At 37.9% G+C, this 69,169-nt stretch overlaps 1 long non-coding RNA gene across 1 annotated transcript; it reads left to right on the plus strand.

Annotated features, from left to right (window-relative positions):
* Positions 1-21,844: 21,844 nt before the first annotated feature.
* On the plus strand, positions 21,845-55,289 carry LOC118177081. The gene is made up of 3 exons (XR_004755673.1): positions 21,845-21,855; positions 38,464-38,614; positions 55,279-55,289. It is a non-coding gene; the product is annotated as an uncharacterized LOC118177081 (long non-coding RNA).
* Positions 55,290-69,169: the final 13,880 nt, after the last annotated feature.

Below are 69,169 nucleotides of genomic sequence, written 5' to 3' on the forward strand. Positions count from 1 at the left end.
TGACAATAGTGTAGGCAAATCTTTTAAAGCAAATACAAAAAGAGTAACGTAGATACTTAATTTTAAGGGATGTTTATCCATGTTAAAAATCACATCTCTCCTCCCTAAATACTTACATAAAAATCAAGTAATTTGTCATTGTTTTCAGTTTTTAACAGATGACATAAGAATGCTAGAACCTTTTGTCTTTAGGTATTCTTGACAGAGTGGACATGAGAAAATATTATCAACAAGGATTCTGGGTAAACTGTATGTTTAAAAAACAATAGCAAAAGACATGCATTTATCTATAGGCGTGGGGATATATGATTAATAAAGACATTGGAGGCTTATGTAAACAATCTAACATAGAAAGTGAAAATTAGTTTAAACAATAGCCCTTCTGTGTAAGATAGGAACACATCTATACATGTTAGACCAGGTACAGCAGGCTTGTGTCCACAGTAGGGGACTCATTACTTTAATGTAGGACCCCAGATGGGACATTGCACATGTGGTTGAAGTGATGTAGTGGTTTCACACTGATGGCTAACAAAACACCACACCACACCCTTCCCCTCCTCAAAGGAAGAGGGTGGGGAGAAAATAAGATGGAATACTACTACTGCTACTACTAGTACTAGTACTACTACTACTAATAATAAAGACTTAGGGGTTGAGATAATTTAATTAAAGGAAGAAATAAAGAGAAAAACAAGCAAAGGTTGCACGGGGGCAAAGAGAAAGAAAACAATTATTCTCTATTTCACATTAGCAAGCAATATTCAGACACATCTTAGGAAGTAAGGCCTCAATACGTGTAGCAGTTGTCTGGGAGGACAGCCATTTTCTTAATGAGAGCCACCCCTTCTCCTTTCTCTTTCCCACCTTTTATTGCTGGGTGTGACATCATAGTGTATGGCATATCCCTTTTGTCAGTTTAGGTCAGCTCCCATGGTGATGTCCCCTCCACACCTTTCACCCACCTCCAGCTTTGGGGAGGGATTGAAGAAAGTCTTGGTGTTGTGCCATCACTGCTCAGCAATAGACAAAACATTGATGCAATACCAGTGATGTTCTAGCTGCAAGTTTTGCTCCAGCAGAGCACAACATTACATGAGCACAACTACAGGGAGAGTTAACTCCATCCCAGCTATACCTACTAGGAGGGCGTGACCAGCCCCCAGGGTCCATGTGGTGCTAGCGGGGCAGGGAACATCACTCCTGTATGTTGGCTGAAAGCATGTGGACTGTAGAGATCCTGATTTGTGGAAAAAAAATCCCTACAGAAGATAATAACTCCATAAGGAAGACAAGACCAACAAATAATGCAAGAAATGACCATGAGATATGATGACAACGTGCTTTCAAACTTTATTTGACGTGCATCATTTATGTAATCAGTTATCTACAATTCTGAATTCATGTTCCTTTTCTTCCCTTTTCCTCCACTGTACCAGTTCATCTGAACCATTAACATCTTGACTGTAATTATTTTGTTCTCAGTTTTACTCCAGAGAAATTCCATTGATTCCTTTTTTTTTTATTATTTTCTTTTCTTTTCTGATTTATACCAGGAATATAAGAGGAAAATGAAATTCAATCAATTTGTTATTCATTATAACAGAATGAGGAAAACTTTGCTACAGCCTTTTGACATAGTCTATTCTGCTATACCTTCAGGAAGTTATTGCAATAAAATAAATAAATAGTTAGATAAATAGATAAATAAATAAATAAAACATCGCCTTCCATTTTTAATGTGTGGTTTAACCTTTCCAGCCACATTAACCTTTGCATTAATATTAGTAGTTCAATCCTATTACTCATAAACTACTTTTACTTAAAATTTTTATTAGGCATGTTTTACTGCTTCTATTATGTGAAAATTCTTATTAATTTATGCTTCCACATTCTTGATCCTACTAAAGAAGGTGATTTCCATTAGCGGGACTCTGCTTATCTTAGTTCTGGCATGCAGAATTGCATTTTGTCTACTTGTTTGCCAAAATTTATCAACTGTCTAACTGATTTGAGCTCTGTATGCTAGTGAATCCCATGATGGAAAAAAGCTTTAATTCCAGTATTGCATTGTGTTCTTTGTTTGTTTGTTTCTGTTGGACAGTTAGCAAATATTAATTAGAGAAGACATAATAAACAAAATAAAACCAAAACAGGTGCCTTTGTGCAAAATTTAAAAATATATGTATTTAATATTTTAATGAGACACCCAACAGTTTTTATTAATAAAAATCAGATTTTCTGTTAATTTAACTGTAGTCCTACAGGGCCATTAACTTTTTGTCTATTTGACACTCATGATTATAAAATTAGTTTTTAAACTTGATTGCTGGTTCACATCCCACATTTCAAAATATGGATATTTTAAAACATGTAGCCCAACCTTCTTTCCAGTTCTTCCATAGTTTACAGATGTAAGACATGAGTAAGAATAGATACAGTACCTTTCAGAAATATGAGTTTTAAATGTCATGTAAAATATATATATATATTTGTTTATTAAAATGTTATATATATATATAATTTGATTTCTGCATGATTTTATTTAATATCCTTGTTATCAGTAATCTATCCTAACATCCCCCCCCCAAAAAAAAAAAAAAAAAAAAAAAAAAAAAAAAAAAAAGGGTCAGGAGCAACTTGTGAGATGAACACTTCTTTTGATAGGGAACTTGGCATGTCAAAGCCAAAGACAAGTTTTCTGTCTATGAACTAGCAACCTTTTAATATAACTAAGCAACTATTGAATTATCTGCTCTATATGTCTTGAGACTTCATCTGAGTCTTACAGAATACTCTGGATCTGACCTTTTCATGCATGATAAGTCAAATGTGGTGACATTAAAAAAAATCTGTATTTTTATTATTTTTTACATCCATCACTTCTCAACACTGTATGAAAAATTATGTCACCTTTTTTCTTCAATTGCAATAAAATATTGCAAACATTTATTAAGATCCTACGAGGCATGTCAGTGCAGAAAAAGATGTCATATATTTTTGTTCAACTGATATGCTTTACTACTTCACTAATACAAACCTAGTTCCTAACTAAGTGAGGTTACTGCAGATTTTTATCTGAATTTCATGTTTCAAATGCTAGATCCACTAAAATCAGAAAAAAATCTTATTTATTTTCCCACATAAATATTGTATCAGACATACATTTATAAAAATGAATTGAAGTTGAATTTATGTCACTTGTAGACAGATATTTTCAAAAGCTGACAGAAGGAAGACCATATGGAAAGAGATTCCAAGAGTGATATGTTAACTGGGAAATTAAAAAGCATTAAAAAACAAACAAACAAACAAACAAAACAAAAAAATAAACAGAAATATATACACCTGTTTAGATGTAGGTAAATGAAACAGTAATTTCTATAAGACCTTCATGATAATAATATGAAATACTGTAAATACATTCTTAAAATTATTTTTCTTTCCATTAGTCTAAGTTTTTTTTTCCTGTGTTCTTCAGTGAACATACTTTAATGAAATACTCCACTGTGGATGAAGATCACAAGTTAGACATTCTTGTCTTTCAAAGAAATAGAGTTAAGATGAATAACAATTCTTTTGATTGACTTATGAAACAATATTTTTATATTGTGATTTACCTTTCTTGTCTGGTCTAGTCTTGCTCTGCTCCTCCCAGTTCAATTGTACATAGAAATAAAACCCCAAAAGTAGCAGTGATACACTAACTTTGTTGTTTAATAATAATATCAGACAGTCTATGTATCAGTCTAGCTTCAGTCATAATGTTAACCATGTAGTTATATACGTAAGAACATGAGTGAGAGCTTGGTAATACATCAGCAAAGTTAGAACACAAACGCAATTATATCATATATTTTTGTGATTAAGAAAGCACTGGGGTACTTTCTTATTTTAATATTTGTTCCTATACTCACTTTGACTCTTATTTAGTCAAATCTGAGTTTAACATGAACTTTACAGAGTATAGATGATAAAATATAGATGATCAAAATGTATTCTGTTTCCTGAATTTGTACTCTGTTTACATGGCAAGGTTTTGGTAGCTGGTGGCTGCAGGCCTCTGTGAGAAGAACCCAGAAACTGCCCCATGTTAGATAAGGGCCAGTTCCTGCTGGCTCCAAAAGGACTGCTGCCCAGACCTGAGACAATAAGTGATGTTGTTTATGCCTCTTTGAAAGCAGATTTAAGAAAGGGAAAAATGAAAATAAATAAATAAATAAATAAAATGCTGCACAACAGGAGCTGGGAGAGTGAGGAGTGAGAAACAGCCTGGCAGACCCAAAGATCAGTGCAGGAGGAGGGCAGGAGGTGCTCCAGGCACGGACCAGCACTTCCCCTGCAGCCTGTGGAGAGGCCCCTGGTGGAGCAGGCTGTCCCCCTGCAGCCCATGGGTCCCACATGGAGCAGATCTCCAAGCTGCAGCCCGTGGAGGAGCCCCTGGTGGAGCAGGTGGATGTGGCCTGGAGGAGGCTGCGGCCCATGGGGAGCCCCCGCAGGAGCAGGCCCTGGGCCAGAGCTGCAGCCATGGAGAGGAGCCCACGCAGGAGCAGGGGACCTGGGGAGGGGGAAGCTGCCACCCCTGGGGGACCTGTGCTAGAGCAGTTTGCTCCTGATGGATGGACCCATGGTATGGAGCCATGGTATGGAGCCATGTGGGAGCAGTTCTTGAAGAGCTGCTGCCTGTGGGCAGCCCCTGCCGGCTCAGTTCGGGAAGGATGGCATCCTGTGGGAGGGACCCCATGTGCAGCAGAGACAGAGAATGACTGTGAACGAGCAGCGGAGGCAAAGGGCTATAGACTGACCACAACTCCCATTGCCCATTCCCCTGCACTGCTCAGGGGAAGGAGGTGGAAGAGGGGTGGGGGGGGAGGTGTTTTTAGTTTGTTCTCTTTGTTTGTCACTTCTCTAGCTTGTTAGTAATAAATAGCATAATGCCCGAATCCTTATGCTGAGTCTGTTTTGCCCGTGATGATACTTAGTGGGCGATTTCCCTGTCCTTATCTCAACCCTTGAGCTCTTTAAGCTCTTTACATCATATTCTCCCTCCCTTTTCCTTTGAGGAGGGGGAGTGAGTGGTTGTAGTACAGCTCAATTGCCCAGCCAAGTAAAACCACAACAAAATTAATTTATTATTATTATTATTATTGTAAATAGCAGTTGAGCAGTATAGAAGTTAAAAAGAATCTCTTGAAGTAGTTTAGCTAAAAATATTGGGAAAAATATATGTTTACCAAAAGTTGCACAAATAAAGAACAAGGTTTAGTATTGAGAATGCATTCACTTCATTGTTCTAGAACATGGAATAAAATATCTTGCTGTCTACAGTATTTCTAACATTTTTGTTTCTCATCCTTCCCTTTCTAATTGCTAATGGTACAGATGCTACTTTTGGGAGTGACATGATTTGAAAAACATATTTTTAATCTAAAAGGTGTGATTTATGCAAACATTAACAGGCTTTGACTTCAGAAATAAATGTTGTGAAGTGGTAAAGAAAATGATTATGGTAATTGTAAATATTTGAACATTTAAAAGTTGACTAGGTATATCGAAGCAATATATTTGCATCTGTTCTTTTGAATAAAAATTGCTCTTTCTCTGCTTTTGGAAGGATGCTGTGCCATGCATTGGGACCATGCAAAGAGAAAATCTAGGTCTCAAAAGTTCAATTTTCTAGCCAGTCTGCAAAAACATGGAAAGCTTTTCAATGTTGTTGTTTTTCTGTTTGTTTGTTTTCCATTGGTGGGAGTGGGTAGGCAGGAGGAAGGGGAGAGCGGAGGGATGGGGCAAGCACTTGCTATAATTGCATAACACATTCCCATCAATTATTTCCTTAATCTTCTAAGGAAGATTTTTTTTTTTCCTAATTGATTCACAAATCTTTCCTCTTATCTCTGTACGTCTCTTTTGAATATTTTTCTTTCAAAGAATGTGAAAAAAAAAAAAAAAAAAAAAACTTCATTAAAACTTGGTTTTGCTGAAATAAAGTACAACTAAAGAGCTTTTGACACTACCGGACTGCAAATCAAGCTACTATCAAAAATTCATCTAATATTATTCTATTTATGACAAAGAAAAGACTATTGTGGAAGTTTTGCTTCAGAGTCATGATTTTGTGGATCTAAAGTATTATGATTACAATAAAGTATTAACTCATATCTATGAGGTTACCTTTGCCTGAAAGATCAGGAAGATGCAGATGTGAAAAAGGGCAAGTACTGTTCACTCTCTCTGCCGTCTAAGAAGTAATTTATGGACAGTGATTGTCCTTACTGTTGTTTAACTTAATGCAATGTATTGTGAAAACATATATCTCAAGATATTTGATCACATATCTTCTCTGTGTTGATATCACATTTCTGAAAATATGTTTGACAACTGTATATTCATGGATATTCATGCAGCAGGATAATAGACAGTTTCCACTGTTGGCAATCCTCTTCACGCTGATCTACAGTCAGCTTCTTCTGTCACACTATTAGGTTATGTGGCTAGGACCTAATCACAGTGAACACAGAAATTCAGGGAGGTTGAAGGACACATGATAGGAGACGTTTTTTTATGGGAAGCAGGTGAAAAGCTTGTAGGGATTGAGCAAAGAATATGGAGTGGTTTAATGTCATAGTGGGAATTTGCATAACAGTGTGGAAAGCTTAGGGGAAGAACCAAAAGGCGAAAAAAGGAGAGATCCAGATGGACCAGGAAGGTACAAGACCAGAAAAATAGTAATTGACTGCGTGTAAAAAGGGTGTTAGTCTGTGCACTTTGCATTAAAGAGTACAGTTAAGACAGGCGGCAGAATTAACTATCCGTGAACTCAGGATGACTTTGCAGAAGTTGTTTCAGAAACTAATCATATCCCTTGTTTATCTGTTTATGAGACATTTGATACTTTTCAGGATTTTTTATTTTTTGTGGAGGTAAATGCAAAATTAGCATGTTTTCTATTGAATCTGAATGAAAATGACCTTTCCTGGGAAAAATAGAAATAAAAATACAAAAATAATGAAGGAAATTAAGATCTTCTCTTAATATCATTTCCTGGCTTCAAAAGTGTCGTTTGTTTTACATTCTGGAACAAAATAAAAACTGTTACATTGGTTTTTGTTATATTGTTAATTCCAGCAATATTCCTTGCCTTGCAGATCCAGGTTGTGTGTCGAAATAAATTTTTGATGCTATCAAGTACTGTGTATTTTCTCTAGCTGGTTCATCAATAATTCTTTTTCCCTGCCCATCAGTTATTTTTCAATTTTTGTTTCCTTTCCACATCTTCAAGATCACAGCCCTTTCACAGCAATCACTAGCAGGAAACTTTACTCACAGAACGAGTCCTTTTGAAGTCAGTAAAACTCAAAGAGTCTCATATATACATATTTCTGTAAGTCTTACTTCAAACTACTCTTCATATGTTTGGAATGACTGAAACTAGAAAATATTTTCTAGATATAAATCTTAATTATAAGTCCCATGGAGTGGGGAAAAAGAAAATATCTCTTGTTTGGAGGAGATCTTCTTTCCTTTACCTGCCCACTCTGAACTTATATGTTGTCTATATATTTTCTTAAACATTTGTCTCTTTGACCTGTAATCCTGAGCTATACTGGCATGAAGGTTATTTACATCATGTTCTCTCATTCAGGAACAGACTAATGATGTAAAGTATAATGGGTTAAGTATAATGGGTTTATAGTAATTTTGTACTTTTTTTGTATAAAGGTACCACTAGGGTAAATGTTTAATGTTCTATCCATATAAAATATAGATTTCTATATTATGAAATATTTGGCAAATGAAGAGAGTGAAAGAACTTCAGTCCTTCTGAGTAGCTCCAGACAACCTGATTCTGCTTGCCAGCTTTGAGGAGCCAGAGGACATCTATCTGTGAAATACTTTTTTTTTTTTTTTTTTTTTTTTTTTTTTTTCTCATCTGTGTTTTCCATTTGATTTACTCTGTTGCCTACCAAAATGAAAAGACACAGGATGCAGTGCTCTTCCATTAAATGTTCAGTACTAAACTACAGAGATAACTGATCCCCATGTTCCCAATGTGGGTATATTAACTGAACATAGTTTTACCTAGTAATTTATTGGTTGGCACTTTTACCCATGTACCTCTAGTGCATCTCTCAAAGTAAGTGGGAGCAGAAGTGCAAACTTTAAATTGCACCAGCCTTATTAATACAAGTAAAACATAACAAAAAATAAGGCCACATGATTTAAAAGAATGGTAAAATTATTAGAAATATCATTTTAGTGAGAAGTGTTAAGCAAGACAAATATTAGACTCCTAAGACAAAATGCATTGTCTAAACCTTTTCAAGGATTTGTTATCACATTGGAAGCTCAGAATATCCAATTTTACCGTATAAAGCTCTTCAGTATTTTCTTCCCAGGTGTATGCAGCTCACAGTACTGATACAGAAATTAATATTAACAAAACACAAGTAGTGTGCTAAATTATTGACATAGTTGGTTCTATCTGTAGAAGACTTAAAAGCTGTGTAAATGCTGGATGAACGAGATTTCATATTTTGACAATGAAGCTATAAATTAACTATAATCCTTCTTTCCAGGAAAGAAAAGACACCGTATAAAATGTTTCTACCGAGTGTTATCTTTTAACCAATAAATCAAACTTTTTCTTGTTGTTTTCTAGTTATAGCTATGAAAATCAAATACTTCATCATTATTTATATTATTTAACCTATATATATATATACATATATATATATATTTTTTTTTCTAGGAAATCAATGAGTGCTATAATAAAATATTTTATTCTCTCAAAAATGTTTAGCCTATTAGAATTTAAATTTATTTCACATCAATATTAACTACAACCCCCAGTGAGCATCCTTTAGTTATGAGGTATATTACATTAATTAAGAAAACATTAGCTCTGTATGATATCAAGTAACTTGGGCACAGTTGTGCTACATTTTTTTTCCTTATGAATAAAACTTGATTATTTTTTTTGGGGGGTGGGGGGGGAGGGATTGGGGAAAAGGTGGATGAACAGGGGAAAGTTTCTATCTTTAACAGAAGTAATTAAGTTACTTAATAAGGAATTGTCAGCAACATATGTTTAAGGTTAGATAAGATTAATTTCATCAACATAAATTTAAAATATCTCTTATCTTGAAAACCATTAGGTCCTGTAAACAGCTCTGAATCTGTTCTGTGTAAGGTTCCCCATAGAAATCTCTTCAAATCAGTGTATTTCTCATAACAGTTGAGTTAGTTTCAATTAATTAAGTAAACTACAGTTAATTACTTATCACATTGCCAGGTCTCCTAAAATGGTTTATACTTAGCCTACCACTAGCACAGTGCTAATTTCCAAGAAAATGCACCTAGGATGCTCAGTCCTGTAGCATTCTTTACCTTGGTAGATGGATACCATCTCCTGTACACTGGCTGCTATTCTCATGCCAGGAGGAATTTCACAGAATCAGAGAACAGCTGAGGCTGCAAGGAACATCTTGAGATCATCTTTCTGAAGTAGAGTTAGCTAGAGCAGGAGAGGCTGAGGACACTTTAGCTGTCTAGTCTGGAGAAAAGGAGGCCAAGAGGTGACCTCATTGCTCTGTGCTGGGTCTGTCTGGGATGGAGTCACCTTTCCCTGCCCACACAGTGCTGTGCTCTGCACTTGTAGCTGGAACAGCACTGGTATCACTCCAGTGTTGTAGTGTTGTTTCTATTGTAGCTGTGCTACATAGTACTGGCACAGCATCAGGACTCTCTCCAAGCCCCCAAGAGCCAGCAGGCTGGGGGTGGGCAAGTGATGAAGAGGGGACATTGCCAGGGCAGCTGACCTAAGCCAACCAAAGTGATATTCCATAACACATGATGTCACACTCAGCAATAAAAAGGGGGACTCTCGTTGGGGAGGGGTCTGTCCTCCCCAACAACCATTATGCATTTTGAGGCCCTGCTTCCCCAGGACTTGGCTGAACATCGTTCATTGATGGGAAGTAAAGAATAACTTTCTTTTTTTTTTTTTTTTTTTTTTTTTCCTTTCTCTCTGGAGGGGAGAGTGAGAGAGCAGCCGTGGTGGAACTTGGCTGCCCACCTGAGTAAGACCACCACATGCTCTCAACAACTTCCTGAGGAAGGGAAGTGGAGAGGAAGATGCTGATTCTTTCTCCCTGGTAACTGATGACAAAGATGCATGGGAACAGCACAAAGTTGCACCAGGGAAGGTTCAAACTTCACATTAGGAAAAAATTTCTTTATTGTGAGGTTGGTCATACACTCTAACAGGCTTCCTACTGAAGTGATTGACACCCTCCTTTCAGAGTTATTTGGATAGTGCCCTCAATAATATGCTTTGATTAGCTCCAAAGAGGTCAGGCAGTTGGACTAGATGGTCTTTGAAAGTCTCTTTCAAAAGTCTCATTCGATTCAAATTGATTTGATTTGATTTGATTCTAGGTTGCCCAGAACCATATTGAGACAGGTTTTTGTTACCTCCAAGGAGGGAGACTCCACAACTTCACTGGGCAACCTTTGGCAGTGCTCAGTTATCCTCACAGTAAAGAACTGCTTCTAGTGTTCAGAGAGAACCTTCTGTGTTTAAATTTGTGCCCATGTCTTGTCTTGGCACTACTTTAAAAATATATTTTCTAAATACTAAGCAAGTTATTCTAAATTATTGCAATTAAAACAAACAAACAACAAAAACAGAAAACAACTCTATTTTTAATTTTGTTTCCCACAAAAAGTCTGTTTTCTACCAAATGAAATGTTTGTTTTCTACCAAATTTCTTTTCAATCATTTTCTGTAAAATATTTTATGAAACACAAGATGGCTGTACCATGGAAAATTTGGGAACTAATTCCCAACTAGATAAATAAAAAATATTTCATGTTCTTATATTAATTTTGTATTTTATAATTAATTGGTTAATTTATAGTTTTATATTATTTATTAATGTGTTGTATATATTATATTTAACATCTATATATTATATATTGATCTCTCTATATCATTTCAACTTCTCGGCTTCACTATGAGAAGAAGGCATACATTATTTCACAACCTGTTTTGAAGACAGATATCAATGGTTTATAATATTGTATCTACGAAATTGTTATTCCTGAATTCGTATAACAAGTTATACGAATAACAAATTATAACAAGTTATTCCTGAATTTGTATAACAAGTCTACGAACTTGTTATTCCTGAATTCTTATAACACTTAACTTTAGTCTCCTGTTGCTGCTGTTAGGAGAAATTATGTGCTAAATTTTTGTTACAAAAATTATGATTAGGCAATATTTCCAGTTCTGCTTCCTTTTTCCCCCTGGGCATGTAATCAACCATCATTTTGAGTTGCACTAGCTTTGAAATCTTCATTTTTTTTCTTCTTGTAGTTATATCAGCAGATATTGCAATAAACTTTTCATTGAGTTACTCCAATCAAGTGCAAAGCTATTCACCATTATATATAATGACACTTCCATACAGAGGGGGCTATGATAATTCAGAAAATGGTAAAGCCTGCTGAACATAAGTTTCCTTTGATTTTTCCTCTCTTTTCCTAGTAGGAATATGTTCTCTGTTTTTATTTCTATGCCTGTAGCAATATTTCTGTCAATCCCTTGTTGTCTGAAAAGTCCTTATAAACTTCATGCAAATATCTATGTGGGCAGTTCTTGAAAGCCAAACTACTTAACAAAGTGAGCTTTTATCAAAGCATTAAGTTGTTAATAAATGAAGAATGTTTACTCTCAGAAGAGCTTCAAAGAGTGTTTTGATGAAGATGAGCTTTTTTTCTCTTTTGCAGCTGTCCTTGCTTGTGGAGGGGAGCTGGCAGCCCAGATCAGGCGGTCTGCCAGAGAAGAATAAGTAGGAGGAGGTGGGCAAGGTTTCAGTGCAGGTGTTCCTTTAGAGCTTGCTGTTTGATTACATCCTAAACTGTATCTGTGAAAGTAAGGCTGCTTTGTTCTTTTATGTATGCCCCGTACTATTTTTAACCATGATAAAAACACCAAAAAACATTTGCACTTTTTAGATCACTAATTAGAAAAGAAAAATCAAAGTGAAAAAAGACACAGCCCTATGATAGAATCATAATCATTTTCCATCTTTCCAATAATACAGCTGAGGTCATTCTCCTGTACAATTCATAAATAGTAATATTGAATGAAAATATTCACATTTAACTATAATTAAAGCTTGACAAAAAAGACTCTTAAAGACTTTTTTTTTTTTTTTTTTTTTTAAATCTTTTCATAGAGGTGTAACTTAAGTTGTCCATAAGAGTTTTTTAACATGTGGACATTTCCACCTGCTAAGTGATTCAAACAGAAGCTGAATCACTATGCTGCTTTTAGTGCCTGCTCTTTCAGACTTTGTTATAGTTCCTGAACTGAAAGATAACCTTTTTTTCTCTTTCTCTTATTATAGTGTGTGTGTGTTATTTTCTTTGCTTATGATTAATGTCTTTGTCCTTTGTTCAACCTAATGTATTTCAATCTAACTGAAATTCCAAGGCAAGACCTTGGAATAAATAACAAACAAATAAATAAATAAATAAATAAATAAATAAATAAATAAATAAAAACTTTTGAGTACTGATTATTCACTTAATTTTTGATAGATTTGATAGACACAAGACAAAGACAGAATGACCTGAATACACCACACTTAGGGACTTCAGATCCATAATAAATTCAATTGTCAATAAAGTCTTAATGATCTGTTAACCAAATAATACTATATTATTAAATATTTTATATCTGTAGGTTTTAAAGTACTGAGCATCATCACAAACAGTAGGAAATACAATCTAAAATATATTGTTGAGAGGAATACAACCATTTCAGTATTAATCTGGAGATGCAATTCTCTACCTCTGTTTTTTCATCACAGTGCCAAACCATTTGAAAGGAATAGAAATTGGTCATGCTCCTTTAGGCGCATACTGCTGTCCTACATTGACATACCCAGGAGGCATAAAACAGGTATTGGTCTTTCTTCTAGCTTTTTGGTCTCTTTAAACAGTGGCAGAAGAAGGTTACTGGTAATGCAGAAAAGAGATTCAAATATTTATGCAAATTGAATGTAACTTGATTTTCAATTTATTGCTAAATCTTAAAACTAAGGAGCAAATAATGTATGATGTATGATTTATTTTATTTTATTATTATTATTATTATTTTTTGTCTAACATTTAATATTTCATTTTTCCTGGCAATAAATATTGCATATGAAGTACTTGGAATAAAACCAAAGGGTGTGTAAAATTAGATCCACAAAGCCAAACACACAAGTGCTCATTTTTCAAACAGCAGATGGACACAATGTGAGCAAGTTCAGTATTTAACTCACCAGCAGACTTATCAATGCATCTCCCTATGTCTGAAAGAATAAGTTTAGGGTTAAGAATTGTTTTGTCTCTTAATGACCATTGTGTACTTAAAATACAATGGAGCTGTTGTGACAGAAGAGACAGAGAGATCTTCCTTAAACCACTATGTGGTCTCCTGTAAAGAACATGTGATGGGTCTTCATTTGCGATGTCACCAAGTAATCTTTACCTATAAAAAAATGACAATAGCAAAGATTTCATCAGTTCAGATTATTTCTTTCAGGCCTCTTTCATTACTTGTAAAGATCCACTTTTTTCATAGGACTTCACTATAAACGGTCAATCCATTAAACCTGAGTCCCTCTCCTCACACCATTTCCATTTATATCTGATCTTTTCTCCCCTTTCATTTTTAGGGCACTTTATATCTTTCCATCTTGTATTGTCAAAAACAATTCCCTCATTACATTACAGTATTCAAAAGTCAGAATTAATTTTTTCTATCATGAAACCAGAGTAAAGGCAAAAAAGACTTTTACTTTACTGATCTTTCTATACCATTATTTTTTTATTATTATTATTTTTTACAAAGAAAAACAAAACAAAACAAAATCTTATATTTTAGAGAAAAGGTGATTTCTAAGTATGTCAAAAAGATGGCTCTCCTTAGAAGGTACTGATGAAGAAAAAGAGAATAATGAAAATGAATAGGAGAGCATTATAACAAAGATGATTTTCTGCCTTTTTCAGTAGAGCAGTGAAGCACAGAAGGCTGAAAAGAATTATTTGGAGATTTACTTTTTTTTTTTTTTTTTTTTTTTTGTCAGAAAGGACATAGTTTAAACATATTTTGTTCTTATACTCCACATCCTTTTGCACCTATTGGCTTCAGTGGTAGAGCTAAAGTTGATACTGTTTTTGAAAGCTGATTAAAGGCGACAGAGGAAGATTGTATGTTGCCATGGTCATAGACTGTAACTATGCATATGGGGAACAGTATTAAAGTAACAGAAGGCTCTTCAACAGTGAAAATAAATTCCATTAGCTGCAAATTGAATCAAGAGAATTTCAGATAGGAATTGAGCATACATTACTTAATGAGGAGGAAAACTAATTGTTAGACAAACAATATTCTGTTGCAGTGACTTCTCCATTACATTAAATTTTAAAATTAATATACAAGTTAAAGGCTTTTTCTATCCATAATTAGAACTGTGTAAAAAACTATTTTTTCAGCACAATAAAAATCCATTTGATCTAGAAATTTTCTATTTATTTGCTTAAATAGAAAGACAAAAAAAGAAAAAAAAGTTATATTTCTTTGTTTCTATTTTCAGTAAAAGCACAACAAAAGGAAAACAAATGGATAAATTTAACTACTAGTCATAGATTTGACAATAAATAGTTGTTTTTAAGCCAAGTCAGAAGTTCAGCAATGACAGCCATTGCCTTGAAATTGGAAGACTGTCTCAGGTAGAAAATGGATTGGAAATTGTGTGTCCTCTGTCACACCTGTGCTGTTGAATATTCTGAGGTGAGTTTCTCTTTGTTAAATGTCATTGACTAACTTAGGAAAAAAAAAAAAAAAAAGAAGTCAGTTGAAACAAGATAATTGAAAATATTAAGCTAGTTTCTTTGCTAGGGCAACAACTCTCATCCTGCCTCTGGAGAATTCAAGACCCCTACTGTGGTTCTCTTGTTCTCTTAATGAAACAAAACATAAATTTGTGGGTAAAGATAAGATCAAAAGTACAGCTTTCATTATTAAGTTTTAAGGGTAGGCTGAATTACGTTGAAATGAGGGAATAGAGTTCATAGTCCAATAGACGCCCTGATTATCAGTAGTTTGGCAGACAGAACAGGCTCTAGAGGAGAGACGTGTACACTCAGAAAGCTCCTCTACCCCCCTAAAAATCAATGTTCTTGCTTGTATTGCATGAGTGTCAGGAAGAGGGAAATCTATTTAAAAATAAAAACAAAAACAAACCAAATAAAACAAGAATGTATATGATTTCCAAATTTCCTCTCACTCATGAAATGTAAAGATGTCATTTATATTTTATTGATCGGTCATTTGGTTATGTGCAACATACACAGTTTTGTTTAAACATCACAACAGCATTTTGTAGGAAATGAATGAATGACTTAAATAATAGGTCTTGTGTTTTATCTTTAGCTGTTGTTTTTTTTTTTTGACAGAGTACCTAAGGTTTTTGTTCTGTTTTGTTTTGTAAATGCTGTAAGAAAACAAAGCTTAAAAATATCTAATACTATATACAGGCTATATCACAAAATATATCACACTGGTATATTGCAAAAGGAACACTGAGTTATTTCTTTCTCCTCATATCATCTTTCTCAATGCCTTTGGACACACAATTCTTTAAGGTGATTTTATACAAAAATAAAAGGAAAAGCACCTGTATACCCAGTACTGCCCTAAGGAAGAAGATCTGGTATTCTCTGTTCTACCCCCTATAATCTGCCTGACACTTAGCTGAGTCTGCTTTGGTTTTAAGTGCACCACATTACAATGGGTAGTTTTGCAGCACGGAGAGCTGTGCAATACAGAAATATCACTAAGGCATCCATGTACAGAAATAAAATGTTCTACTTTATACAGCATTTACATGGGTTTATCTCAAAGCAAAATCTCTAGATCTTTGCTTTTTCATTTTTATACTGAATGACTGACATATATGCATAGATGCCAATATTTTTCAAAACATAGTCCTAAGTGATCTGAAATAGCTAGCAAACCAATCTAAATAACAATAACAACAAACAAACAAAAACACTAAGGTGCTAAAACAAGACTATTTTGATGTTCATGCCTTGTGGGCTGAAATTCTGATACATTCATCATTCCCATCATTCCCTTGTCATTCTAATTTTCAATTTCCAATATAAAAGAAAAGAGCATAGGATCTATGTAAGGTATAGATATTGTAGGACATACATTATTACATTTTAAATTATCAATTCAAGCTATTTTATTTATACAATCAGCAGAGAAAACAAATGACATAGAAGCAAGCTGCACAGCTGGATGATTATTGAACAGCAGTAAAAGTCTGTTAATCTTGAAATAATTATTTAGCAGGATAAAACTCTAAGCTCACTGAGCAAAATTGTCTCCGCTTTCTCTCCCTCTCTGCAGAGGGACTTCATAGGAGTTAGAAATCAATAAGTGCCATTTAAACCCTCATTTAACAGTTTAGATAGCACTTTAGTGCTGCTTAGACTTTATGTTAGTCACATGTAGGCAGGTAAGATGATGTTACAGGTAAAGAAGTGGAAGACATGCTAGCTTTTTCATTGTGAAATTGAAAGAGTTAGCAGAAATCCCCCTCCAAAAACTAAACTCAGAAATGATTCATTAATTCTAATATATAATCAATGGAGCCCTTCTCTCACCACAACAAAGAAAAGCAATAGGTAAACAATGCTAGTCAGGAACAGTTTTCTAGTGTAGTATAGTAATAAATATCTCTAAGCCATCGAAAGAATTATACACAATCAATTCTTAATGAACAACATGTTCAATAAGCTTCTTCAGCTTTTTGTTAACAATTCATGGAGAGGTTTTTTGTTTGTTTGTTAATTATTGTTATTATCAACCAAAAATAATCAAAATTATTTTGATATTAATGTATGTTCCTGATTGTTTCTGCTTCTGATAGATGCAGATACATGATTCTGGTTAAAAGTCCATATCCTCATTGAAATTGAGATCTTGATTCTCACCAGAAGAAAATATGAAATAAAGACAGAAATATTAACCCATTTGGGTTCACTGCTTTGGTTTGCTTTGGTGAGAAAAATGTGAACAGCATTGTCATTTGAATGTAATCCTCAGTGCTGCAATGTGCCAAAGGAGAAAGAGAGAGACATTAAATAACACAGATTAATACAAGATGTTACCAATATTTTAAGTGGATATAACGAATATACTCCCCCCTCTCACTTCCCCCACCTCCCTAAAAATACTGTCCAATCTTGTATTTATGTATTGTATTGCTATATTGCTTGTGTTTGCTACATATTTCTGTGTCATAAGTTTAGCAAAAAGTATAATCTTCTGTGTTTTGTTTCTTTTTTCCCTATCAAGAAGAAATTTGTTTTTCCATTACTAGACTGAAATCATCCTCTATGCTTAGCTACTGAATGGTTTAAATACATGTCCCTTCAATGATTTCCTTCAATTTAATTTTAATTTTAATTGGTTACCTTAAAGTTTTTCACACATGAAATTTTTGAAGTCAAAATGCATTAATATGTATGTATGGCTTGTTCTATCTAGGTCAGATGCCTTAGTGTCTGAGCCAATATCTTTCATTTCTGACTTGGAAACATGACAGGACTGAATTAAAGGTTTATTTTCTGACAGATTTCAGTGTTGCTCACATGTTGCTCACATGCTATTACATGCTATCTACATGCGGACATAGAAAATGAATGATTTATTATTATTATTAATAATAATATTATTATTAATATTATTATTATTATTTTGTGGAGAACAACCACTGAGAGTTCTTACCTGATTTTACTTGGCTTCTGTGAATCTTCATCTCAGCTTGCTCATACCCAACAGTGAATTCTGTGTTGGTTACCTAGTTTTAGACAGTTCAAGGATAACTTGGGAGACAATTTTGCTTTGTTCAGTGCCACTTCTGGCAGTGAATGGTTTGTTGTTTTCCTGGGATTGTAGCTTTCTGGGGACCAGCTCTTTGTGCACAGCTTTGTGTAGATGAAAAAATAAAAACATTTAATCCTGAGCAACAATGATTGTTTCTGATTCTTTCTGAAAGTAAAATACATGCTATTTGATGCAATTCTTTCTCTCCCATGATTTGGAGACCTGTGAAAATGTCTTCATGCAGACATTGTCTGACTCCCTGTTACTCCAGTCATGAAACCAAGCAAAGTCTTTTTCTTTCCACTCTGTATTGTATCTCTATGCATAGGTCTGATGGTAGTCACCTCTCAGTGCCAAATAAGGGAGAAAAAGGGAGCAGCAAGTGGCTGGGGAGATGATCCTAGCAACCTACAAATAAAATTAGTGTTCTTTGGAAGAAAAAAGAGGGACCCAGACTGTCATACTGATATTCAGGAGGAAGGAGCCAAATGGGTGGGTGTTGAGGAGGCATGTAGCTTCTTTGGCATGCCAGGATAAAGTGGACTACTATCAGCAATAGAATAATCTAACACAGAAGTTTCATCCTTCATTTAGTCATGCCCCTTCTTTAATAAGGTGATAGTGAACAACAGAGACTATTGAGTAATTGACAAGCAGAAGTTTTTAAGGTGTATTGGTGAGGCAGCTCAAGCCAGGTGAATTACTAATCTAAGCCCCAAACTTTGACCCTAAACTTTGACCTAACACAACAGCACATATGAGAAAATATTTAAGCAGAAAAGGGTGAAGGGTGGAATGCCAGGTATTGCACCTAGAGTTACAGAGAAAACAAGTGTAAAGTAACTTTTTACAACATTTTGAGAAATGTTGCTACATAAATGGTTGGACAAGTGGGAAGAATTCAGTTACCTCCATGTAAGCTCCAGTACCAGTTGGAAGGCCTTGAATACCCAAGATGCCCATGCAGAACTGTCACACTGATTAGATGTAGCACCTATGGGAGATCCAGGATCTTCTGGAGGAGGAATAAAATAAATATTTATCTTCTGGTGCAGGATTGGAGGCCAAAGAAGGAAACATCTTGGACACACCAAATGGAATTAGATGCTTATGTGTAAGATAACTGAATCCTGACTTTTATTCTGAAGTGAAAACTATCCACAAGCCCGAACAAAAATACAATCCATCCCTTCATTAGATCAATTAGAAATAAGATTTACCTAACAGTTTGTTATGGTGACTTAAGTTTTTTGTTTTGTTTTGTTTTGTTTTGTTCTGTTTTCTCTCTCTTTTTTTTTTTTCTTTTTTTTCCTTCCTGTTCCCCTTTCTCCTTTCTTCTTTCCTTCTTTTCTCTTCTTTTCTCTTTCTGTAAGCATCTTCCAGAAAAACAGCTAACCCAAACACGTACAGAAAGATGTATATGTTCTATTTTGAATGATTGTTCAGGTTGTGTCTAGGTGTACAGCTACTAGTAAGTTAATTCACCCAAGACCTGTTCTGTGGCAGGTGAAAGGGCAACCCACACATCCTCAGAGCTAATCTCTTTCTCTCACAGAAAGGGAAGCCGTATCTATATCTCCTGTGGTGAGTAACCTCAGGTATATGCTGTCATTCACCCTGCACTAAGGTATTGTGTGAGACAGCTGCTTAGTACAGCCAGAGAGAGAGCAAGGAATCTTCTGACAAATAAGCAGTAGAGCTAGTTGAGTGTGAGTGCCTGAGGCTGCACCCTAGACCTGTGCAGTGTGCAAGTACATAGTCTCAAAATATGATATTACAGTATTAGTTCCAGTATTAGTTCTGGTTTTCTCCACTTCCCCTTCTCTTGGGTTTACTAATGAAGCCTTCCATCTTAAAATCACAGAATCACAGAATTTTCTAGGTTGGAAGAGACCTCAAGATCATCAAGTCCAACCTCTGACCTAACACTAACAGTCCCCACTAAACCATATCCCTAAGCTCTACATCTAAACGTCTTTTCAAGACCTCCAGAGATGGTTACTCCACCACTTCACTGGGCAGCCCGTTCCAGTGTCTAACAACCCTTTCGGTAAAGAAGTTCTTCCTAACATCCAACCTAAAACTCCCCTGGCGCAACTTAAGCCCATTCCCCCTCGTCCTGTCACCAGGCACGTGGGAGAATAGAACAACCCCCACCTCGCTACAGCCTCCCTTGAGGTACCTGTAGAGAGCGATAAGGTCACCCCTGAGCCTCCTTTTCTCCAGGCTGAACAAGCCCAGCTCCCTCAGCCGCTCCTCGTAAGACTTGTTCTCCAGACCCTTCACCAGCTTCGTAGCCCTTCTCTGGACTCGCTCGAGCACCTCCATGTCCTTCTTGTAGTGAGGGGCCCAAAACTGAACACAGTACTTGAGGTGCGGCCTCACTAGAGCCGAGTACAGGGGGACGATCACCTCCCTAGCCCTGCTGGCCACACTGTTTCTTATACAGGCCAGGATGCTGTTGGCCTTCTTGGCCACCTGAGCACATTGCTGGCTCATATTCAGCCGACTATCAACCATCACTCCCAGGTCCTTCTCTGCCTGGCAGCTCTCCAACCACTCATCTCCCAGCCTGTAGCTCTGCTTGGGGTTATTGTGCCCCAGGTGCAGGACCCGGCACTTGGCCTTATTGAACTTCATGCAGTTGACCTCGGCCCATCGGTCCAGCCTATCCAGATCCTCCTGCAGAGCCTTCCTACCCTCGAGCAGATCGACACACGTACCTAACTTGGTGTCATCTGCAAACTTACTGAGGGTGCACTCAATGCCCTCATCCAGATCATCAATAAATCAGAGCAGATTTGTGAGGTTATCCATATATATGCCTTTTTTCTTCTTCTTTTCTTTACCTTTTTTTTTTTACTTTCATAAAGGAGATTAACTTTTCTGATGCAGCTTTTCCCGTCTAAGTTCAACAGTCTGTAGGTACACAGCGTAAAGATAGGCCACTTCCTTACATGTTGAAAAATGAAATTAGTCCCAAAAGAAACAAAACAAACTTGCTTTCCCTTCTTTTTTCTTTTTCTTTTTTCTTTTTCTTTTTTTTTTTTTCTTCATGGCTGAGGCTGAATAAAGCAGAACCCCAAAAGACAAAACTATCTCATTAAGCAATTGCTCTCTGCATTTTTGTTAATTTCTTCTCTTCATTGTACCGTGTTACATGAGTTTGTCACAGCCTTGCCCTGATCAGTAGGTGACTGAGTGATACAAATAGTTGCTGACAGCAATGCAAGGGCGACCTGAATGTCATGAGCCTTGGGATGGGCAAGGGAGTAACAAGACAAGTTACAGGAAAGCAATACCTGAAACTTCTGGGAAGTCACTGTGCAACCATCCATGGCAGCATGAGCCAGCGTTTGGTGATAAAATGCCACTAAGGGAGATGGGGGAGACATGATTATATGGCTGCTTGGCAGCATGTGGAGGCAGAGGAGCAGGGAGAAGGATGCACTGATGTCCAGGAGATGCCAAGGGGCTGACCCTGAGGCTGGTGAGACTGGGAGTTGCTTTCCCACTGGCTGGCTCAGCTCTGCTGGCTTACTGTGGTGGGCAAGTCTCAGGGAACTGTAGTTCCCCTGTGTAGCTTTCCCTACCACAATCTATTATTCACTTGCTTCAGTTAACAAATTGAGATTAGCACCATCCTTTTGCCTGCTGGGCTGCTTCTTTCATGACATTATAATTCATATGTAATTTCTTGAATAGCAATTTTTGTAATTTTTTTTTTCTTTTTTTTTTTTGCATGCTGACTTGACCATACTGTTGGTCAAATGTATGATCTATAGCTTCTACACTGATTACTGGGAATGTTCTTGTACACATTAAGACTTGTTTTCAATTATAATTATACCATTAGCTGATTGTGTAACCTATGTCCATAAGTTCCATCAGTATTTTTATTATTTTATTTTTTCTATTCAAAGTCCCATCTGGGCATTTCATGACTTTTCACTTATTTATCCTCGTGGGTCAAAATAAAAAGGGATAAAAAAGTCAAACATGCAGCTAGCAAAGAGAAGACAAATACATCAGAAGAACTTCCACCCCAGGCAGTTGGAACTTCCACCCCACCCCTCTCCTCAACAAAACCTTAACTTCAGTTCTTTTCAGAAGGCCAGTAATTTCCAGTCCCTGTAAAAAAATAAGTTCTTTTTATTGAGTGTTGCAACAGTAAAATAGTTCACAGGTTATCTGGGCAGCTAATGTGGTCTTCAGGCCAAAGATTAGGAAGCTTAACTGAAGGAGGTTAATTTTCAACCAGATACTTGAAAAACCAAGTTAAGTTCCCACAATTAATGTCCAGCAACCACGGGAAGTTCTTTATTCAGTGGTATTGTGAAGATCTCTGTTTTAGTTTCCTAATTCTTATTAAGATATATATGAAAAAAAAGGCCAAAGGTTAAAAAGGATGCCTGAGAACTTTTATGTATATAAATATATATATTTATATATAATCTCTACAAATTGAGATACAAACAAAACAAACAAAAATAAAAAGATAGCACAAAATGGTGCTATCTTTTTGGTGCAAAAAAAAAGACAGCTGAAGAATGTGAATGGCTACTATCTCTCTTCATGCATTTTCAAGAAACATGATATGTCTGATTTAATAGTTGAGGTTCTCTTGAATTAATGATACTCTGATTTTTATAAAGAGGCACACATATCTCTCCAGCCCTGGAAGAAGAAGGTTGAATGTTGATGTCCTTTTTCACCTACTTGAGTAGACTCTCCACACTTACTGGCAGTAAGAACTGCATACCTGATTAGGGTCAAATTTACCTTAGAGATGCAGTGACATTAGTGCTCATGCATAGAAAGCCTCTCTGAAAATTTTGTCATTGCTGCTGTCAATAATAGAATGATTGACTAGCCCAGTCTTGTCCTTTTGAAGGCACTGCTCAGAAACAGACAGGGTACAGGCAGCATAAACTGCTTCTGTCTTCCATTTTGTTGGTGGTGGTGGTGGTGGTTGTTTGTTTTTTTCTTGGCAGGTTCTCAGTGCTTCTCTTCATTTTTTGTGAGTCTATATGCAAGGGAACTGGAAGTAGGATACTCGATAATAGAAACATTCAACTCTCCCAAAGAAAGAAATTCCCTGTGAAAAAAAAAAAAAAAAAAAAAAAAAAGGTGATGCTGCTGACATACTGCCAACATCCTGTCGTTTAGTGGTTAATCCTCTGCCATAGATATTAAACTCTGTGAAATCTGCATGTTGCAATGCCCAAGTACCTTTAAGTATTTAGCTCTAAGTGGCTGTTTTAGGTCACAAAATAAATTTCTTACAGGGCATGGACTTACAATCCCTCATCTTTTCTTATGTCCTTTAAACTGTGTCACATTTCTATTGCTATCCTTCTCCCAGGGGCAGTGATGTGTTCTGCAGAAAGGATAATAGGGTTAGACTCACAACCAAAAATAATACATACGTATAGAGATTTATATAACGTGGCCTTGGTTTTCTGCTTTATTTGATTAGTAATGCTATTTTTTTTTTTTCCAAACAGTGCTTTGTGCATTTATTGTGGTTTATCATCTGAGTGAATGTATCTTGCAGGATCTAAACATAATGCTAGATTGTAACATCCCTTCCTGACTGAGATTTTCCAGCATGCAAAGGTTTGCTTGGAAAGCAATTGGACTGAAAGAGAAGACTAAACCAGAAACCTGCAGAGTTATGGGCATGTTTTAGTTCTCTTCTGAACAAAGAGATTGAGAATTTCATGTGAAATGTTTTTGACCTTTCAAGACCCAACCAATTGCTACTTCTGATTAGTGATGTAGCAATTTCAAAACAACCCACATACAGACTATGGCCCCAATTATGTAGAATTTACAGGGGCACAATTGCTCTATGTTCTCACATCAGCAGAGTGTGTTTCCACTTCCAGCTGAAAGAGCAGCTAAATGTCACAGTCTGGTTTTAAATAGATTTTCCTGACAGATTAGTCAATTATTTCTACTTTCAAGATAAAGTACATTTATACAAAGTTTAAGTAACAAATCCGTCTACATCAGCAACTGTCCCAATATTTTGCTGTAAGGATTAAGCGTAAAAGTACTGGTTAAGTTTGAATCAAAATTTCAAGTAGCGTGTGCATAGCACACTCTCTTGGTGCCACTTCCAGTGGAAATCATTAACACTCATTTCTTCAAGCTTCCTGCTCTCACCATTATTTATGATCTTTACCTACATCCAGGTTAAAGCTTCTTAACAATCAATGGAGGTTTAATTTATTTTTTTTTCTTTTTTTTTTTCTTTTTTTTTTTTCTGCTGAAATCTGTATGTGTAGAAGTTTGAGATTCCACTCTCTTCTCTTGACACCTCTGATCTTTTAACAACATTTTATGAATCAAATGAGTTTCAGCATGCATATGGACTTTTGCTTGTAGTTTAGACCATCTTTCTTATAAAGTCACATGTGTTTATTAGTGAAGACATAGAAATGGAATAATCAAACTCAGACTCTTACACACTATAGATACATAGTAGAAAAACAACAAAAACAACAACAACAACAAAACTCTCTAAATATCTAAAACCCAAGGCTAGTTCTCCGTGAAATCTATTTGGCTATTTATTTGGTAACAGTTGGAAAACACATTCTAACATAACTTCAAGTATGCAATCTTCAAAGAGTCATAGAATTACGGAATGGATTGGATTGGAAGAGACCTAAGAGACCCATCTAGTTTCAGCCTCTCTGCCATAGGCAGGGATACTACCCTGGCTTCAGCTTGCCTAGGGATATATGTGCAGCCTGGTCTTGAACACTTCCAGGAATGAGGCATCCACACCTTCTCTGCACAATCTATTACACTGCATTATCACCGTCATATTAAAGATTTTTATTCCTAATATCTAATCTAAATCTTCTCTCTTTTAGTTTAAAACTATTAATCCTTGTCCACGTTAATGTTCCAATACACATATATAAACACAACTCCTTATTGGAAGCTTTAGAGAAGATAACTTTAATTATATATACATATAGAGAGAGAGAAAAAAACATTTTAGCAATATTTTGCCCTTTAACTCTTCACTGTTTGGAGTAGCTTGAAGCCAGTCACACACTGTGTCTTCATCTTCGAGCACAGAGGGACTATCTGATCCTTAAGTGATGCTTAAACCATCAGCCATGGTTCTTAGATTTTCTTGAACTGAGGTCTTAGTGCAGACATGCATAAACATACACAGACAGAAAGAAACACAAACACACACACACCTTTACTACTATTAGTAACAATAATTTGGTAAAGCAACTAATCTATGAAGAAAATATATTTTTATACACACATACATGCACATAGGCTTTCAAAGGAACTAGTAGGATACCCAGTAATCTTGATGGCCTGCCTTCTGTGAGTTGTGATTTTACATATACATATATTTTACTGAGACTTCCTACATAGTCATTGCTTTGGAGAATCATTTCATAAATAATGTATCCTCATGGATAGGTATGTGAGGCTAAAATTATTTTTTTTTTCTAAAATTTCTAATCATTCTATTTTCTCTGGATGTAGTGCTAATAGCACAAAAAATGAAACTTTATAGAAATAATTGTTAGTGGTAACAGACAAATAACTTTGATTTCCTGCAAATTTTGCAGCAATGAAAGTCTGGAAAACAACCCAAAGCTGAAGTCTTTGGTTTTCAACCACTGAAAATAGGCTTTCTGGATTTATTCCCCTCAACCCCCCCAAAAAGAAAAAAAGAAAAAAAGAAAAAGAAAAAAAAAAAAAGAAAAAAAGAAAAAAAAAAAAACAGCTGCTCTCTCACTCCCCTTCCTCAGAAGGAAAGAGGGAGAAAATATGATGAAAAGGGTTCAAGGGTTGAGATAAGGACAGGGAAATCAACCACCAAGCATCATCACAGGCAAAAAAAGACTCAGAGCAGGGAGATTAGTAAAACTTTTTGACTATTACTAACAAGCTAGAGAAGTGAGAAAAAAAAAAAAAAAAAAGAAAAGAAAACTAAAAACACCTTCCCCCCAACCACACTCGTCCACCTCCTCCCCCTGAGTAGCGCAGGGGAGCAGGGAAATGGGGGCTGTGGTCAGTCTACAGCCCTTTGCCTCTGCTGCTCTGTACTTTGTGCAGCTATAAACCAAAAAATGAACAGCAGTAATGCAGGACACTAGCTGATTATTAGTAATGTGCCTGCAAAGGAACCATAGTATCTCTTAATTAACTCATTATTTAAATTTTACTCTTAGAATACAAATTGTCATCAGTACTTGTGAATTTATCCAATATGGTGATCTATTTGTGTTGCTTTAAGCAGATGGAAAGGATGTCTGTTTTCTAGAAGCAATTGCGGTGGTAATGCTTTTAAGACCCCGCCCCCCTAAACCCCCTTACCCCCCCCCCCCCCCCCAATCGCAGTGTGTAGCTCTGATGTGTTGAATGGGTAAATTAATACTCCAAGGGGAAAAGCACATAATAAGCCCTTTTGAAACAACTTGAGTAGCACTGAATAAATCCTAGTTTTAGTTATGTTAATGAGTTTGAAGGGACAGTGTAGAATCACAAAAATCCTATAACAATGCTGGTTCACTATAGCTAGTTGAATATCCCTTTCAAAACTATCAAAAGCATAGCATCATTTTCTTATGATGTAGACCCTCTGCTGATTTTAGCCTGCACCACGGCTCCTTCACGATTGCTCTCTTCCCCTGCTCCACGTGGGGTCCCTCCCATGGGATGCCGTCCTTCCCCAACTGAGCCTGCGGGGGCTGCCCACAGGCAGCAGCTCTTCAAGAACTGCTCCCACATGGCTCCGTACCATGGGGTCCATCCATCAGGAGCAAACTGCTCCATCACGGGTCCCCCACGGGCAGCAGCTCCCCCCAGACCCCTGCTCTTGTGTGGGCTCCTCTCCACAGGCTGCAGCTCTGGCCCAGGGCCTGCTCCTGCGGGGGCTCCCCATGGGCCGCAGCCTCCTCCAGGCCACATCCACCTGCTTCACCAGGGGCTCCTCCACGGGCTGCAGCTTGGAGATCTGCTCCATGTGGGCCCCATGGGCTGCAGGGGGACAGCCTGCTCCACCAGGGGCCTCTCCACAGGCTGCAGGGGAAGTGCTGGTCCGTGCCTGGAGCACCTCCTGCCCTCCTCCTGCACTGATCTTTGGGTCTGCCAGGCTGTTTCTCACTCCTCACTCTCCCAGCTGCTGTTCCGCAGCATTTTTTTCATTTTCTTTAACCTGCTCTCACAGAGGAATAAACCTAACTTTCTGTCAGTTCTGTGCAACAGTGGGTCCCTTTGGAGCCAGCAGGAACTGGTCTGTATCTAACATGGGACTCTTCTCACACTCTGGACTCTTCTCACAGAGGTCACCCCTGCAGCCACCCAGTACCAAAACCTTGCCACGTAAAACCACTACAAAAGCAGATCTATTTTGTTGTTGTTGTTGTTGAATGAAAGTAAATATGTGCCAGAACAATAGTGCTACTGGTATTGAACATTTATAGTCTGATAAAGAAACGAGCTACCATCCAATCAGCTGAGTTGATATTATTATTTTTCACCCTAATCATGTGAACTATCTTTTTTATTATTATTATTACAAATGTTCATTTCAAGACATAATGGAATTTTCCTACTTAATATCAGTGAATTTTGAATTAAGACACAATACAGCAACATCCAATATTGAACTTTATGAATATTTATATTTTTAATCCATATTTTTCTCAGAAATATCAACAGCAGTTTTACTAACATTTGTCAGCAGTAGAAAAGGTAGAGGACTTTTTGTTTCATCAATATGTTCACTTAACTTTGATTCTAAGAAGATATTGAATATACTACACATTTACTGGTAAGACTAAATCATACATTTCAGGGCTAAATCCTCACCCAAGCAGAAGCTCCTTTGTGTAGAACTAATGGAAATAGGTATTTAACACTCTTGTGACATGCTGATAAGATAGCACGCTTGTAGCCACTCAGAACAGAGGACTTCAGTGTTGCAGGATAGTAGCAACATTATATAAGCCATACCAACTTTCTTCTTTTTGGCATTTGAGGAACATGAGAAGAAAGCATTAGGTGCATGATAATCTGTATCTCACAGCTGCACTAGGAATCACTAAGCTTATTATCTTGGGAAGAAAAGAGAGAATGTGTCTGTGTTGGGCACCAGCACCACTAACTACCACATGTTGTTCCATGCACCTGCTGCTGTCAAGGCCATTTGTGACCATGGCACCAGATGGGATCCACAAGTGATTGCTGGGTTAGCAAATGAAGTTCATAAATTATGAAGATCTTGAAGATTAAAATTTTGAAATGGCCATCTTCCCTTTATTAATGGCTGGGGAACAAGACATTTCTACCTTATACATACATGCATGAAGAGATGTGATGGGCAATATGGCACTCTGTCATACAGGCATAGAAAGCCACTTTGGCTCACTGCAGCTTGATTAAAAGCAGTAAAACTTGGCATAGTGTGTCTCAACCTTTGCATGCATTTTTAAACATGTTTTGCAAAATACTGTACCATTTGAAACTGCTAGTTTAGCTTGGCATTGCTGGTGGCTATGTTGTCACATTACATTATTCCCAAATCAAAGGCCAACAACTTATGAAAATATAGAAAATCAAAAGCAAGTTACAGTTTACATTAAAATGCAAAACATGTCTTATTATATATAATTATATAGTACTTTAACAATTTTCAGGCAAATATTTAAACCAAAATATGAAAAAAATATACTTTTTTTTTTTTCAAACAATATAGTTCTGGTGAGATATGGATAAAGTAAGTAATATCATCATTTAATTGTTTGTTCCAGCTCAGATAAATTGCAAATCTTCTCTGTGATAAAGGGAAAGAAGCCCAGATGATACATGGTCTGATTTTTTGGATGGTCCTCTGCGGATCCGGGAGTCGGACTCAATGATCCTTGTGGGTCCCTTGTGGTTTCTATGATTCTAAGAAGCCCCAGTGGGGCTCTCCGTCTTTTGTTTGGAGCAGCTTTTAAGCTGATTCTTGTGCCTGATGCCCTTTTGATTCATTTTGCATCTACATGCCTGTCTCTGGACATGGGTCCTACTGATCATGTTTCCAGGCATGACTACATGCCCGAACCTTTGCACTGCCCTGTCACCATGGCCTTACCAGGTGGTCACTGGATTCTGAGCTGGCCCTGGTCACCATCCACAGCTCAGCCTGGCCCTGCTGGGTGCTGTGGAACGGGGCCCTCCTGGGGAGGGCCTACTATGACTGCCCATGGCACCTTGCCCTTGGGACAGCAGGCCATCACAGTGCACTGATATAGATGACCCCAGGTGTCTACATGAGATGGTAATCTGTGTTCCCACCCCAGGGAACACAGAAAGATTTTCAATTCATAATTTATTATTATTATTATATTTTTTATTTATGTATTATTATTATTTTGTCCTTGGAATTGCTCTATTAACTACTCAGCTATTCTACACTGACTTTAATATGGACTTAGACAGCTAATACATAGACACCAATGCTTATGTGTCTTCATTACTGAGCTGAATCTTACTCCTCTGTTGTAGACAACTAAAATTAAAGTGTCTGAACCTGGAGCTGATTTAACCTGTGAGGGCAGTGGCAGAGGATAGGATTTAAAGCTGCTTCTTTCTAAAGAAAGATACAGGGTCAAATGGCTTCTTTTTGTAAACCTTAAAAACACAATATTGCTAATACTAATGAACATGAAACATGTTTTTAGAGGACGAATTAGAAGTTTTCAAGTGGGATCAATTCAGTTGCTCCTAAGTAAACATGATTTAGGGTGATTTAAGAAATAAATAAATAAATAAATAAATAAAAATCTAGGGTGATTTAAGTTCCTCCAGTGCAGTCTGCCTGGCCTCCAGATATCACATACTTGTCTGGTCGTAGTTCAACGTGGACTACCGCTAGTTCAAAGGGTCTGAGGTACCCTTAAACATGGCAAATGGCAACACGTGTTTATGTGTGGGAAACTGTTCCTCTGTAAATAGGTAACATGTCATTCTCAGCAGATGCCTCTCATGAACAGTCAAAAGGCTAACTATCACTCTGTGGATCACTGAATTTCTGTATTTCCCAAAGCCCAAATTATTTACATTTTCCATGATTAAAAATGCTGGGAGAATATATTTTCTTGCTAGAGTGCTAAAGTAAAGGTAGTGGAAATAATGTGCCTTGTAGTCTGCGAGAAGAGTAAAACATTAACATTAACAGAATCGCGGAATCACAGAATAGTCTAGGTTGGAAGAGACCTCCAAGATCACCGAGTCCAACCTCTGACCTAATGCTAACAAATCTTCCACTAAACCATATCCCTAAGCTCTACATTTAAACGTCTTTTAAAGACCTCCAGGGATGATGACTCAACCACTTCCCTGGGCAGCCTATTCGAGTGACTAACAACCAGTTCAGGAAAGAATTTCTTCCTAATATCCAACCTAAACCTCCCCTGGTGCAACTTTAGCCCATTCCCCCTCGTCCTGTCACCAGGCATGTGGGAGAATAGACCAACCGCCACCTCGCTACAGCCTCCTTTCAGGTACCTGTAGAGTGCAATAAGGTCACCCCTGAGCCTCCTCTTCTCCAGGCTAAACAGTCCCAGCTCCCTCAGCTGCTCCTTGTAGGACTTGTTCTCCAGACCCTTCACCCTTCGCTTGTAGCCCTTCTCTGGACTCGCTCGAGCACCTCCATGTCCTTCTTGTAGCGAGGGGCCCAAAACTGAACACAGTACTCAAGGTGTGGCCTCACCAGAGCTGAGTACAGGGGGACAATCACTTCCCTGGACCTGCTGGCCATGCCGTTTCTTATGCAAGCCAGGATGCTGCTGGCCTTCTTGGCCGCCTGAGCACACCGCTGGCTCATATTCAGCCGACTGTCAACCAATACTCCCAGGTCCTTCTCTGACAGGCAGCTTTCTAACCACACATCTCCTAGCCTGTAGCTCTGTTTGGGGTTGTTGGGCCCCAGGTGCAGGACCCGGCACTTGGCCTTGTTGAACCTCATACAGTTGGCCTTGGCCCATCGGTCCAGCCTATCCAGGTCTTCCTGCAGAGCCTTCCTACCCTCGAGCAGATCAACACACACACCTAACTAGGTGTCGTCTGCAAACTTACTGAGGGTGCACTTGATCCCCTCATACAGATCATCGATGAAGATGTTAAAGAGGACTGGCCCCCGTACCAAGCCCTGGGGGACTCCTCTAGTGACCGGCCTCCAACTGGATTTGACTCCATTCACCACAACTCTCTGGACCCGGCCATCCAGCCAGCTCTTAACCCAACAAAGTGTATGCCAGTCCAAGCCATGAGCAGCCAGTTTCCTGAGGAGAATGCTGTGGGGAACGGTGTCAAATGCCATACTGAAGTCAAGGTACACCACGTCCACAGCCTTTCCCTCATCCACTAAGTGTGTCACCTTGTCATAGAAGGAGATCAGGTTCATCAACCCATGCTGACTGGGCCTGATCACCTGCTTGCCCTGCAACTGCCGCATGATGACGCTCAAGATAATCTGCTCCATGAGCTTCCCTGGCACTGAGGTCAAACTAACAGGCCTATAGTTCCCCGGGTCTACCCTCCGGCCCTTCTAGTAGGTGGGCGTCATGTTTGCTAGCCGCCAGTCAAGTGGGACCTCCCCTAATAGCCAAGACTGCCAATAAATGATGGAAAGCGTCTTGGCCAGCTCCTCCACCAGTTCTCTCAGTACCCTCGGGTGGATCCCATCCGGCCCCATCGACTTGCGTACATCCAAATGCTGTAGCAGGTCACCAACCATTTCCTTGTGGATTGTGGGGCCACATTCTGCTCCTCATCCCCTTCCACCAGCTCAGGGTACCGGGCGTCCAGAGAACAACTGGTTTTGCTGCTATAGACTGAGGCAAAGAAGGCATTAAGCACCTCAGCTTTTTCCTCATCTCTGGTATCTAAGTTTCCCTCCGCATCCAGGAAAGGGTGGAGATTCTCCTTAGTCCTCCTTTTTGTACTGATGTATTTATAAAAACATTTTTTGTTGTCTTTAACAGCAGTAGCCAGATTGAGCTCCAGATGAGCTTTGGGCTTTCTGATTTTGTCCCTGCACCGCCTTGCAGCATCCTTGTAGTCCCCCTGAGTGGCCCGCCCTCTTTTCCAAAGATTATAAACCCTCTTTTTTCTCCTAAGCTCGAACCAGAACTGTCCGTTCAGCCAGGCCGGTCTTCTTCTGCGCCGGCTCATCTTTGGGCACATGGGGACAGACCGCTCCTGAGCCACTAAGATTTCTTTCTTGAAGAGCGCCCAGCCTTCCTGGGCTCCTCTGTCCTTCAGAACTGCCTCCCAAGGGATTCTGCCAACCAGTGTCCTGAACAGCTCAAAGTCAGCCCTCCAGAAGTCCAAGACAGCAGTTTTACTGGTTTACTGGTCCCCTTCCTGACTTTGCCAAGTATCGAGAACTCTACCATTTCATGGTCACTCTGCCCAAGACAGCCCCCGACCAGCATGTCTCCCACCAGTTCTTCTCTGTTGGTGAACAGAAGGTCTAGCGGGGCACCTCCCCTGGTAGGCTCGCCAACCAGCTACGTCAGGAAGCTATCTTCCACGCTCTCCAGAAACCTCCTGGACTGCTTTCTCTGGGCTGTGTTGTGTTTCCAGGATATGTCTGGGCAGTTAAAGTCCCCCACAAGAACAAGCGCTGACGATTTTGCAACTTCTGCCAGCTGCCTGTAGAACTCCTCATTCATCTCCTCATCCTGGTTTGGCGGTCTATAACAGACCCCCACCAGGAAGCTTCCCTTGTTGGCCTTTCTGCTGATCCTAACCCATAGCAACTCCACCTTGTCATTCCCAGCCTCAAGTTCGACGACGTCAAAACACTCTCTAATATAGAGAGCCACTCCACCACCCCTTCCGTGCTGCCTGTCCCTTCTGAAGAGCCTATAGCCAGACATTGCAGCACTCCAGTCATGAGAGTGGTCCCACCACGTTTCCATGATGGCAACCAAGTCATAACCTGCATGTTGCACAATGGCTTCCAGCTCCTTCTCCTTGTTGCCCATGCTGCGTGCATTAGTGTAAATGCACTTCAGCTGGGCCTTCTCCCCCAGCCTTGCCACTGTTCCCCCTGGCACACCTCTAACAAGCTTTGTTTCATCCTCGTCCCCCTTCTTACCTAGTTTAAAGCCCTCTCAATGAGCCCTGCCAGCTCCTGGGCTAGCATCCCTCTTCCCCTTGGAGACAGTTGGGACCCATCTGGGGCCATCAGGCCGTGTGCTGAGTAAAGCGCCCCGTGGTCAAAGAACCCAAAATTTCTGTGTTGGCACCAGCCTCTGAGCCATGTGTTTATCAGGTGGGCTTTTCATGTCCTCTCTGAACCCCTCCCTGCCACTGTAGGAATGGACGAAAACACCACCTGTATTCCTGCTCCGTCCACTAACCGTCCCACCCCTCTGAAGTCCTGTTTGATAGCCTTCAGGCTTCTCTCATCAATGGTATCACTGCCAGCCTGGACTATCAGTAGTGGGTAGTAATCAGAGGGGCGAACCAAGTTTGGGAAGCTTTCTGACAACGTCCCTTACCCTGGCCCCAGGGAGGCAGCAGACTTCCCTACGGGTAGGGTCAGGTCGATAAATAGGGCCCTCTGTTCCCCTTAGAAGGGAGTCACCCACGACGATCACCCTTCTCTCCTTCTTGGTGGGAGCAGTCTTGAGGCGTGGAGCAGACTTCCTCACCCTAGGCTTCCTGGTTAACTTTTCTGTCACACCCTCATCCACCGCTTTCTCGAGCTCCAGGGCCTCAAACCTGTTGCATAAGGGCACCTGGGAAGGTGGGGCTGGTAGGGGGGGTGTTTCCTGCAATGTCAAGGAGGGACCTGTCTTCATTCCTCCTCTACTCGTGGGTTCCCTCCCTCAGCCCGATAGCCAGAGGGGCAGGGGGTCCACCCCCATTTGGGGAGTCTCACTCCGGTGCCTGTCCTTCAGGCCTTGCAGGGAGTTGTTCCACCAGTCTATCTCCCTCTCGCACTCCCTGATGGCCCTCAACCTCTCCACCTCCTCCTTGAGTTCTGCATCCAGGCAGACCAGGTTATCCACCTGCTTGCACCTCAAGCACACGGTATTTCTGCCTCCCTCAGATGGCAGCAGCAGGCTCTGGCACTCCCTGCATCCAGAGACCTGAACTGCTGCATTTTTGAGTGGGCAGTCCGTCTGGGTGGCTACAGACTTTCTAGAGAGAGCTCTCTGCCTAGCTGGGATCATCGTGGCCTAGCTAGTGGTAGAAAGCCGTCAGATAAGTAACTTTCATAACTTATTGTAACTTTCATAACTTATCATAACTTTCAGGTATGATAATTAGCAACCTAATTTGTCTGAATGAGGTGAAAATCCTCTGCAGAAAACTGAAATATTGTAAGCTGAAGCCAGAAATGTGCTACAGAACTGTTAATAAAACAACTAATATTCCTCAATATAATTTTCAAACTATAAAGAAATTTCCAACCATGAAAAAAAAATAAATAAATCTTGTGCTTATCCTGACATTACTAAACTAAATTGTAGTTCACTGAGCATGTAGGTCATTTCTATTGATATTGCAATAGCTTGTTCATTGCTTGATCCTGTTTCAGCTTCTGTGCTACAATAGCCTTCAGCCTTTCCTGTCATATAGTCACTTATATTGTCTGGAGCATTTTCTTTAACTTGTCTGATCTCTGTGTATGAGGGCACTTCGATGATTTATTTTAGTGGCTTTGACATCATATCAATTTTTTAAATTAATTTTCATGAGAGTTAAGTGAGCTTAAGGAATGTGTGTCAGTAAACTCTTAAATTAAAAGGATCAAGGATCTTTGATAGTCTTAAATTCTCTGGATTGTAGATTATAGTTCTATAACTTTGGTTGTTTCAGAATGACTGGTTTCCTTCAAAGAAGATAATACAAAGCAAAAGACACACAAGACTTCAACATCAATTTATTCTAATCACTGAAGTTTTGAAGTATGTACTATGATAAAGGGAAAAAACAGTCATCCCTGATATTTAGCAGGAGTACTATAAAATTAGCCATTGCATGTTTCTAGATCTGCCTTCTTTGCAATGCATTCAGCTTTGGGGATGCCTGAAAGTCTCTTACCTTTCACAGAGAATAATTCTTACATGGTTATACATGGAAATGAAATTAATTAACTGAAGTAGAAAAACTGGGAGGAAATTGTGTCAAAACAGCTTTGCTTAAAACGTGTAAGTAGGGAAGTTTTGACATACACCATTTTATCTGAAGGATTGGTTATCCATACAATTTAAGACATAGAAATAGTAACTTTGAGATAGTTCACTCAAATACAGTATAGAGTTTGATGTAATAAATAAACTATATTCTGAATAGTTTGAATAGATCTTCTAAAGAAATTGTATCCAAATAATTAATTGAACTCTACCTATTTTAACTTTGATTCACATGAATAATTGCAAATAGTTGGAATGCAAAAGACTTTTATTGCATATCCATAAATATATGTATATGTAAAGCTGAGTTGACTGTAAACTATGTGGATTATGTGCCAGATGCAACCTAGGAACAGCCGCAGAAAGCTCAGAAAAAGTTAATTTACCAACTTCACGTGTTTTCAAGTCAATAACCTTATCACGGTGAGGGTAGATTTCCACTGGAATCAGTAATAGCCAATTTAATACTAGCCTAGATTAGTTTACTATGTATTTACTATTGTAGCAGGTATTCTCTAGTTTTGTTTTTGTTTTTGTTTTTGTTTTTTGGGGGGGGAATTTTTTTAAAGTCCCTTGGGTGAATGTTCTAAAATTGCACAGGACTACTGAAGTCAATGAAAGCACTGTTTTATATTTTCTGCGATCCTGTTTTTATGGGTAGGCTCTAAAATAATATTTAAAAATGCATATTTTCTAAGGTTATCTTTCTTATCTGCCCACCCAGAGGCTCACTCCTCCTTCTCAGTGGGAGAAGGGGAGAAAATAGTTTGAGAGAGTTCATGGTTTGAGATACAGATTTGCTTACAATTATTGTCATGGGTAAAAAATACTTGACTAGGGGAAAACTAATTTTCTACCAACTAAAACAGATTCAGGTGGGGGGGAGGGGGGAACAGAACGATGACATACATTATTACAGTACCCTTCCTCCCTGGTCTCCCAAGCCCAACTTCATTCTTTATTCCAGACTCCTCCCTGCTCCCTCCCTGAGAGGTGCAGGGGACACTGGGAGTTTGTGTCAGTACATTGAACTTCCTCAGTGCTTTGTCTTCCCTCTCATGCTTGTCCCTAGCTCTCGCATGGGCTCTCCACAGGCCACAGTTCCTTCAGTAATATCCACCTGCTCTGGTGTGGGGTCCTCTGTGGCTTGCAGGTGGATATCTGCTCTGGTGCCTGGAGCACCTACCCTCCTATGACCTTGGTGTTTTATCTGTTGCTTCTCATTCTTTTTGTTCTGTCCTCCTCATAAAATCCGGAGTTTTCTTAAACAGGTTTCCTTTGAGGCACCCCCTGTGTGGCCACTGGGCTCAGCCATGCTCTGTGGTAGGGCCATTAGTGTCATCTGGATGCAACTGTGTCCAGCACGGGGCAGCCCTGGCCTTTCCTCACAGTGGAGCCCTTCAGACCCCCTGCTACCATCACCTGGCTACTTGTACCTTGTACATCTGCCTAGTTTAGATGTAGTCATGAATATTAATTAATTTATAAAGGTTCTTGGCTATCTGCCTTATATAAAATTTAAATTGCTTGAGCACTGCCAAGGAAGATGCAAAGCAATTATTGATTTTGATGGAAATAAAAGAACTGTCCTTGTGATTCAATTACCTAAGAATAGGTTACCACCATTCTGAGATGCAGTTTGCATTGTAAATATAATGCAATATTACTCACTGTTATCTAGAATCATATAGAATCATTGAATGGCTTGGGTTGGAAGGGACCTTACAGTTCATCTAGTTCCAACTGTCGTGGATTTACATGGCAAGGTTTTGGTACCGAGGAGCGACAGGGGTGCCCTCTGTGAGAAGAATCCAGAAGCTGTCCCATGCCAGATAAGACAGTTTCTGCCATAATGAGCGGACCTAGAAGGCCCAGCTGATCTATACATGGCTGAGAGGCTGGTGCCGTCACAGGAGTTTGTTTGTTTTTTTTTTGATCGTGAGGAGGTTTAGTCAGCACCTGGCCTGATGACTGCTGGTGGGTCCCACCCGTCTCAAAGAGGGAAACAGACTCTAGCCTGGGAGCTGGTAGGGACTGTTCCTTTGGGAGCAGTCCCAGGGTTGAGGGTGAGGGCAATGGTGCAACTCAAGTGCATCAACACCAATGCACACACGTGAAATAAACAGGAGGATCTGGAAGCCATAGTGCAGCAGGCAAACTATGACCTAGTCACCATCACTAAAACGTGGTGGTACCACTCCCATGACTGGAGTACTGCAATGGATCACTACAAGCTCTTCAGAATGGACAGGAAACTAAAGAGGGATAGTGGCGTGGCTCTCCATATTAGAGAGAGTTTCAATACTGTTGAGACTGGGGTTGGGAATGGTTATGTGGAGTCCCTGTGGATAAGTATCAGGGGGTTGGCCAACAAGGCAGACTTCCTGGTGGGGGTTTGTTATAGACCGCCAAACCAGAATGAAGAGATGGGTGAGGCATTCTACCAGCAGCTGGCGGAAGTCACTTAATTGCCAGTGCTTTTCCTCATGAGTGACTTCAACTTCCCAGACATATGCTGGAAATACAATACAGCCCTGAGGAAGCAGTCTAGAAGGTTCCTGGAGTGTGTGGAAGACTGCTTCCTGACTCAGGTGGTTAGTGAGCCTGCCAGAGGGGTGCCCTGCTAGACCTGCTGTTCACAAACAGAGAAGGACTGGTGGGAGATGTGGTGGTAGGGAGTTGTCTTGGGCAGAGTGACTATGACATGGTAGAGTTCTCTATTCTTGGTGAAGTCAGGAGAGGTCAGTAAAACTGCTACCATGGGCTTCCAGAGGGCTGCCTTTGAATTGTTCAGGACACTGGTAGGGAGGGTCCCTTGGGAGTCAGTTCTGAAGGGCAGAGGGGTCCAGGAAGGCTGGACACTCCTCAGGGAGGAAGTCTTAAAGGTGCAGGAGCAGGCTGTCCCCATGTGCCTCCCATAATACGAGCAATTAGGGAAGAAGACTGGTGTGGCTGAACAGGGAACTTTTGCTGATTGTCCGGGAGAAAAAGAGTTGATGTCCAGTGGAGGAAGGGACAGGCAAAGCGGGGAGAGTACAATCATCACTGTACTGTCATCAGCTTTCTATCATCAGCAGCAGTCATGGTGTCCAGAGAAGGGCTATGAAGCCGGTGAAGGGCTGGGAACACTAGTCTTTTGAGGAGTGGCTGAGGGAAGTGGTGTTTTTGAGTCTGGAGAAGAGGCTCAGGGGAGACCTTACTGCTCTCTACGACTACCTGAAAGGAAGTTGTGGGAAGCTGGGGGTTGGCTTCTTCTTGCATATAGCTAGTGAACAGACTAGAGGGAATGGCCTCAAGTTGTGCCAGCAAAGGTTAAGGTTGGAAATTAGGAGACATTTCTTCTCAGAAAGAGTAGTCAGGCATTGGAATGGATTGCCCAGGGAGGTAGTGGCATCACTGTCCCTGGGGGTGTTCAAGGAAAGGTAGGATGTGGTGCCTAGGGACAATGGGTTACTAGGTGATGTTGGTGGTAGCTTTTCACCTACCTTCTTGGCTGTGCTGCTCTCAATGTGTTCTCCCAGTCTGTATTCATATCTGCATTTAACCTTGTTTAACCTCATTAGGGCCACACTCCTTTTGGCGTGCATTAAAAGGAGCGTGGCCAGCAGGTCAAGAGAGGTGATCCTCCCCCTCTACTCTGCCCTGGTCAGGCCTCACCTGGAGTACTGTATCCAGTTCTGGGCTCCCCAGTACAAAAAAGACAGGGATCTCCTGGGAAGAGTGCAGTGGAGGGCTTTGAAAAGTGGACTACTGAGTGGATAATGAATTGGCTTGAAGGCCGCACCCAGAATGTTGTCAGTGGCCCTATGTCCATGTGGAGGCTGGAGATGAATGTTGCTCCTATGGGGTCTGCCTTGGGATTAGTACTGTTTAATAACTTTATCAATGACAAAGACAGTGGGATTGAGTGCACCCTCAGCAAATTTGCAAGTGACATCAAGCTGTGTGGTGCTCTTGATATGACAGAAGGAAGAGATGATGTCCAAAGGGACCTGAAAAATCTAGGTAAGTGCTCCCATGTGAATCTAATCACAGAATCACAGAATCACAGAACTGTAGGGGTTGGAAGGGACCTCAAAAGATCATCGGGTCCAACCCCCCTGCCAAAGCAGGTTCCTCAGAGCAGGCTGCCCAGGTAAGTGTCCAGATGGGCCTTGAATATCTCCAGAGAAGGAGACTCCACAACCTCTCTAGGAAGCCTGTTCCAGTGCTCCGTCACCCTCATTGTGAAGAAGTTGTTTTGCATGTTGGTGTGGATCTTCCTGTGTTCTATCTTGTGGCTGTTGCCCCTTGTCCTATCCCCACAAACCACTGAGAAGAGGTTAGCTACATCCTGCTGTCTCCCACCCCTCAGGTATTTGTACACATTGATAAGATCCCCTCTCAGTCTTCTCTTCTCCAGGCTGAACAGACTCACGTCTCTCAGCCTGTTGTCATAGGAAAGATGCTCCGATTCATTATCCACTCAGTAGTCCACTTTTCAAATCCATCTCTCTCCAACTTGTACATGTCATGTGGGACAGTGTCAAAGGCCTTGTAGAAGACCGTGTTACTTGCTTGTCTAAATATTTATATATATGTATGTATATATATATATTAAAATATATATACTATGTGTTATTTTAAGTAACCAAGTAACCAGACAATGTTAACCAAGAGTGATATAGTTAGGCACAGTAAACATTTCATCACTGGAAAAAAGTGAGAAGGAAATCTTGTTTCCAGTGGATGAACGCTTTCTAAGGTCATTTCCAATCCCCGTTTATAAGTGTGTTATTCCTTGTGATACATAATGAAAAATGTTGGAAGAACATTAGTGTAATGCAAAACCACAGTCATGTCCTTCAACCAAATGGGTACAGTATTTCACAATCCAGTACATCTGTGGATGGGAAGAACTGCTACTTGATACGAAATAAATAAGTTTTTCATATTTATTTGAAAATTTGTTAGCTGAAGCTTTTATATGTTCATTAAAATTAATGTTTTATGCAACGTTGCCATGTGGGGATTCAGTTAACATTTTAAAGCATTTTTGTTGCTTGGATACCCGTCTATTTCTGACATTTACTTTACTTTAGCAAAGAGATTGACACATAGGTTTGGTGTTATGTCAGTTTAGATCACATTGTTGTCTTGCATTCTTTTATGTGTGTGCATGTAAGAGTGGTCCCATCTTTGTAACTTTCTTCTTGCATCAGGCAGAATTCAGACTTTTTTTTTTTTTTTTTCCTCCTTTTGATGAATCAGCATTTTCTGAACAGGAAAGCATTTTCTGAACAGGAAAGCATTTATTCAGTAAAATATCTAAACAGTTCTGCTCATATTCAGTGTGTATGCTAAAAGCAGTGTTTCTAGGGGTTATTGGTGATCTTGTTATGCTGTACAAACCATGCAGCACAGTCTACAATATAATTCCCAACCTTGTAGTTCCTTTGAAAATTCAACAAACTCTGAGCAGGTCAAGTTGCCATAAATTCCTATATTCTGTCTCAGATAGTGAATGCAGCAAAGATGAGGAAGTGCGACACCATCCTTCTAATTAGCCTGGAGACATCTGAAGAGTGTTACATGAAAAGTAATAAATAATTAAGTCTGCAATACTGTTTCTATTTTTCTGTTCTGTACTTCATGGAAAAATCTTTGATAGTGTTTTTCCTATAATTTACTCTGATTTATGCACTGCAGTATTATCTCTTGGGCCAATATCTTTTATTTCAAACTCCATTCCCCAGGCCTGATATAAAAAAACCCTTATTGAAAATCATCTGGGTTTCCAGCTTCCCCCCCACCCTTTATATGTTTTTTGTAATATATATAGATATACACATACATGTAATATTCAGTAAAAATATATTAAATTGTTATTCTAAACTGTCAGGGACCTTATTAACTGTGACTTCAGGAGCTAGAAAGCGAGGAAAGAAGCCAGCAATTGAAAGCCAGTGTATTTGTTTGTATCACTGCTTAGCTACTGGTTCCGGCTTCCTCTTCTGTTTCCTTGGAAACAGATACTGGACAAGAAAAACAAGGTAAGGGCTTTAAAATATTGACTTTAAAAAAACCTGCTGCTTACTTTAAAAACTGATGTTAGATCTGTCCTCAGGAGCATGAATTAAAATACTTTGCAAACTAATGCCATATGGTAGCTTACTCCTATTGTTGTTGCAGCATGGATACCAGAGAGATATTTGGTGGTTAATCTTAAACAAATTATTCATTTGCATAATTTGCTTCTATCTTTCAAAAATACAACTGTATGATTAGAGAGAAAGAAAAGTGGATGGAAAAACTGTCAAAGCCACAACAGAGAGCAAGACCTCTCTGTCACATTCAGCTCCTCTATGAGAGATACTGTTGCCACCATGGAAGGATTGCCTACAGGCACTTGGAAGTGCTAATTTCTGACATATTAAATTGAATAACATTTCACTTGTATCTTTACCAGAAACAATATATATATATATATATATATATATATATATATATATATATATATACACATTCTAATTCAGGAAATGAGATTCTTAAATATGTTCTGTATATGTATATATATATTATATATATATTATATATATATTATATATATATTATATATACTTGGGACTTGGGACTGATGAGACTGTCAAATAATCCATTCTTTAATTGTTCAGTTATTGAAATCTGTATGCCTTTTTGAAATATATTTTAATTATAAGATGAGGGATACCCATTTTATTGACCTCTCAGTTAAGTATGGTTTTGTGAGAAGGATGTGAAATACAATCACCTGGTGCTGTGTAATAAAGCGAGTTGAAATCTCGAGGGCAATGCTTGGCAGTACAGCCTTTTTTCAATGAAACTGTCATAGTGGCAAGTGCAAACTCTGATAAGTCCTGTTGTTTATACACAGTATAAATTGCCACTATGTAAGTGTTGTGATGACTGTACAACTCAAAACAAAATCAATCTTGTATTCAACGTTTTTATGCTTCCAGACAGACAGTTTCTTAATTGCAAGCTTTCACTTGGTAATGTCTATTTTTCTTTTCTATTCTGTTGGTTTCTGGCAAAATATGGTGTTTGGTTATATAGATAATACTGGGGAACTTGTGAAGGAAATGACAAAAGGTTCAGTTAGAAGATGTAGATGCAGAACTATGAACTACAGACATTGTATACAGGATATTTATGTTCCAGCAAGAATTTCTCATGTTGTCAATAAGCAGAAAAAAGTCCCTGAAAATAAGATATTTTTCATTCTCTTGTTCCATGTGTACTACAAACTGTTGTCACAGACAAGCTTTGGATTCCTTTTGCTCTGACTTCAATGCCTACACTTAAGTTGTTGCTAGATTACTTCTACCATCATGAATCCTTTTGTTTGTTTGCTTGTTTGTGTTTTTATTATTACTACTTTAGTTTGTTTCGGTTCTGGTTTTCCCTTTCTTTACAATAACATCATGGTGCTAAAAATCACTATGTTCTTAGTAAGTCATTTCAATGTTTCTCAGGAAATGAAGCAGGATGTTAGTGCTTTAGAAGGAGTGCTGGTCAAAAGAAACAACACAATAGAAGTTGGCATATTAAAAGAACTAAAGGTTCAGGAAGTATATCAGATCATGCATCAGACCTATGTTCATGATCTGCAAGTCAGAAGCTTTATCTGGCTTTCCTTGGAGCCCTTGCTATCTCACTGACTGTGATAACCAACCCTTTTGTGCTCAAGCAAGTTGAAGAATCTCAGGTAAATGGGATGGAACATCATTCTTTAAATAAAGTGTACAAGGAATTAAGAAAGTATGCTACATTCCTCATATTTTTTTTTTTTTTGTGTGTGTGTGTGTGTTTTGTTTTTACATGCAATACAATAAGGTACGATCCTGGAAGATCACCATGCTTCCTTACTTTTTTCTATATAATTTCTCTCTTCCTCTAGATATTTGAGTGTCTGCTTTAAAACAAAATGGATATGTCTGAGATTTCTAGTCCAAAACTGGTCATTCAAAGATAAATATTAGCCTAATCTCTAATCCTCTGTTGCCTTCAGTATCAGTATTTCACAAATCCCACTTCAAAGTCATAACTCAGTATAAAGAAAAAAACTTATGGAACCAACATGGAAAGAAATGTCAGAAAATTTACTTCCAATACAGAATTATTAGTAAATATACCAAAAACTCCTCTTTGGGGAAAAAATAATAAAAAGAAAAAGTACCTAAAACTGTTAACTCTTCCATCAAAGATTAGAAAAATAAGATGCCCCCTGTATTCTCACTGTCTTCTTTCTTTCAGAAATATTGCTCCATTCTTAAGAAAAGTTTCTCTGTACTCCATATACAGAAGGAACATTAAAAATGAAATGTCAGTAGTAAAGTACTGGAAGTTAACTTTATTTTTATATAGATTCATTTGTGTTCTTGAATCCATGTGCTCATTTTCAGTGTTCAGCTTCTCTGTTCCTCTTCTGAAAGTACACTTTCTATATTCTTTAGGCCAAAAATTTAAATGACCTGGAATCACCTTTTCTGTTCTTCTTGGTAACTCTTAATGATTAAATATAACCTTTCATGGTATTTTGATCCCCAGGTCCAGCTAAACATATTTTCATTACTGCTAAAATAGAACTTCCTTCAGGAAAGTAGGATTTGGGTTTGATTTTTTATTATTATTATTATTATTATTAATACAAAATGAGGTCACTAAGCTAGAAACTATATTCCTTTAATTACAAAAATGCATGTTTTACATTTCATACCAGAGTGTAATAGCACCTAAGACCATAAAGGCTTCAAATGGGAAACAGCAACATGCAGAACTAATGGAGAGAGCTACAACCACCAAATTGAAAGGCAATAACATAATTATCTTCAAATGAGTGAATTTATAGCATGAAGCCAAAATCTTCCATTACGATTATTCTCATGGATGTAAAAGCATTAATCAAGTGTTTTTTATAGGTTCAGACACAACCACTGTGTTAATGTTCTGCATAAGACCTAAAACCTGTAGCGATATCACACAAACTGCAGATCTGGGCATGTTTATCTGAACTAGTATTAACTTCAAAAGTAAAGGATGATTGATTAAATAGCAGCGAGGCGTAATAGTTTAAAGCACACTTGTCATATTCAGTGCAAATTTTGGAAACAACAAATAGATACTTGTCAAAACTTGTCATTTGTATGCTGTTGCATGATGATAAAATGCACAGTGTTTTAGGTGTCTCTTGTCAACAGGATGTAATTAACTGTGGCTACATTTAGGTAGTGTTTCTGCACACAAGATCAGCAGCTCCGAATCTCTCTGCAGGGAGTATGTTTGTTTAGAAAGGTTCTTAGCTTTTCTGAAACTCTGTCATCTGGTTCTCTCCAGGGGTTTCAAAGCAATCATCCCCCTACTCCAAGGAACTAGTACTAAAAACAAAACATAACATACCAAAAATTAACAGCTGCACAGACTCACTGAAATATATTTGGATTTTCATTTTGTAAAAACATCCTCTTTTAAAAAGAGTTTAATCCTAAGCTTTGTTTATGAACTACCATTATCTAATTTATGCTGCAACAGAATGAATAATGTTGCAGCATAAATTAGATAAATGGTGCTTTGATGAAATCTAGTCAATCTGGAGGAAATATAAACTTTATTTGATCAGTATATACTGATAATATGAATAATAAAATATTCATGTGTATCCTTACAGTATATCTAAAGATCATAAAGGAATCCATCAAATAAAAATGAAACCTATATGTGAAGCTTAGAATGTTCTTATGATAAAATAAATCTTTATGAGTATAATGCTGCTTCAGACACTGCATCTCCATCTGTCTTAATGTATGTTGTTATCCTGGAACTCAAGGTGCAGCATTTTAGGAAGTACTCAGTATTATATATAATATATAGTAATATATATAATACATAGGTCCTTCTACTATCAACAACTCCAAAGTGTGTCTCAAAGTGAAACGAGCATGCACTGTAGCTGCTCTAAGGCTTAGTTGTGAAGTACTCTCTTTCCTTGCAGGTTTTCCCTCACTGAATGAGAACTTCCCTTTGGAAGTGTGAAGGAGTTCAGTGTTTAGAAAGGCTAACTTTATATATGGTTTGGTTTCCTAGGTTTTCTTGATAGTTCTGAAACAAGACAGGTTTTTGTAGAGAGTCATTTAGAACATACATTTAATGTAGGGTAGTCCAAATTGTCCTCTCCAAAGCCTATATCTCTCTAAAGCAAAACTACATCCAGCTACATCAAATAAAAACCTAACTTCCCTCATTTTGCTATATCAACTTGAAGAAAAAAAAAATAAAAAATTGCTTATCTAAAAATAATGTTTTTTTTTCCCTTAAGTCTTATGTTATTGAAAAAAATGTGAAATCCCATTAGATCCTATATTATCCATTGACTTGCTTGTAAAAAGCATATCAACATACTTAATGAAGTTATTTACATCACTGCTTTCCCAGGATCACAGAAACACAGAATGGTTGAGGCTTGAAAGGACCTTGAGCTCAACTGGTCCAAACTCCTGCTCAAGCAAGGACACCTGTGACTGGTTGCCTAGGACCATGTCCAGATAATGTTTGAAGATCTCCAAGGAGAGAGACTCTCTAACCTCTATGGGCAACCTGTGCTGGTGCTCAGTCACCCTCACAGTAAAGAAGTGTTTCCTGATGTTCTGACACAACCTCCCATGTTTCAGTTTGTGCCCATTGCCACTTGTGTTGTCACCTTCTTTTTGCTTGAGAAGAAGTGTTTTCTTCTCTATGCTAAACAGTCCAAGCCATCTCTGTCAGCCTTTTGTTATATAACATATTGTTATATGACAAAATATTTCCAAATATTTGTATTTTCTGTTATTACTGTGTATCATTATTGTTCAAAATACATTTTTCAATATTTAAAAAATAATTACCTTAGCTAATTTCCTAAGAATTTTTTAAGTGCAACAAACTTCCTCCTCAAGCAGCATTCTCAGCAACTCTCTTCAAAACAACAGCCTTTCATTTAACCATAGGAGACAAAGGCATATATGATAGAGTTTAGGAGAACTATTACAGATTCTTGTAGGATTACAATAGCTTCCTAGCAGAAATGTTATTTTTTAATAGAGAATGTATTCAACTGCAATTTGCAAGTACTATCACACCAACCTGCTCTGAAGAGTATATCATTTGCACCAAAAGATACAGAGCATAGTTACAGGTGTCTCCAGTTTTAGATTTTCATTGTACGGTATATGAATGCTAAAGCGATAACAATGGATTTGATTAGTTTCCAGCATTTGCTACTGTTAGTTACTTTTTTGAAGAAGAAGTTACATGTTTGCAGCTGTATTATGACTTTTTTTTTTTTTTAAAAAAAAAAAAAAAAAAGCAAGTTCACATGAAGAAACAGGGAAAATCAAGACTTGATTTTCAGAAATTCAGAAATCAATATTTCTGCAATTTGATGAAATTTTTTTTTTGTCTTTTTATGTATTTCTTTGCTTTCCTTGTTCAGCATGATAATGATAAATGAATGACAGACAAAAATGTCATCTTTCCATCATCATCTCATGTAGCAGTTTTAATAACTCAAAGTTTCCTAACCCTTCCAGCACACCATACTAACTTGTCTATATTGACTCTGAAACAGATAGAAGAAAGAAAAGAGAATTGAAGGACATTAATATTTAGAATAGAAGGTCAGACTAGATGGCCTTAATAAGTCAGTGTTTCTTACAATTTGTTTTTGCAAAGACTTAAATTTATTCAAAAAAAGTATTATTTTGATCATCTTATTTAAAACACCAAGCTCCTGTATGTGATCTTGTATTGCTGGTTTTATACTTTGAAAGACTGCTTTTGTCGATTGACTTCATTTTTCTGGGTAACTCTATTATTATGAAAATATTAATGCTGTTTGTTTTTGTTGTAGCAGAGCAACAGAATGACTTATCAAAGCAATGCATTATTACAACAGAAATGTACAGACAAACCAATGTTATTTTTAAAAATGTATACTATTAAATGTAGTTCTAGTGCATTCTATTATTGCATATAGAATTTATTTGTGTGTTCTTTACACACACACACACACATATATAGTCTATATCATAGATCAGTTTGCATATTGACAGAACCCATGCCTCTTTTTCTGAAGATCTTAGTCTGGAACATTTATTAAAAATAGGTGTAGCTGCAGTGTTAATGAGGTTGTACTGGGTCTGGCTGGGATGTTAACTTTCCCTGCAGCAGCCCATACAGTGCTGCACTCTGCACTTGTCGCTAGAACAGCAGTGGTATCACACTGGTGTTGTGTCTGCTGCTGAGAAGTGCTGGCACAGCATCAGGACTCTCTCTAACCCTCCTAGGGGGTGGGCAAAAAGTGAGAAAGAAACATCATCAGGACAGCTGACCTAAACCAACCAAAGGGATATTCCATACCATATGATGTCACACTCAGCAATAAAAGGTGGAAAAAGGAAGAAGAGGGGAGGGGTGGGCGCTCGTTGTGTGAACGTCTGTCCTCCTGAACACCGGCTATGTGTGTTGAGGCCCTGCTTCAAGGATGTGGTCAAGCATTGCTCATCTGTGGGAAGTAGAGAGTAATTTCTTTCCTCTGCATTTCCACATAGCCTTTACTTGTTTTGTTTAGTTACTCCCTTTCCCCCTCCCTCTTCCCCTTTCCCTTTTTTCCCTTTAGTTGAATTGTTTAATTAATAATAATATTTCCTTAATAACATATACATATACATATATATTCTCTTTAATTAAATCATCCTTATCTCAACCCGTGAATTGCTCTTTCCTTTACTTCTTCCCCTCCTCATCTGAGGAGGGGGAGTGAGAGAGCGGTCGTGGTGTTCAACTGCCTAGCACGGTAAAACCACCACAGAGGTACGGATGAAAAAAGATGAAAATAAAAAGTTATGGCATTTGCCTTTTTTGTAAGCGAGAGAATACTCTTCACTGAGTGCTGCTGATAAAAAGCAGAAAGTCAAACCTACCTAGATTCCCGGCAACTCAGATGTCTCTCTTTTGATATATTCTCAGCAGTGTTCATACATGAACTCTTAAATAATAAAAATTAATATAATATAATTAATATAATATAATTAATATAGTATATAAAATAACACTTCATAATATTTTGTGAATTATGTTGCTTATGGTCCAAGAACCAATTTTCTGTCAAATAGTTTAAACTACCTCCAGAAATTAATTTTACAGAGCAACAATTTAAAAGCACTTAATAGACTCCCTCAACAGAAGAACAAAACAAAGGGAGACAATAGATTTTTTTTAAGCATATTTGCAGAGAAAATGTTAATAATTTTTTAACATTCATTCTTTATTTTTATGTTGAAATAAGTTTAAAGCTGTTGTGAGAACACACAAAAGAAAAGGTTTTGAAAAAATGTCCTGTTTTCAAGTTTAATGGACAGGAACAGATAATGTAAACTGTAGTATCTGCATACTAGACTGCAGCTCAGATGTGATCCATGCTTTTAAAATTTTCTATCAGTAATGCTTTGTGACATTTTTCAAAGAGAAGTAGTCCTGCCACAAGTATGTTCATTTCCTGTCAAGCACCTGCAGATCACAAATGAACATGAAAGACAGGAATCTACCCAGAGGAGTTTTTCACCTTGAAATAAACTTTCTTTAGTGTCATATTACAGAAAGATCACAATTTCCTGTGTTTGCTAGGAACTGAACCAAAGCCACTGATTGCAGAAACAAATCAGACATGCCCATGAACAAAGTTAAGTGGCATTATTTTGGTTGTGTGAGAATATTTTATTCCATTTTATTCACATATTGGGTCATTTCCCTAACTGGAAATGAAGGCACTAGATGTTTCAATGTGGCTCCTTCTCAATCTCGTCATAATAGACAGAAAAGTTATTGCCCTACCTATACCCTGAGGTTGTAGATTAATACTTTCTTGGATCTCGCAGAAGGGCTACTAACTCAACTGCTCTTGAATACATATCAGTCAGAATAAGCCAGAGTAGCTACTATTTAAATTATTAAAGCTAGCCCATTTATTTTTGTCTGAAATGGATTAAAGAACAATTGCATATACACCTCATATAACATTTGAGGACAGGGATTGTAAATTTTTAATTTAGGAAAGCTAGAACCAGAAGAGAATTTGGATACATACATGCTCAAGCTGTTGTAAAACTATAGAGGTAGTTTGTTCTGCATCTCCATAGTCATCTATTACTTTGTGGGATGGTGCAGAAAGGGAAAGGAGAGGAAGAGCTCTAAAAGTATAAACGAGAATTTGCATGGATATGTAAACCTGAATAAAAGATATATATTCATTTTATTTGTCAGTGTATGTTTCATTGTTTGGCAAATATTAATGTGCTTCATTTTTTCTAAACTAACCCCTTTGAAGTTTAATATGATGTTTATAAATATTTGCATGTTACATGCATATTAAGTTGTTAACTATCTGAACAAAAAAAAGCATACAGATACATAATACATAAAAACATGAGATCCTCCCAAGTGTCAACAAACATGCTGTAGATTAAGACAAAACCAATGAAACAAAAATAGACCAGTCCTCAACAGTGATTTTATAGTTCTGTGTTGTGATTAACCACAGCAGGCAGCTAAGTACCACACAGCCGTAGTGTTTACTGCCACTACAAATCTTGCCTCCTCCATGCTCCTCCATGGTGTTCTTCATATTATAGCTGTGAATGAGAATACAGGTCTAACTGTGCATCTGTGTATCATAAAGCAGAAATCACTACAAACTCGAACTTTTAGTAAACTGCTAAAAGTAGATTAAATGAAATAATCCATTTGGGTATGCAGGGTAATCTGCTGTTGTGGCTATTGCTGGACTAGCAACAGGATGCACATTTAAGTTTTTTTTTTTTTTTTTTTTTTTTTTTAATCATTTGTTTTAACTAAATAAATAGTAGTATTTTAAAAGTTATGGCCAAATTGGGCTTCTGTGGCAAGGTTGGGTGAGGGGGCTGGGGGTCTGGTGGGATGACCTCTGTGAGAAGAGTCCAGAAGCTGCCACATGTGAGATAAGAGCCAATTCCAGATGTCTCCAAAAGGGACCCACTGCTGGCCAGACCTGAGCCAATGAGCTGGGTGATGTTAGTTATACTGCTGCAACAATGCTATCACATTTAAGAAAGGGAAAAAATAAAAAAAAAAAAAAAAAAAAAAAAAAGAAGATGAATAGCAGCAGCTGGGGCAGAGAAGTGACAAAATGTAGAGAGAAGTGACAAAATGTAGAGAGAAGTGACAAAAACTAGAGAGAAACAACCCTGCAGACACTAAGATCAGTGAAGAAGGAAGAGCTGCTGTCTGTGGGAAGCTCACATAGAATCAGTTCAGGTAGGAAAGCATCCCATGGAAGGATGTTGGAACAGGAGAAAGGAGTGAGGAGGAATGAGTAGCAGACATGCAGTGTTATGGACTGATAACTATCCCCTTTCCCATTCCCCTGTGCTGCTTAGAGGGAGGAGGTAGAAGAGGATGGTTGGGCACTGAAGACGGTAGGTGTTTTCAGTCTGCTTTTAGTTCTCACTGCTCAAGTCTGTTATAAAAGTCAATAAATTACATTAATCTCCCTTACACTGAGTCTGTTTTTGCCCATGACACTAATTAGTTACTGATCTCCCTGTTTTAATTTGAACCCAGGAACTTCTTTCTTTTTATTTTCCTCATGCTTACTCCCCTTCCTTTTTGGAAGGAGTGAAAGAGTGGTGGGGTGGTGCTGAGCTGCCCGTCAGTTGTTAAACTACCACACTGTTTTTTTTTTTTTGTTTTTTTTTTTTTTTGGTTGTTGTTGTTGTTGTTGTTGTTTTGGCAAGTCTCAAATATACTTCCTTATATTCATGTAATAATTTTCTTGTTCTCTTGCCTTTTTGGAACCACATTCTGACTGACTGAAACACTTGTTAACACAGAGGTCTCATTTGATTAGTTCTTTTCCAGGTAGTACAGATGGAATCAAACCACCAGTTTGTCTTCTTTCAGTTCATCTTTCTGAATTTTAGGGGAAACTGGAATTATGGAATTATGGCTAAAGCAGCCACTATCTCATTGCCTCTCCTTATCGTTATTATAAGACACTTCCATAAATTTGGTCAATCACAGAAACACAGAACCACAGAATCACAGAACTGTAGGGGTTGGAAGGGACCTTGAAAGATCATCGGGTCCAACCCCCCTGCCAAAGCAGGTTCCTCAGAGCAGGCTGCCCAGGTAGGCATCCAGATGGGCCTTGAATATCTCCAGAGAAGGAGACTCCACAACCTCTCTAGGAAGCCTGTTCCAGTGCTCCGTCACCCTCATTGTGAAGAAGTTGTTTTGCATGTTGGTGTGGATCTTCCTGTGTTCTATCTTGTGGCTGTTGCCCCTTGTCCTACCCCCACAAACCACTGAGAAGAGGTTAGCTACATCCTGCTGTCTCCCACCCCTCAGGTATTTGTACACATTGATAAGATCCCCTCTCAGTCTTCTCTTCTCCAGGCTGAACAGACCCAGGTCTCTCAGCCTTTCTTCACAGGGAAGACGCTCCAGGCCTCGTATCATCTTTGTGGCCTTCCGCTGCACTCTTTCCAAGAGATCTCTGTCTATTTTGTACCACGGAGCCCAGAACTGGACACAGTACTCCAGGTGAGGCCTGACCAGGGCAGAGTAAAGGAGGAGGATTACCTCCCTTGACCTGCTTGCCACGCTCCTTTTAATGCACACCAGGATCCCATTAGCCCTCTTGGCCACCAGAGCACACTGCTGGCTCATGGTCAACCTGTCGTCCACCAGGACCCTCAGGTCCTTCTCCGCAGAGCTCCTCTCCAGCAGGTCATCCCCCAGCCTGTACTGATACTTCTGGTTGTTCCTTCCCAGGTGCAGGACTCTACACTTGCTCTTATTAAATCTCATTTTGTTTCTTCCTGCCCATCTCTCCAGCTGGTCCAGGTCTCACTGAATGGCAGCACAGCCTTCTGGTGTGTCAGCCACTCCTCCCAGCTTTGTGTCGTCGGCGTACTTGCTGAGGGCAGACACTATTCCCTCATCAAGGTCGTCGATGAAGATGTTGAACAAGACCAGACCCAGCACCGACCCCTGGGGAACACCGCTAGTCAAAGGTCTCCAGCCAGACTCTGCTCCACCGATCACCGCCCTCTGAGCTTGGCCAGTCAGCCAGTTCTCAACCCATCATGCCGTCCACTCATCTATCCCACACTTTCTCAACTTTGCTAGTAGGATGTCATGAGAGACAGTATTGAAAGCCTTGCTAAAGTCAAGGTAGATGACATCCACTGCTCTCCCCCCATCTACCCAGCTGGTGATGCCATCATAGAAGGTAATGAGGTTGGTTGAACACGACTTCCCCTTGGTGAATCCATGCTGACTACTCCTCATAACATTCTTCTCTTCCAATTGCTTGGAGATGGCATCCAGAACAAGTTTCTCCAACACCTTTCCAGGGACAGAGGTGAGACTGACTGGCCTGTAGTTTCCTGGATCCTCCTTCATGCCCTTCTTGAAGACCGGAGTGGCATTGGCTATCCTCCAGTCTTCAGGCACCTCACCCGTTCTCCAGGACCTTTCAAAGATGATAGAGAGCATTTCGGCGATCACATCTGCCAGCTCCCTTAGCACTGCGGGTGCATCCCATTGGGACCCATGGATTTGTGTGCGTTGAGCCCACTCAGATGCTCCCGAACCACTCTCATGTCCACCAGGGGGAGCCCTCCATTTCCCAGACCCTTTGTCCTCTTGCCACAGGCGAGGAATCCCGGGGGAGTGTCCTTGAAGCAAAGACTGAAGCAAAGAAAGCATTCAGTACCTCTCCTTCTCGGCGTCTTCTGTGACCAGTACCCCCCCCCCCCCGCCCCCCTCGTTCAGCAAGGGACCCGCATTATCCCTAGTCTTCCTTTTGTTTTTTACATCCTTGAAACAACCCTTCTTATCCTTCTTATTATCCTTTATCTCTTTGGCAAGCCTCATCTCTAGGTGGGTTTTAGCCTTCCTCATTGCATCCCTGCAGGCCCTGACAACGCCTATAATCCTCCCAGGAGGATAGGCCCTTTTTCCACGTTTCATAGACCTTCCTCTTCCTTTTGATCCTATCAATGAGCTCCTTGCTCGTCCACACAGGTTTCCTGCCCCCCTTCCCTGATTTCCTATTCTTCGGGATGCACTGATCCTGAGCATGGAAGAAGTGCTGCTTAAATGTAGCCCAGCTCTCACAAGCACCCTTGCCTTCTAGCAACCTAGCCCATGAGATACACCCAAGCAGGTCCCGGAAGAGGTTGAAGTTGGCTCTTTGAAAGTCCAGGGTAGCAATCCTGCTTTTAGCTTTACTTCCTCTGCCTAGTTCCATCTGGAACTCCACCATCTCATGGTCACTGCATCCCAGACTGCCCCCAACCTTCACATCCCTAACAAGGCCATCCTTGTTGGTAAGAACAAGGTCCAGGAGAACCCCCTGCCTCATCGGCTCCTCCACCACCTGTGTGAGAAAATTGTCCCCAATGCACTGTAGGAACCGTTTGGACTACATGTGCCTGGCTGAGTTGCTTACCCAGCAGATGTCTGGGTAATTGAAGTCCCCCATGAGGACCAGCACTCATGATCATGAGGCTACAAGAAGCTGCTCGTAGAAGGCCTCATCAACCTCCTCCTCCTGATCTGGTGACCTGTAGTAGACCCCCACCACCGTGTCTCCCATACCAGCCTACCCCTTAATTCTCACCTACAAGCTCTCCACTTGTCCTTCACTCTCCCCCAGGTGGAGCTGGGTACACTCTAATTGCTCCCTCACATAAAGGGCAACCCCACCCCCTCACTTCCCCAGCCTGTCTTTCCTAAAGAGGACAGGACATAGCCCTCCATGACAGTGTTCCAGTCATGTGAGCTGTCCCACCACATCTCAGTGATCGCAACGAGATCGTGGCCCCGCGACCAAACATAGATCTCTAGCTCAGATCTCTAGCTCATCCTGTTTATTTCCCATGCTCCGTGCATTGGTGTACAGGCAAAATTATTATTATTATTATTATTATTATTTCAATTGCAATAAAATATATGCCATAACAAAAATATCTTAAATGCACTTCCTTCTGCAGTGCACATAGATAACTTAAGGTACTAAATATGAATAATTAAATTTAAAATAAAATGTATATAAAGAATAAAAATATCTGCAGTTTCCAATTATTTACTCTCTGAAATATATTTCTAATACTCTTAATTTAAATTTTATTTTTATTTTTGTGGTCATAGCTTTCTTATTCTGCTTGCTTCTGTCATTATAAATGGGCTCACTATCAATCCACTGGACAATCCCCTTATCTTTATGTGTATCTTTGTGTGTGTCTTTGTAGGGGATACTTGCAACAGTAACTGTTTTAATAACATTCCAGTTTTGATTTTATTTTTTTTTTTCTGGTTGCACATTGACTTTTTTTTTCTATACATTTGCATTACTTTATACCAAAGAATATAAAATGATAAAAATAAATTAAAAAGTGGCTAATCACATTTATTGGTCTCCTTTAATAACTTAGAGAAGAACATAATTTTGTTTGTACATATATTGACTTATGAGGATATATATATATTTTCTTTTTTTTCATAAAAGAAGTGATAAAGTATGTCTGTTAATATTTGATATTATCTACAGCAATTTTAGAACAAAAGTCCAGAAAGTTTATCTTGGAGAACCCCTGTGAGTCACTGAAAATAAGTTGCAATCAAATACATTTAAATAAGTTATAAAAGGCTGACATCAGTATTGAAAGCTACTTTATATTATATTTCTGCATTATCCCTTTTCTAAAATGTCTGTCATTATATTTGATAGAATTATAGCCACAGGGAGTCTCAAAATGATTGTCATTGTGTCTTCTGTGGGAGCAGAGTTGTATCTTCAATGTTTTACAAATATAACCAGGGAAATTTCTTGTCCTTTTTTTTTTTTTTTTTTTTTTTTGTATTATCTATTTTCTATCATCTATTGCCTATAAAAGAATATATATATACTAAGGAATTAAGGAGTTTCAGGAAGACTTCCTTCTTGTCTCATAGATACACTCAGTAGTTTGTAATCCAATTCTCTTCTTTTCCCTGGTGTTTTGAAACACTATCCAGCCACTTGAGATGAAATTTGTCCTGCTGTGGGGGGTGGGGTGCAAGGTTGACAATGGCCAACAGCCAGACACCTGCACAACCCTCACACAGCTCAAAACCTCTTCCATGGGATGGGGAGATAAAAGGAAGTAGGTGAGAAGACTTGTGGATTGAGATGAACACAGTTTAGTATGTGAGGCAATAGTCATGCACACAAAGAAAGCAAATCAGGGAAGTTATTCACCAGTTCCCATTAGCAAACAAATGTTTATCCACTTCCTGGAAAGCAGGACCTCAGCACACCTAATGGCTACTTGGAAAGACAAATGCCATAGCTACAAAAACTTCCTGTTCCTCCTTTCCTTGAACTTTCATTGCTGAGTATGATTTCATATGCTATGGGTCAATTTTAGTCATCTGTCTTGGCTGTGTCCCCTCCCAGCTTCTAGTGAACTCCCAGTCACTAGGTGTGCTGGGGGTGCAGAGGAGGCAAGTGTGAAAAAGAAGTCCTCAACAGCATGCAAGCATTCTCAGCAACAGCCAAAACACTGGTGTGTTATCACTATTGTTTTAGCCAGATATCCAAAACATAGCACCATACATATTGCTATGAAGAAAATAAACCTCATCCCAGTCATATCCAGTAACGTGTATATGCATTATTGGACCTCTGTGGAAGATGGGAAAGATAAACAATGTTATAGCCTACAGTCCTAAGGCAGTCTATTTACCTGCCTTATATGAAAAGAGTTCTTAATTAGTCCAAATCAAAAGAAAACACAAGTGGAACTCGGGAAAATAAGTTCACTACTGGACTCATTCTCACTTGTTCTGTACTTATATACAACCTGTTAGTAACAGTTTCCATTAAAAGTTAAAAAATAAAAATAAAAAAAAAAAAGGTTGTTATGCAGCACAATAGAGATTGTGGTATTTTCACATCTAGTGATCCAGAATTCCTAAAAGCAATCAGTAGGAAGGTTACGCTGAGAGATCTAGAAAAAAAAAAAAAAAAATCTGGAAAAAATAAATATTTTCAATGAGTTGCACTGGCTTTATCCTGTGTAGGTTTTCCACTTTATCTAATGATCTTAGCATTTTATTGGTAAGAGAGCAACACAATAGCATGCAAAATTTTATGTTTTGCTGTTAAGCAGGTGTCAAGAAATGCAATGCAAAATAGAAACAAGAACTATGAGTTTTAGATGTGGCCTGGTTTAGCAAACTAATTTGCTAACATACTAATTTAACTGCTTACAAGAAAGTGTTTATCTGAAAAGAGCACAGCAAGCAAGTCCAAATAATTTCTATTCAAATTTCTGCACTGGCAGAACTCCACTGTTCAGAATATCACAAGAGACTGGAGCTGCAAAAGTCTGGCTTCTTTCTTTGTGGAATGCTTGGCAAGGAACTCAGAATGATACAAAAAGGAAGGATGAAGTAAATCAAGAAAGAAACAGGAAATGAGAATGAATACCATGAATAGGAAAAATGTATTATAGGATAATTGATGGCACTTGATCTTGTTTCAACATTGTCTGGCAACTCAGACAGATTTTTTCCCTCAGTGATATTTATTCCAAATATCAACTTTATACTGAACGGTGGCATCCCTTCTGAGTTATCATTTTGCTAGACTGAACAAACCAAGGCTTTAAAATCTCTTCTCATAAAGAGGGCTGCCCATACTCTTGATCATGTTAGCTGTTTTTCTCAGCATTTGTTTAACACTATATTAACCTTCCTTTATCAAAAGCAATCAAAACTGTGCGTACCATTCCAGATGAGATCTCCCTAAGTTTTTAGGGAGACACAAGGAAGTTTTTATCCATATTTACTGGACATATTGTATGGTTTGGATATCTGGTAGCCATTTGTCTCTTTTTCAAAATCACACCATACTGTCATCTTCTAATTACTCATGGCAGACAAAGGACATTTTTTTCATTATTTATCTCTGTGAAGGTTCAAGGAACTTGTGTCCTTAATGCTTTGAGTTACCAAAACCAATCCTTTTTCTATTATTTCCACCATCAGGACAGAACAACTTTTCCAAACAATATACTGAATCTAATCTGTATTTCAATATACTTTCTTTTACTATATTATTGTATTAACTTAAATAAAGGGACAAAGGCAAGGAACAGTTCATAACAATAATTAACTTGCTAAATATTCTTAAATGTGAAATCCTACAACCTTACCACTGCACAAGGATTTTTTTTGATAGAAACAGAGACTATGAGGTATGAATTTATATAGTCACCATGAAGAATGATACTGAGAGATACATGAATCTTCTTTTCCCAAAGAATAAAGAATGGCATATAAACATTTTTTTGTTCTTAAAATATCGTATTTTGAATTTTTAACTTCATTATCATACATAAATGAATGCATTTTATACATATATATACAGCCGTTTGTATTCATTTGCATCTTCTTACCATTTTATTTTATATTTTTCTTCACACACACACAAAAGAAAATAAGCCAAGCCAAACCAAACAGGCAGGGGAAAACAAAACAAAACAAAACAAACAAACAAAAACATTGTTTTACATCTTTTCTCTAAAACTGGGCTCAGAAGTGGAAAGGCAGAATTGTGGGAAATGTAATAACATTTATTAGCTCAAAATACAAGGGACAAAGGCCAAGACCCATATATAAACTTGGAGTTTAGCAGTGGGAAACAACAGAAGAGTAAGATAAACCTCCCTGCCTTTAATCTGCCTTCTTCATTCCAATAGAGAGTAATTTATAAAACATAGGAATACATTATTGTACATAAGTTCTACAGCAGAAAAGTGTGCAGTGATTTTATGTTCTCACCCCCTCAGGCTTCATTGTCTTTAATAGTTATTAGCTTAAGCCTTAGAACCTTGTGTTTAATTTTAAAGCATACTATTTAACCATTAGGTTCAACCACAGTAACACAAATAGTAAGAAAAGAAATTGAAAAGTGAATGCTTTTAAAACTGTGGATCATCCCTTCCTGGCTAGGACATTGGACCAATTTCCAGTATTTCTAAGTCCTTTTTGACTATTTGCAGTGTAAGCATTATTTTGTATATTCAGTGAAAAGAATAGTCCCAGGAACCAGAAGGATAACAAAACAGTGAGTTGGAAAGGATATAACATTTTTATGGAATTATCCAGAAGAACATAGAGGCAGTTTGCATTCCTACTGGAGCTGTGCTTTAAGTAGGCCACAAAACCAGCTGAGATTGCATTATTTCTGCTTCATCAGTTAGCACCTTTGGATCTGAAAGCAGATATGATTTATGGTGGAACAGAGGCTGTCAGAACCCAGCTGGAAACATTCATAGTATGTGAGCTGAATGAGGTCATACAAATGGAGATAAGTAATTCATTCTCATAAAACTGCCAGACAAGGACCCTAAAATAGCAATGTTTATATTGTCTGACTTTGATTAGAGATGCCATTAATCCTTTTTTTCTGTAAGAGTATTCTCCATTCCTCCTCCTATCACACAAATTTAAAGCTACTGCAAACAAAAATCTATTGCTGCCTGAAGGTGATTTAATGATATATGATAAATGAGTTAGCAGTTCTGTCATGGTTGAGAGTGGTGGACAACTGTCCACACATGTAAACTTCACAGTTGATATTTACTGTCAAGCATGTTGGGTAGATCAGTGAACACCAATGAATCTAACATTTAGGACACAATATATTTCTTTAAAAAAAATAGTCACTGATTTAATGTTAGAAATAATACTTGAAAAAAAAATCCTACTATTTTTCATATATGTTGAAAAATTTTATGATGACTGTATAGATTTAAGTATGATTTTATATAAGACATGAATTTGTAGGGTCTTTGTGTTATTCATTGTCTTTCAAGGGGTAAAATGAAACTACTAGATTTCAATAAAACGTTTCATGAAGAACTAGAATTAAATCTTATGCACTGGATATATTTATAATGCATCCTTAGAACAAGTTCTGAGCACAATCTTAGCCTTAATTTGTTGTCCACATTGTTATGATCTTGCATGTGTGCTCTGACACCTTCTGCCTTTGTTGACCATCCCGTTGTGAATGTCCTGCATACACAAGAACTTTGACATGCTAACCTGAGTCTTCCTTGTGAGACTATGTGAAGCTTCTCATCATCTCCTTCATTCTGGTAAAATACTGATGAAAAAAAAAAAAAAAAAAAAAAAAAAAAAAGAAAAAAAAAGAGTACATTAGGATGTCATTGGTGTAGTGTTCTGTTTAAAATCAAGTCTATGGCACCAGATCAAGCAAATTATATCAAGCAAAAATGAAAAAGGTATATGTCCCTGTGAAGACAATAAATCAATATGTCCCCATGTGACAATACACCATATCACTGATGAATTCAGCTTAACCTGATTTGGAAGTAAAGTGTTAACATGATTAAGCATTTTAGCTGCAAACTTATGTGAAAGGAGCCCCAGTTATGCTACCAGTGATGGGCTTTCATAGGGTGCAACACAATTCTATACATGATCGTCACATGACCTGTATTTAGTTGATGGCAAATCACAGAATCACAGAATTTCTAGGTTGGAAGAGACCTCAAGATCATCGAGTCCAACCTCTAACCTAACACTAACAGTCCTCACTAAACCATATCCCTAAGCTCTACATCTAAACGTCTTTTGAAGACTTCCAGGGATGGTGACTCCACCACCTCCCTGGGCAGCCTGTTCCAATGCCTCACAACCCTTTCAGTAAAGAAGCTCTTCCTAACATCTAACCTAAAACTCCCCTGGCGCAACTTTAGCCCATTCCCCCTCGTCCTGTCACCAGGCACGTGGGAGAACAGGCCAACCCCCACCTCTCTACAGCCTCCTTTAAGGTATCTGTAGAGAGCGATAAGGTCGCCCCTGAGCCTCCTCTTCTCCAGGCTGAATAAGCCCAGCTCCTTCAGCCGCTCCTCGTAGGACTTGTTCTCCAGGCCCCTCACCAGCTTCGTCGCCCTTCTGTAAAGGGCGTAAATGTAAAATTCTGTAAATGTAAAATAGCAGAGTATTGTTTTTCCTTACCCTTCTTCAAGATGTATATCTTTCTCCAGAAGTGACTATAGATATATTTTCTGCATTTTTCTTCAAAAATAATTTTCTCCAACATAAGGTTTCCTGTTTTCTCAATATCCTTCAGTATACACCTTTATGATACTGTCCCTAATGGCTTTATTATCTCAACCAGGTCATGTTTTGTTACTGTCCTTTTTATCATTGCTTTTGATACACTATAAAGTTGGTAGCTCTGCAGGTTGCTTTTCAGTTTTCTTTTTTTTTTTTTTTGTTTTGTTTTGTTTTGTTTTGTTTTGTTTCTCCAGGTTTTCTGGAATAATCCTGTACCTGGACTTCCAAGCCTCTGCTATCATCCTCTGATTCTTCAATCTAAACAAACCCCTGTTATAGGTCAATGACAGTTCACTGTACATAGTAATAGTTTTTTAGAGGAATGCATGTGTATGATACTTTCTCAGCTACTTGTTTTTAATTACAGCAAGGTTAATACAGTTATCAAACTCGTTTACTTAAATTTGCTTGATTCTCTTCAGCTTATGATAGTGGTCTCAATTGCATATTCTCATCTGTGTTAAGAAATGGTACAACTGCTACTGTTGTTCACCAAAAAAAAAAAAAAAAAAGGGGGCAAAAATAGACAATTCCTCTGCTATTTTTTCGTCCTTCTTCTCTTCCATCTCAGAGAAGTTAGCATATACTACTGCAATGATTTTTTGTGGGGGGTGACAAATTTCAGACTGAAGGCAATTCTAATGTCTTGCCTGTCACAGCTTTGACCCATATATGCTTGTTGTTTTCATGGGATCACAGAATAGCGTGCAGTTGGAAAGGGACCTCCAAGGTTCTCTAGGCCAACTGTGTGAGATTCCATAGCCTCTCTGGTCAGCTTCTTCCCCACCTCCCCCCACCTCTTTTTCTTTTTTTTTTTTTTTTTTTTTTTTTTCCTTTATATAGAATACAGAATTTCATGTGTTCCAACTTGTGTTACTTGCCTCTTGCATTACCTTGTGCACTTCTGAGAAGTCTGGCCCTGCTTTCTTTTATACCCTCACACTAGGTAGCTGTAGACACTAATAAGGTTCCCATTTAGACTTGTCCTCTTAAAGCTGAACAAGCATATTTCTTTCAAAATCTCCTTATATTTTTTGTGCTTCATCTCCATGACTATCTCAGTGGCCCTCTACCAGACTCTTTCTAGTAGGTGTCTTTCCTGTACTGAGAAGCCCAAAATGAGACAGAGTCTCACAAGTGCCAAAATAGATTATATTTTTCTTTTGATCTGCTGGCATCATTCTTGAAATTAAGCAGTTGACCTTCTTTGCTATAAGGAGATGTAGTTCAACTTGTTTTTCACCTGAGCAGCCAGACCTCTGAAAAGGTGGCTTTCTAGCCAATTGACCCACAGCATGTACTGTTTTCATGTTTCATGTGACCAGATAAAGACATCTAACATCCATATGTGTGAGGCAGGATATAACAAAGTACCTATTCTTTTTGTTTGTTTCTTTCTTTCAAAAGGGAACCTACAAGGACTGGCTAATCTATAGATAACTAAATAGTAGAAATGGCTAAAGAAGGCAAGATGATCCCACACTATGTAAACACAACATCTGAGATATTGCACAGGAGTTTCACCTTAATGTATCCCATATTGGCTTAATTGGTATAATTTTATGAATCTAAAAAGTAAAGTACAGAAAAATTAACACTAATGATTTACAATTATTTCTTTGATGCATTTGATGTGTTTAATATGTATGAATAAATAATAATTATAATAATAAATTTATTCTGAGCTATAAAATCAAATGTGTCCAACTTATTTCACACAGAACAATCTATTTTGTTTTGATTGTTTTCTTTTGGAGAACCTTCTCATATACTTTCATAAAACTGGAAAAAAAAAAAAAAAAAAAAAAAACTATAAAAACTATATTTCATTCACCTCTAATTTTAAGCTTTGTAACAGATGTGCAAAGGAGTTTAAGGAATCTATTTGGGATTCAAAAATGGAGCAGGCAGTTAAGGCTAATCCAGTCCTCAGAATGATGCTTCATTAAATGTGAACTCCTAGTTTTACAGTCTGTGGCCCCTGGTTGTTCAGAGTACACTTGGGGCTCTCACCTGGCCTGTGATTCCAAGTTTGCTTCCTGAGGAAATTCAAACTCAAAAGGAAGAGAGGAGAGGTAAAGTCTCTTGCATGTCCTCATCATCTGAGTTTGGAGTTGTGATGTAGAGAAGCTTTCTATACAGTCTGCAGTGACAAGTGACCATGAGGGGAAGGACTGTCAAACTTCTTTAGCTGATCATTTATTTTTCTCCAGTGGTAGGGAAGTATCTCAAGAGAAAAAAGATAGGAAACTTCCATCTTCTGAGAATAAGAATAGAATTCAAAATGCTCCAAAGCTTAAAAGCTTTGGATGGCAGCCATTGCAATGCCAATTATCCTCAACCAGCCCCAGACCTTGCAGTCCTAAATAAATCATAACCCAGTTTTGACAGGTGATAAGGAGAACACATACTCTAAGAATACTCTTTTACTCTGTGCTTAAAGATATATTCTGGAAGATTAGTCTTGTGAATTTTCATTTTTTTTCTACATAATGAAAATTCATTTTTTTTTTTGCCTTGTAAAGGGGTGCCATATGCTACAGAAAATATAGGAAAACTTGCTTTCCTCACTTTTGATTTCCTCACCTCCTCACCCCAAAGGCATTGTAAAAACATATTGTAGAAGAATTACAGTCCTGAACAACTCAAGGTCACTACAGTGAGAGAAATAATGTGATGTGGGGGGAGGGGGGTGATTTGTTTTAAAAAGATGTAATTCTGTTTCATAAGGCATATGCTCCATTTGGTTTATCATTTTTCTTTAAACATGCAAGAAATATGCATGGTTCAATTTCAGAACTGTCATTTCAGGTTTAAAACTGAATTTCAGATGTATGCCAAAGTCTCCTATAGATGCTGTGGAAAGACACCACTCACTCTTTTTGATCTCCTGCAACATAGTAAGCCATCAACATATCTTTTGTATACCATTACCATATCACTATCCTGCCTCTCCTTTTTTTGCTTCATCCTAATATACCGATATTCTATTCTATTTGTGCTCTATTTTTATAAGCTTTGTAAGTTTTTCATTGCACCTGTATTTATTTACATTTGCATTCTCATTTGCATTTGCATTCACATTTATTTTTTTTCCCTTTCCACATAAGATATCCCATTTTAAAGGTTTTGTGTGTATATTTTTCTTTACTACCCCACACTTTTCTAAAATATTTATTTCTTGCACACTTTCCTCCCTTTTCTTAGTTTCTTCTTCACTGTTGTTTGTTCCCTCCAGCAAACATTTTTTTTCCACTAATCATGTCCTCGCAAACTTCTTTGCTTATCTGATATATCCTTACTATTTTTCTTATGTTCTTCTTATATTTTTCTCTGTCCTTCTAATTTCCTAATTAGGGAAAGATATGGTGAGAATATTTTAATATGGACAGCTTTGTTCTTCAAACTAACAAACAGAAAAGGGTAGCTGGGAAAGTGGGTTTTGTTTTTTGGTGTTTTTTTTTTTGGTGTGTGTGTACACAGAAACTATAAGTCTCATACGGCAAAAGTTAAAATAGGGCAAAGAGACTTCTCTAAAATGATGAAAAACAAATTCTACTTTACATAAAGGTGAAACATAGTTCTGATTTTCATTTTTAAAGTAAAACTTACATGCAAATTATTTTTCATTCTCTGTTGGATTTATAATATAGCTGAAATGTACAGATTTACCATCAATTGCCACATTTGTATGATTAAAAATACTCTAAAAATGCTCTACAATAGTGAATAATCTACTAGCTTTAATGTTTATTTTTAAAGAAATAAAATGTATCTTAGTGAAATATGATAGTGATAACGAAATAGTTATTTAACAAAAACAAATTTATAGAAATACATTTTGTTTAACATATTAGCAATTAGAAATTGAAAACAAGTACTTGCATAGGAACCCCCCAAAAAACTTAGTGGTTTCAGTACAAATATAGAGCACTAACAGAATAAAATGTATTTGTTTTTAGTGCTGACTTTTAAGGTGAGGGGAAATACTCCTAGATATCAGCTTTGCAACTAGTTTGGGAAAAAAGGTGTGGAAGAACAGAATTAGCAGATTGAAGAATTGGACTATGGTGTATGTAGTCCTCCAATGAGATCTGTTTGTCACCTGGAAATATTTTGTAGCCAGAACATGTTAGTTACTGTACTTTCTAAGTGACTTAAAATGTTTAGAACTGAAGAAGGAATGGAAGTGGTTTTGTTATGGTACTGCAAGTTAATAACATTCTCTTTTAGCCCTGTTTCAGAGGACATGCATATTATTTTACATGTATTTCTTATGAATTGGGCTTATTAATGATCCTTAATAAAATTGTAACAAAATGTTAGCTGGGTTTTTGATTTTGGTGGTTTTCTTCCTATTTTGGAGAGGTAAATACAACCTTTCTAGCTTTTTCAACCTATTTCTTTAATGGAATTTGCCTAAAAAAAAAAATAAGAAGTTCCCCTTAAAATGTTTCTTTGGTATTCTGTCTCAAATGTTGTTATACTGATCATACATTACTGAAATCAGTGGAAGATTTCCTGTTGCTAGAGAGCGTTCAGAACCTTCTTACAGCAGTTTTGAATTTCAGATTAGCCAGCCAAGTCTTCAGAATCACCAGTGCTTTGAAAACTCGCTGATAGTAAACGTTTAAATTCCTCACTGATTATAGCCTTCATAACTGTTATTTGCTGACTTTTTAAGGAAACAGTATAGTGAAGGACATGAATTAGAATTTGAAAAACATGCAGCATGTCATTTCTAATCTATGAAGGGAAGACATGCTGTGTTTATCTTGAAGAACAGAAAAGATGGAAATTGCAATGGGAAATAGAAGAGAGAAATGGAGAGCATATATTTAAACAACTACTTATCTTGGCCTATCATTTTTTTATAGCAGTAGCCAGCAGTAGGTCTAGACTGAACCTGAAAATTTACAGTGATGTTTCATAAAATGGACCTTTCCCTCTTCAAAGTTGCCCTCCATATAATTCTCACTTTATTTATGTAAAATCTTTCAAATAATGAGATTAGACACATAGGTAGTTAATGGGATTTCATTCTCTTGGAATCATTATAATGAAACATTACCATGCTGATGGTTGCCTAGTTTTCAGCCCATATTATTTACTTCTAAATCCTGCCAACACTGAGGTTCCAGAATCTTTTCTTCACCCTCTTAAACTAAGAGTTGTTCCAGAATAATTACAAAATGGAGAGCTAAGGAAAGCATAAACTGATGTAGCTTGTATAGCTCCAAACTCAATTTCAAAGTAAAAGTTGAGAAAATGTAAGAACCTAAGTAGAAGTAATGTATGTCATACGGCCATACAGGGCAGACAGATGTCACTTTGGCAGTAGAAGCATTGTCATTATCAGCACAGCAGCAACTGAATTTAAATGGTATATATGTTTAGAATCTCTGCTCTTTTTTCTTGACCCTTCTTCCCAATCCTGCCATAGTGTGCATGGAACAATAAATGTAAAAATTAGTATACTTAACAACTGTTTTATTTGTTTTTGTTTGTTTTTGTTTATTTGTTTGCTTATTTTGTTTTTTTTTGTTTTGTTTCATTTTCAAGGCTGTTTGTAGGTTTTGACTTTAACTCTGAACAACATTCTGATGAAACTGTAACTATTTCTTTTATATGCATGGGACTTATCATATCCACATTTAGTTAAATAAATGCCTGAAGTCTGGCAACCCTGATCAAGTTTGCAACTGTAGTCACGCACACTTTTGAAATTTTTAATTACATGACAGGATCAATAAAACTGAAAAATGTTCATAAATTCTCCAACTGAAATAAAATTTGAATTCTGAGGCAAAAGTATTACCCCTTGTAAGTCTGAAATTCTAATATACAGCTACAACACTTGCAGGTCTGCAATTTTTTGCACATAGAGAGTATTTTTTTCCTTAAAAATAAATAAATAAATAAAATCTATTTTTCAAAAATACTTCCTATAAGGGCAGAAGGACTGGACCCGGAATCCTCATATTCAAAGTGCTTCAATGACTAAGGCATTCCAGGTGATATTACAGTCTTATATTTCAGTGGTGGAGTTGTAGGAGGAATCATTATGGGTTATAAGTCTCACTGTCTGAGCTTTGCTACACCCAGTATTGCAGGAGTTTGAAAGTGTAGACTAACAAATCTTGATCCACTTTTGTGCTAATTGTTTCTGAGAAAATATGAGACCTATTGGCTTGGTCAAATTCTTCTTCATGTTAGCTGAGCTAGACTGCTCCCCAGACAAACTGTAAGTCCATATATGATGAATACCACACTGCAGAAACTAATTTGGATTTATATGAGTTCAAATATCAGTGAATTCTATTGTATATCATGATACAGATAGACTCAGAAGTTAAAACCTATTTTAACTGTCATTTATATATATTTTTTAATTCTATTCATTGGTCAACTAGATCTGCTTAGTATTCTTTAGTGTAGTCCACACATTAATTTCAAGAATGAGATTTCACTTCATAGCAAATCAAAATTACTTGATTCTCATGAGTATAATTTCATTTAAAAAGTATTAATCTATTTTACAATTAACTTCCAGAATGTTATATTAACATTCCCATACACTCTCAATTTTCCATCAAAAAAAAAGGGGGGGGGGGGGGGGAGGGAAGGAAACACCAAAAGATTTTTATTTTTGTTTTGTTTTGCTTTGTTGAAAAATTACTTTTCTTAGATTTCCCATTTTCTTCTTCTTTCTGCTGAAAATTCTTTAACTTTGAATAATCTCCCTGGGTTTTTGTTTATAATAAATGAAAGCATTGTATACTTGGACATCTTATCTGTTAGTACACAAACATAAGAAAGTCACCATCAGTTTTCTACTAAACTTCTTGAAAATCTTTGCTTTCTTTAAGGCCTTTTTTTTGGACTACTTAACAGGTGTCAATTTATTATTGCTGCCAGTTCCACCTACCTAGGAATAATACCAAGAAATGGGAACAAATTTTTAATCAAATTTTAAGTATTTGCTTAGCTAATATAATACCTGCTTATTTCTGAAGTCTCTAGAAATACTTGCTAGCAAATATATCTGTGAGTCTCTCTTAATATGTGTTTAGGACAAGATCAGAATAATCAAACTTACAACTGAGTTGAACAACTTTTCACACATATCTATGTCTTTATTAAATGAATAAATAAAATGAAGTAGTTTGTTTACCTACCTTTTGGCACAACCTACCTCTGCATTTGTAAAGCAGACAGTCTAAGCTTGTTCTACAATGAGCACAACAATTCTGATTCTTCAATATAAAAAGTTTCTTGGAATGTTTGACTAAAGTTCTGTATGTTAAATAGATGACCAGATGCCTAAGTTATGGCATTGTATTTCTTCTGTTTTCCTGTTTTGTCTAACATATGCTCAGTTATTGACTAAATTGATTAATCTATAGATTGGTGAATAGGAACAAATAGGAACAAATAGATTTCATCACAACCTGCAAAGTGAATTGAATCACTTCTTCTGGTGACTTGCTGCCCAAAAGTGGGAGACAAAAACACTTTATCTATTTTAATAAAAAATAGAACCTACAAATATTTTCCCTCCAGAATGTAGTTGTGCCAATGTATTCAGCATATATCTTAAGTACAGGGACACTTGAGGTGGTCATTTTGCCCAGAGAAATTGTGGATATTGTGGATGTCCAATCTATGTATGTGTTCAAGGCAAGGTTGGATGGGACCCTAAGCAACCTGATCTAGTGGGTCACATCTTCCCCTGGCAAGGGGGGTTGGAAGAAGATGATCTTTAAGGCCTTTTCCAATACAAACTGTTCTATGATTCTATGATATTGCTTCATCTTAGAAATATGGGATTTATTTGTCTATATTTGATTTTCTCATGTTATCTTCCCCTACAGTCAATGGAGAAAATGGACATTTTGAGATGTGGCTCATCAGAAGATGAGGATGAGGTTAACTCATTCCCTAAAAAGTACCCGTAGTACCTGTTTTCTTCTCTTGCTTACAAAGGAAGTTGAGATGTTCATCTAAACTTAATATAATGAAATGCATTCAACATTTCCCTCTCTTTGTAAAGAATGGAAGATAATAGGTAACCCATTCAAATCAGAACAGGTATCTTGAAGTCTATGGAATCTTAAGTGAAACAAGGTGATTCAAATGATTAACAGAACTGATTTAAGCTTTTTAGTATTCTTCCTCTTCTTTATCTCATGCTTTTGAATAGAAGATGTAAATTACAAATACCTTCTTGTTTAGTATAACTGACCCTTATTGAATATAAATCCTGCATTTCTAGTTATGTAAATAATAGCTGTAAGTAGCTTTTCAGCATGGCAACACACACTCTCAGCTTAAGCAGAGTTGGTGGCTCTGATCTAGAGATTGAATTATTAGTGCGGCATAGTGCCTGTATCTACATCTTCACATGGTTAACTAGGAAAAGTACAATAATAATTTAATATTTCTAAATATCTTCCAATATTAATGTTTTTCTCAGTACATACAGAGAAGGGAATGTCAATACTCAGTGATTATTCAACAGGTAGAGCACAGTTACTGTAGAATATGATACTTTCTTAATGTTATAACTGAAATATATATATATACTATTACACTTTTCACATGAGTACATATTCTTCATAAAATTTGCCTCTTAGGGCAAATTAAGATCAGGACATTTATCTATTCGTGTGCTATGGTATTCTCATCAGCTGAAAAAAAATATTGATAACATAGAGTAACTTTTATGTTTTGGTCTATTTCAAAGTTTTGAATGCTGTTTCACCTTTGCTTTTTTTTT

This window comes from Oxyura jamaicensis, chromosome 1 (genome assembly GCF_011077185.1).
Source record: "Oxyura jamaicensis isolate SHBP4307 breed ruddy duck chromosome 1, BPBGC_Ojam_1.0, whole genome shotgun sequence".
Taxonomy (NCBI): Eukaryota; Metazoa; Chordata; class Aves; order Anseriformes; family Anatidae; genus Oxyura; species Oxyura jamaicensis.